Raw genomic sequence first — 72,089 nt, 5'->3', positions numbered from 1 at the left:
TATATATATATATATATATATATTTATCTCAAATGTTCTATTTAAGGAGTTATTCTTATTAGTGCATGGAGTGAGATTATTTTTGTGATTTTTAATGTTTACAAGGAAGATGCAGTATTTGATTCAAGAAAAAATAACTTTTCTCTACTAAATAATTAAGGTGACAATATTATATTAAATATTCCATTAATGTTTAACCTAAGAAAGACTTTTAACAACTTTAAAACAGAACAGAGAAAAAATCTCTGTAGCACAGATTTATTTTATTTTATTTTACATTGGCGTGCTTAGAGTGTTGTGGAATGGAAGCCATCACCCTCATCTTCGTTGAAAAAATAGGAAACGGAAACAGAAAAATAAGGGAGAAAAGGCGAAGAAAACAGTAATACAACAAACTCTGTCATATATATATATATATAAATATATAGTCATGGCAGATGAGAGAGTATAGTTTTAAACTGGGAAATTCACAAGAGAGGGACACTTCAATTGCTGATAAAATTTTCAAATCAGTGAGAAGTCTTGATCGCTGTCGCAATCTGATAGAAAATGTTTTCCAGCGGTGGACGCGGCTGAGCACGGTGCCGAAGGAGAAGGAAATTATTAATCATGAAGAAAGGGAAGGGTAAGAATAGCGGCTTGTTGCCAAATTCACTGAGGATAATTTCTCTGTGCCTAAAGACTGTGTCAACGAATGCCACCACAGTTGCTTCTACTGTGCGCTCCGCCGGCGCCTCGGTCGCCGCTTCAATTTCCTCTTCCGAGGATCACAAGGATGAGGTACTGCTTCAGTTTCACCTTAGATGAATGCTTCTCTTGTGGTGCGTTTGTTACCAATTATTAATATAGAAATGAATAAATAAATTTAACTACTTAAGGATTATAAGTGAATTGCTATAAACAGGAAATTGCTAGTAACTGGAAGTTGGGTTGAGTACTTTTGACATAATTCGGTCTGCATTTACACATAGTTTTGGGGAGACCAAAATGAAATAAATTTTTTGAAATTAATTTATATACAACCTAATTCATCTCTAAAATTTATTTTTTGATTTATGCATTAATTAATTTTAATTCACGAAGAAACTTTTAATTTTGTTTTTTTTTTTACTTATAGTTTCACTTCTTATTAGTGCTTTTGATGAAGTTTATTCAAACAGTACTTTGTGTCTGTCTAATGAAAGTGCAAATTGAGTTGGCTTTGCTAATTTGTTAATAGACCTAAAATAGACTTTCATTAGGAAATGAGGGTGAAAAAAAAGGAGGGATGAACTTTGCGAGAAAATTGTATGAAATAAATCAAGCTTGAAATTTTCACTTTCAGTATTTTCCATTTTTTGTTTACATGACTGGTTCCTGGGAAATATCTGTGAATCTACTCAATAGTTTTTTGGGATTCTGGTACTTGACAGATAACGTAGAGGGTGTTAATTTCATATTTATCCCAACGATCTAAGATATTAGATTAGGAATCTATTTAGTTTACCAACTATATTATCGGTAGTTACACATTGGAATTTATACGAGCTTTAAATTCTCTTCATAATTTATTTTGCTTCAGATCTTGCTTTAATAGCTTTGACTTGGTCGATAGATTTCCTACATTTTTCAGACTCAATGCTTTTCATTTTGGCTAATTTTCCATTTTCCCATCAAAATATGTTCAAGATGATTAGACTTTATTCTTCTTTGATCTTTATATTGCATGAGCTATTGTATCCAATATGGCGTACTTGTAATTATAATTTTACCTTTTACTACTCGTGGATAGGTAACCTGGGCTGGTTTTGATACACTGGAACTTGATCCATCAAACTTCAAACGCGTTCTTTTACTTGGTTATCTGAATGGATTTCAAGTTCTTGATGTGGAAGATGCCTCTGGCTTCAGTGAACTGGTCTCAAAGCGTGATGGTCCAGTTTCCTTTCTACAGATGCAGCCCTTCCCTATCGGTGGTGATGACCGGGAGGGACTCAGAAAGTCGCACCCTTTACTGTTGGTAGTTTCTGGGGATGGTAATAGCAATGTTAACCGGAACAGTACTTGTTCGAGTGGTTTAGAAAGGGACGACAACGTTGAGATGCATTCTGGAAACAATGTCAACTTTTCAACAACTGTTCGGTTTTACTCCATGAAGTCTCACTGTTATGTTCGTGTTCTGAAGTTTCGTTCCACCGTGTGTATGATCAGATGCAGTTCACGGATAGTAGCAGTTGGTCTTGCCACACAAGTATGCAATGATTTCTCCTGTGTTTTGTATAACTTTTTAATTCGTATATTATAGCATTATTGTCAGATAAAGATAATCATCTTTTTGACATAGCTTGTATGCGTAATGTATAGAATAGTTTATGTTTTCCTTGATTACTTTTGCAGATCCACTGCTTTGATGCCGTAACTCTTCAGAATAAGTTCAGTGTTCTCACTTATCCTGTTCCTCAGTTAGCTGGAAAAGGAACAACTGGTGTTAATGTTGGTTATGGTCCCTTGGCTGTGGGTCCGAGGTGGTTGGCATATGCTTCTAACAGCCCCCTTCCCTCTAATTTAGGTTGCTTAAGCCCTCAAAACATCAGTGCTTCAGCAGGAATTAGTCCATCAATTACTCCAAGCAATGGTAGTTTTGTGGCTCGTTATGCAGTGGAGTCCAGTAGACATTTAGCTGCTGGAATAATCAAATACTGTCACGAGCTTCTTCCTGATGGCTCCTCTTCACCTATGCCATCAAATTTAGGTGTGAAAGTCAATAGGGTTACAGGAACTGACGCAGATAATGTGGGCATGGTTAGTATTGTTTCATGATACCTGAACTACTTGATAAGTTAGATATTTGTGTGCTTTATATGACATGTTAATCTCCAACATTTTTTTGTCATGTGTTGATTGCAGGTAGCCGTTAGGGATTTTGTTTCCGAAATTATCATATCACAATTCAAAGCTCACAGTAGTCCTATTTCTGCACTATGTTTTGATCCTAGTGGGACCCTTCTAGTTACTGCATCGGTCTATGGGAATAACATTAATATATTTCGTATAATGCCATCATTCACAGGCAAGAGTTCAGGAATTCCAAGCTCAAATTGGAACTCTTCTCATGTGCATCTTTATAAACTTCATCGTGGAATAACACCAGCTGTCAGTACATCTTAGTTCTGATCAATTTTATTTTTTTGATGATATTTCTTTTATAGCTTGCCATTGTGCCCTCTTGATATATTTTTTTCTTATTTGCCAGATGATTCAGGATATCTGTTTCAGTAACTTTAGTCAGTGGATTGCAATTGTCTCCTCCAAGGGTACATGTCATCTGTTCATTTTATCACCCTTTGGAGGTGATACTGGTTTTCGAATTATAAGTTCTCAAGGTGAAGAACCGTCCCTACTTCCAGTTTTTCCTCTACCTTGGTGGTATTCGCCGGGTTCCATTTCTTATCAGCAATCTCTGCCTCCCCCAGCACCCGTTGTCCTTTCTGTGGCTAGCCGGATAAAATATAGTAGTTTTGGATGGCTTAATACTGTTCACAATTCTGCTGCAAATTATACAGGAAAAGTTTTTGTTCCATCTGGTGCTATCGCTGCTATCTTTCATAATTCCTTATCTCACTCGCAGCTTAACTTGAAGGCAAACCCCTTAGAGCATATATTGGTATATACGCCTTCAGGTCATGTTGTTCAACATGAACTTCTGCCATCAGTTGATTCAGAAACAGGTGATAGTAGTTTGACAAACCAGTCGACTTCAGTCCTGCATGTGCAGGAAGATGAATTCAGAGTCAAAGTTGAACCTATTCAATGGTGGGATGTCTGTAGAAGGTCAGAATGGCCAGAAAGAGGGGATACTTGCATCAATACCCTTGATGGACAAGGAAGTACTGAGAGAGTTCAAGAGAAAACAGGTTATAGTGACATCCCTGGATCGGATTTTTTGGGTATAACTGATGGGGCAGAGGAAAAGATGATAAAATCTTCTAGTGAAAATATGCAAGAGAGGTTTCATAGGTATCTGTCAAATGCAGAGGTGCAAGGCAATTTTGGAAGGTTACCCATATGGCAAAAGTCTAAGGTATTTGCTGTTCTAAGTTTTGGTTTTCATGTATTATGAATTGGTAGTTAAAAGTTTCTTTTCTTCAGATTTGTTTCTATTCAATGAGTTCTGTGGGAGCTAGTTTCAGTGCTACAGGGGAGTTTGAGATTGACAGGGTCCCTGCTAATGAAATTGAAATAAGGCAGAAGGAGCTGTTGCCTGTTTTTGACCATTTTCATAGTATCAGATCAAGCTGGAATGAGAGGTGGTGATTGTTTTCTTTTTCATTCCTTGCAGTGTCTGCGATCTATGTGTGGTGCCAATGCTTTATCAAATGATGTCATTTTATCTGAATAATACTATTTTCAAAAATGGACTGAAACAGTGGTATATAGTAAAACAAAATGCGTGAGCTTTACCAAAGACATGAAAGAAATAATATAATGGGTTTTTAGCAGCTCTAGAGTTCACTGATTTCTTGTTTCAGTGGAGAACGAGAAGGATGAATGTCTATTATTTGAATACTTATTTCATTTAACCGGCTACGTTCAGAGCACATTATATTCCTTAATGTTGAACATCCGCAATTTAATTTTACAGGATAGTAGTTTATAAGTTTCTAACTGCAATCTTGATAGTGCAAGTTCACCCTAATATACTCTCACTCTATATAAGTAAACTGGTTTTACTGTGTTTATTCTTACAGTTGTTGAATCAGTGCTTGTTGGCTGCTGCTTTGAATTAGCGAATGTCTATCTGACCTTTTTTTCGTTATTATATTTTTGAGTCTGGATTTCGAAGTCAAAGACAATTTGACTTTTAATGCAAACCTATCAGAAAAAGAAAAAGGACAAAGAAAAATAAATAAATACCAGTATTATCATATGCTTGCATTCAGTTGATGAATTGGAGGCATTTACTAGGATCTATTATTGCCTTGACCTATTCATTATTGTCTAGCAAAATGCATACATTATCATTAGTGTGTTATCCTAAAGGACCGTTTTTTTTGTGTATGTGCTTTTCAATGAACGATCTTTGTGGTCATTCTAATTACTTAATGTTGGCTTTTAATTTAGAGGCCTAGCTGGGGAAAGACATTTTAGCCCTTCGTCTCCCGTTCCGAATCAAGGTGATTATAAGGAGACTGCGGATGTGACGGTTATTTGTCATTCAAAGCCAGCATCGCTGAGTTCCACTGAAAGCTCTGATGGAGGTAAGAAGCCATATTTTGTCCATTTAGTTTTGCAACTCTTGTGAAGCAAAACAGGATGATATCGTAAAATAACCCGTTGTAGTTCTGCAAAAAGGATGATACACATTTTCATAATATTTCTATTTTTTCTTCTTTGATGGAATGATTGATCAATAGCTGAGTACTAAACATTCCACACCGTTTAAGTAATATTCTCTTATATTTTGCAATCAGTGGCATCCTCTTCTAAGTCTATTCTTAGTTTATTATTTGAATCTCATGGTGGCAACCTTCCATTGATATGATATTTACTAATTTTTTCTAGGTTCATCAAGAAGAATTGAAAATCTGCTTGACTTGGATCAAGTTGCTTCCAGTTATCAAATACACAATGAGATGTGCCTGGAAAGAATGGGCACAATCAATGTTGAGCCTTCTCTGAAACATGTCGATTTTAATGCTGACCTTACTGGCAGTCCTATACTCCAGATGAAAAATATAACTTCTGATGGAAGAGATTCTATAGGTTTTGGGATCGAAGAGAACTCGGCATTGGTCTTAGAAGATTCTTCACCCGAGAGTGAATTTGTGGAATCAAAGCAAGATGAAGGTGTTGGGATATCTTTAATAGATGAGCACTGCAAAACACAGAAACATGATGGAAGTGACCTGTTAACTGAAGTTGTAACTGATGATGTTGACAGCAGCAGTAGCCACCACGGAAAAGAACAACTGGAGGAGGATGAAGAGAATGATGAAATGTTTGGTGGTATGTTTGCCTTTTCCGAAGAAGGTATTAAAGGCTGCAGCTGTAGCTGCATCTATCCTAAATTTTGTCCTTTTTTTTCTGGTATCGTCCTATTATCATCTGCTAGTCTATTACTAATTAATTCATTAATTTCACGCTTTAGGTTGATTACAATAATCGAGGAATAAGTCACAGCACCTATGAAGTCATCTCCTCATCTGTGCTGGCTGGAATCATAGCTAGGAAATATAAAACCAACGTAAATATTGTGAATAAGAAATGGAAAATGAGCACCAATTTAGTTTATTTGCTGCTGAATTGTGTAGTCTCGGTGGGACTCTCACACTTGTACATTCTGTAAATGGAATTGAAGTATTCATGGGCTTGCCAACTGAGTCCTAGAGTGTGGAAAGTTATGGGGTAAGGGGTATTTTGAGTTTGTATTCACAGTCCTAAACTTATCATTTATCAATGTCTGTAAATAAGAATCAGGCATGGAATTCCCTTGAAGTTGTGTAAAAACTATATTTTGAACTTGGCAAAGAGAAGAACTGAAAAAATGCAAAAGCTAAATTAGTACTGTTAATTGATGCTTCTCCCTCCCTTCATGCAGATGAAGTAGTATGATGATTGATTATGTTAATGGACAGAACTATCTTTCTAAACTTTGCTTCAGTTCCTATTATTACAAGAAAAAAATGGGAATTGCGCTAATTATTGGAAGAACAATGAGAGACCAGAGTAAAATATAGTATGAGAAAATGGACTGCATGGTTGTGGCGGTGAAGGTACATAAGGATCAACACCCACATGAGATTAGAGTTTTTTTCATCTGGGATCCCTAAAGAGTGAACATTACACCCAGATGAATGGAAATCTATTTTTCATGTGTACGTCAAAAACATTTCTTTGGTGCTCTTTAGTATGAAGAACGTATTTTGACACTATTAAATTCGAGGAATCCTATTTTGTATTTGTAGAAAAATATTGAAATAATTTACGGTAATATATTTGTTTTGTTTAATTTCATTTAGAGGTCTTGAAAATATCGTCTGAAGTTTAATTTAGTTTTTATTCAACATGTGAGAAGATGGAGTATTTATGTTAGGTTGGTTTCTACTATATGTCGTAGAGGTGTCATTTTTATCCATGGTCCTAGGGTTAGTTCCAATCCACTATTGAAAAAATCCTATTTTAAGAAACTCATTAATTAGGAGGCCAGAAAAAAACCCCAACTCCCAAAACTCCCTTTCAAGTGGGTTAGGGACAAGGTTAAAGTGGGTTTAACCCCACTCCAAAACTTTAATTAAATTTTAGTCTTACTCCAAAACTTCAAATTAAATTTTAAAAATAATATAATTTATATATACATAATTTTTTCTAATCTCTCTATCTTTCATTCATTTTGAAAGCGTACTTTTTTTTTCTCTTTTTTATTATATTTTGGAGGGTTCAACAAATATAACAGTGAACAGTTTTCTTTATCACCTTTAAATATTACATTTTTAATAAGTAGTAAACGGTTTGATAAAGAGAACAATATTTAAAGATTTATAATATAAAGGAATAATAAACTTCTTTATTTAAAGATATTTCTCTTTTTGTTGTTTAAATTTTTTTTTTCAATGTTATCCTTTAAATGACTAGTTTATAACTATCTACGATCAAATTGTAAAAGTTATTTATTTTATAATTATAATTTTGTTATGTTTTATTATTATAAAAAAAGGTAAACACATATATAATAATAATTGTTTACAATTAGAATAAAATGTTTTTGTAGTTCTGTGAATATATTTTTTTATTGCTTCAAAATATTATCTACTTTATCTTCTCCCTTTCTCTACCATGTCCACACGATTGCAGAAAAGATTCACCGACAGACAAGTTAAATATGAAAACTATAATTTAAATTTTCCATGTTATAACACTTAACATAAGTGTTTCTTTTCTCTGCAAAAATGCAATTTATTGTTGGATATTTAATTTTTTTTTATAAAAAAGAAAGTCCATGAGCTGGCCCTGACCCACAGGACTTTGGGACTTTTTAGCTTTGGGAGCTTTTTTGACACTGTGGACTTTTTTGACCCCAATCCATATAGGCCAGGGTCAGGACCTATTATAGAAACCTATTTGACAGGTCTACTAATAAGTATAAATTAATTAACTCTCTTTTGTCTTATTTAACTTAAGTAAACAGGAGTATTTCAAGTCAAGAATATATAAAAATAGTGGTATTTGGAAGAAAAAAAGTTATTGGTATATTTATTGATTAGTTTAAGTAAGTTTCAGTAAAATTATGATTATCTTGTTTCAGTAAAATAATGATTTTTTTTTAATTGGATCAAACTGAAATTTAATATAAATGTTAAATTTTAGGTGTATTTGGCAAAATTCTTTAATCATTTTAAGGTAATTAACCTTTTAATTAAAAGCTAAATGTTTGGAAACATACATAGTATTGACAATTTTGTATTTGGATAATAATACTTTAAAAACATTCTTTTTTTTACAACATTTTAACATCATTTACTTATCATTGTGCGATTAATCTATGATAGTATTTATGATTATTATTTTTATTATTATTATTAATTGTGGAATAGTTATATTAGTCTTTCGAATAAAAAAAATAAGAAAATAACTTTGAAGAAACCTCTCTCTCTCATGATTTTGCAATGGAAGCAAAGTGAAAGATTATGAAATTACGGACGTGGAAGGAAGGGAAAAGAGAAGAATGACGACAAAACAACATTCACAAAGAACTAAAACAGTAGAGAAAGATAAAAACAATAGTGTTGTAAAAATTTCATTAAAAATAATTCTAGACAACACTTTATACTTCAATTATAATAAAAATGGAAATCAAAATCCTCTCGTTCAAATTAAATAATTAAAAATTGGAGAAATTTTGAAAAATTTAAAAAATTTCATGTACCTTTTTAAAAACTAAAGCAAAAAATATGTATGGCTTCGGATATCCTGAAACCAAATCTCCTCACTGAGATAAAATAGTTAAAATTATGATAGGAATTTTGAAAAATTTTGAAATTTTAATGTATCTTTGGGTCTGTTTTTTAGGGAATTGAAACAGGAAAGGATGTGCATGGCTTCAGTTATTATATAAAGGAAATTAAATCCCCTCACTCATATGAAATAATTAAAATTATAGAAAAAATTTTGATTTTTTTTAAATTTTACACATATTTTGGTCTCGGTTATTAAGAAACCGAAATAAAAAAAACGTATGATTTTAATTATTGTATAACCGAAGCCAAATTCACTAATCGAAGTCAAATCTCCTTACTCAAATAAAATAATTAAAACAATACCAAAAGTTTTAAAAAATTTGCACATTTTTTTATTTCGATTATTGGAAACTGAAGCAGAAAAATATGTATAATTTCGGTTTCTTTGTAATTGAGACTTTAAGTATAAAATTTTTTAAAATTATCAGTACATTTTTATATGTTTTTTTTAAAACCAAATTTCTTAAAAAGCAAAACATATCACACTATTTAAAAACCAAAAACTGCACTAATAACTTAAGCAACCAAATAAACATTTGAACAATAGCATTCTATACCCACAACCAATATTAGTGTTTTTCATCCAATATTTGCATAACCAATTAACTAACAAGTTCTTACAAGATTTTTCCTAATCTCATATATTCATTCTAATAAATTTTACAATATCAATCGAACATGTCTTTTATTTTGTATAACAAGTTTACTTATAAGTTCATATATGAGTTTACAACACTAAATTTACATAAAAGTAAAATAATAATAATAATAATAATAATAATAATTTTTTTATTTTTATAATTAAACTTTTATTATTTTTTGTTATTTGTTATCACAAAAAATGTGAATGTACATGAGTGTTTTCACTAGTAATTTATAAAAATAATTTAAAATAAATGAAACAGTACTCTATAAATTTTAATCACTTAAAAATGATAACTGCAGAGGTAAAAAAATATGTTTAGAAAACTAAAGAGAGTTTATTAAAAATAGTTAAACAAATAATAAGTTTTGAAAATAAACTTAAGTAAAAGGCCATTAAATATAAGTTATTTGATATCACTCAGAATATTTTACAATGATTCCAAGTAAAATGTTACAAATTTAGATAGGGGGTATTATTCAATTAATTTGCCTATAAATTAAACCCTTAAAAAGATAATAAATGAAATTGTGTTTAAGAGAGAAAATTGAATAGGAAAATTCAATTTTATTTCAATGTACAATCTTCTATAATTCCCATTTATTGACAAACGTATAACTCAAGTTAAACTCACAAAAGCATTATTGTAACATGAGAAAGCAATCCTTTAAAAAAAATTAATGGATCATTTTCTTACTATAAAAGCAAAATACCTAATAGAGAAGAATTGGATATGATCATCATATATATCATGTTTATATATATAGGACTGCGGAAAAAATGAAATCACTTGAAAAAAATCGGAAATATACCTCGGCAAAATGAGTTTACTGGGAAAAAAAAAACTTTATGAAAATTCTCAACCAGTATACTTTTGAATTAAAGTAATTTATGTTGCATGCTGTGTTTAAAATATAATATTTATCTTAGATAGATTTTTCATGAATTATAGAAAGACAAACTGTGTGTGAATGTATTATCTGAATATAAAAAATATGAAAAGGTATACAAGTAGATAAAAGAAGAAAGAAGAAATTAAAATTAATTATGAAAAATCCTTAATCTAGAACATTGGAAAAGTCTATCCATGTTAACTTGGATCATACAAAATTAATTGACCGATAAATATTTTAAGAATGAATAAAAATTAAAACCGATAAAACATTACTATGTTTGATAATAAAATTTAATCAAATTATAATCATTAATTATTAGTATTAAAAATTACATTTAATAATTTAGAACCCTTTTTTAATAAATTATATTCTTTTAAGAATTTTATTGACGAAATTTTTTCGATGAAAATATGTCCGTTGATAAATATGTATTATTCAAAATTTAGAAACTTTTTTATCATTGGATTTTTTCAGAAAAATTCATTAGTAAAATGTCTTAATAATACATATTTTGCCAATCAACAAAAAATTCGTTCGTAAAATTCATTGGTAATGCATATTTAATTTATTAATGAATATTTTTGTCAGTAAAATTCGTCAATAAAATATATTTCATTTACCGATATTTTTTTTCATTGGTAAAAGTAGTGGAAATTTTTCCACTTACCAACAGATTTTTTTTCATCGGTAATAAATATTTCACTTATCGACGAAAAATTTTGTCGATAAAATTCGTCGATAATACATATTTCATTTATTGATGAAAAATTTGTCGGTAAATAAAATATACATTACCGACGGCAAATTCGTTAGTGAATCCGTCAATAAAATGAGTGAGATTTTTCCCATCCGTTTTTTCTCTCTGTCCGCGAAACAATGTTTATATATATATTCTCTCTCGCATTTCTTCCTCATTTGTGCAAGGGAGCCTTTTCTTCTCCTACTTCTTCATGTTCCACTCCATTTTTTTTTTCTTCTCTTCCACTCTATTGCAACTACAAATCAAGACTGTCTCCATCTCTGTTTAGCAAGGTTGTCATTTTGTTCAGTCAAGTCGCCTCCATCCTTTATTCTTTCTCTTTTACAAAACAATATCACCACACACTGGCATCATTACACGCTTTGCTCAAAGTTCGATCAACACCAAAGTTTATTACTGTCTTTAATGTGTTCAATCTTTTGTATTGGTAAAAGTAAAAAAAAAATGAAGAAAGACAGCAGAAGAAAGAAAGTAGAGGAAGAATATGAATCAGGTCGCGATATTTATCAATGGATTGATGAAAAATTAAATTTTTTACTTAGATTGAATTGCATAACTATTAGGTTAAGGTTAAACATTTTGGTAAATATATCTAATGAAATAAGCAATGAGCAAAAATTAAAATTAGAGAACTATGAAAGTTAAACAAAATTAATTAGAACAAATTTAACAAATAATATTATATAAAAAAGCTTGAACAATGTATTTTAAATAATAGATTTCTTTTTTACGTTTGTTTTAAGTCTGTTGATAATTTCTGAAGTGATTTATTTATAAACAATGTTTATACTTAATATATTATAATTTAATAATAAATAAAAACTCTACATTAAGTATAAAATAAATGTTTAATCATTCTGATAGTCTCTATTTTCGGTGATTTTTTCAATTAGATCCCTCATTATTCCTTTTTCTCAATTGGGTCCATATTTTTGAAAAATTGAAGCAATTAGGTCACTGTCGTTAGTTTCGTACTAACACCGTTAACAAGGGTGACACGTGTCAGCTCATGATTTTTTTGAATTTTTTAAATATATATTTTAATTATTTTTATTTTAATTTTTAATTAATTTATTTATTTTTTAAAATGCCACGTGTCAAGTTGACATTGAGCCACGTGACAATGACAATGTGAGGTGGCACTAATAGTGCCACGTGTCACTATCAGACCACGTGTCATTAGATTTGTCTCAATTTGGTCCCTATATTTTTAATTTATCTCAATTTGGTCCCTGTATTCTTATTTTGTCTTAATTTAGTCCTATTTTTTTTAAAAACTAAACAATTTTGTTTCTGTCCAAGTTCAAACCAAATTTTATTTGTATATAAATATTTACAAAGAAATTTATACAAATTAATTTTTTTATTAGAAAAATAAAAAAATTACAAACTAACATATAACACATTTTTATTTATACAGTAGTAAAAAAATCATTTAATCTAAATAATATGAATGAGTAACCTATAAAAGTTAACATCTCAATAATAAATATTTTTGTGAACGTAATCTACACAAGTATATTCCTCAACAATTCATAAAGTTTCTAGAGTTAAATATTTCGATTTGAAATACATCATTACTAATAATTTGCTTAACAGAAACAAATTTAAAGAAAAAAATTTGGAAAATGTACATACTGTATTTTATTTGGGAATGAACAAATTTTTTTAAATTTTTAAGAAAATTAGGACTAAATTGAGACAAAATAAAAATACAAGGACCAAATTGGAACAAAATAAAAATACAGGGACCAAATTGAAACAAACGCAATGACATGTGGTTTGACAGTGACACATGGCACTGTCAGTGCCACTTCACATTGTCATTGCTACGTGGCACAATGTCAACTTGACACGTGACAAATTTTATTTTTAAAAGAAAAAAAAATAAAAAATAAAAATAAAAATAATTAAAAATATATTTAAAAAATTTTAAAAAATCACGAGCTGACACGTGTCTCTCTTTTTAACGGTGTTAGTATGAAACTAACGACAGTGACTTAATTGCTTCAATTTTTCAAAAATAAAGACTCAATTGAGAAAAAAAAATGAGGAACCTAATTGAAAAAAATCACCGAAAATAGAGAGTATCAGAATAATTAAACCTAAAATAAATATGTGACGAACTCGAATACATAATGTTTTCCAACTTCGTCTCAAAATTGGAGAGGCGTTGGAATTAGAGTGTTCTGGTAGTTGAATCGCCAAAGAGTTACATGAAGAAATAATTAGAAATTTTAAGTAGGAATACGGGAAAACATTTTAAAATTAATAAAATAAAAATGTATTACTTTTTTTTTCTTTCTTCTGTTTATTCCAATATAGTTCTGAAACAACAAGGGCAGATGATTTGTCATCGTAATATCGGTTCAAATAAAACTGCATTTGAAGCAGTTCATAATTTCTCGTGTTCAAGTGAATTGATTTTCCGAGTGAGTATAAATAAAAAAAATAAACATCTTATATAATAAAAAAAATCATAAATATTTATTGTTTTAAATTGTTAAGATATTTTATCATGTATTCCTGTGAATTCCAAGAACATTACTCATTTTTACTGAGTAATTCTAAAATTGTTAATAACATATTCGCATTCGTTTACGTGGAAAAGTGATTAAACTTGTTTAATACATTTAAAAATTAAATATACAGTGTTTATAATATTTTGAAGAGGATATTGAATTAGTGTAAACAGTGGTAGAGCAACATGATGAAAATGTGATTCTGTTATGTTGACTGAGAGGCTTCCTCTCCAAGAAAGAGGGAGATACTTGACTGAAATTGATGAAACAAGCATATTATCTTCAACTCAACGCAATTCACCATCACTCCTACAAAATAATTGCTAATCAAGTCAAACATATAACATTGTGTTTCAAGCCACACCCTCTTCTTACAGTTATAGTTTTTATTTATTTATTTAATAAAAGTTTGTAACATTAAATCGGAAAAAGTAATTTGGTTTTTATGTATTTTGGGAAGCGTGATGAATGATGAGTGGAACCAAAACAACCTAGACACATTTATGTGTTTGCTAAGATTTCTGGAACTTAGCCAATGTCACAAGAAGCATGTGAGCATGAGCTCGACTAGCCATACACTCAACTCAATCTCAATCTAACCCAGACCAGTCTACTTCTTACTTTAACATGAACTGCCTACCTGTCAGTCTTAGACCGTGACCCAACAATCTTCCTTAAAAAACACACAGATACTAACGTTTACATTTTACAACAATAATAATTATAATATCTAACGTCTCACATGCACATGCCCACAAAACAAAAAATACAATTAACTGCTTAACCAACAACGTTGTCAGCAGTGTTACCCACCTAAAACGTACGCTTGGCTTGGGTTGCAGCCCATGTAGGCTCGGACAACCGTTTGATCCAAACCTCTACCTTTCGCCCGAACCAAATTAGCTTCTACTGTGCAATTAGGAAATATTATTATAATTTGGCAGCCATACATAGATGGTAGCGATTTGTATTTTACCTGAATGGGATAGAGAGAGAAAGGAAAAGTGTGTGTGGGAGAGAGAAGTGGAAATGATGAAAAGCCAAAGGCAAAGGCAAAGGCATTGAAGGAAGAAAAAGTAACACAGATTCAGCAAGGAATTGCTTCTCTTCCAAGACTAAGCAAGCCAGCTATCGCCAGTTTCCGCCATTAAAACTTTCACACCATTTCTCACGAGAAACCCTCGCACTTCAATACAAAAAAGTAACCCTCCCATTGCTATAAAAACCCTTCGCCACCCTCTTTTTTTCTCTCCAACTCCCAATGGATGTCGCTTCCTACTTTCTTCTTTTCGTCTGCTTTCTTCAATCGGTCATAGCAATATTAGACCCCAACGATTTCCTCGCTCTGCAATCCATACGGAAATCGCTTCACGATGTTCCCGGTTCTAATTTCTTCGCCTCCTGGGACTTCACTGCCGACCCCTGCAACTTCCCCGGCGTTTACTGCGTCGACGATAAAGTCGTCGCGCTCAACCTCGGCGACCCCAGGGCCGGTTCCCCCGGTCTCACTGGAAAACTCGACCATTCCATTTCCAAGCTGTCTGCTCTCGCCGACCTCACCGTCGTCCCCGGAAGAATATACGGCCCTCTCCCTCAGTCGATCTCCCAGTTAAAAAACCTCCGGTTCCTCGGCGTCAGCCGGAATTTCATCTCCGGCGAGATTCCGCCGGGTTTAAGTCAGCTTCGCAATATTAGAACCATCGATCTCAGTTACAACCAGCTCACCGGAACAATTCCTCCGTCCATCGGAACCTTACCGCTGCTGACCAACCTCATCCTCTGCCACAACCGCCTCTCCGGTTCGGTTCCCTCGTTCGCCTCGGCTTTTTCCCTAACCCGGCTCGAACTGAAGCACAACGCTCTCTCCGGTTCCCTCGCGCCGTACTCTCTCCCTCCCTCCCTACACTACCTGTCTCTATCGTGGAACAAACTCACTGGACCAGTGGACCGCCTCTTAACGCGCCTCAATCGGCTTAACTACTTGGACCTTGGCTTGAACCAGTTCACAGGCCGAATTCCGACTGAAATATTCTCATTCCCCCTCACTAATCTACAACTGGAAAGAAACCAATTCACCGGCCCGGTCCAACCGGTCAATGAGGTGACCATCCAGACCGTTGATCTCAGCTACAACAGGTTATCCGGTCAGGTGTCGCCAATGCTGGCGAGCGTGCAGAACCTGTACCTAAACAACAACTGGTTCACAGGGCAGGTTCCTGGCAGCTTCGTTGAACGGTTATTGGCGGCGGGCATTCAGATACTGTATTTGCAGCACAATTTTCTTACCGGCATTGCAATAAGCCCGACGGCGGAGATTCCGGTGAGCAGCACCCTGTGTTTGCAGTACAACTGCATGGTACCACCGGTACAGACGGCGTGCCCCTTCAACGCCGGGAAGCGGAAAATCAGACCAGCTCAGCAGTGCAACCGCCGCTGAAGTTTGTGAAACTGAAGCTTCTGAGTCCTGTTCCATAAAAGTCATAATATATTATATTATATTATTTTATTACATTAAATTTATTACTATTATACTTCATTCAATTCACAGTTCAGTTTCCTCTTTTTAAAGAGAAAATTAGTATTCAGAAAAAAAAAAACGGATAATTATTTATTATTATCTTCTATTCATTTTTGTTATATGAATAAGAAGACTCTGAATACACGCAAGAGTGTAGTGAAACCAGAGAGGTCATAGCTTTATAGGTTAAAATGTTCATGTAATATAACTCATTATTAATGTAATATATATGTTTACCAATAAAATTTGTTTATCGTTTTGCCATTTCACTTTTTCTTGTATTAATTTTTGTTTATTTCTTATTTCTTGTTTTTTATTTCCATGGTTCTATTATTTAAAAAGTTATCCTTTCATAAAGAAAATGTGGGAGAGAAAAAAATAATATCATGGTTTAAGTTGTTTAATACAAAAAAAAATGAGGTTTTATTTTGCTGTATTTTATTTCACGTTTTTTACTATTTAATTATAAAGCTATACATTGTTTTTATTTTGTTTTCTGCATCAAACATTTTGTAAGAATTAAAGAATACAAAAAAATTGTTTTCAATTTTTCATAGATTTTTCTTTTGTGCAGATCTTTCAAAAACAGGAAAAAAATAAAATTAATGCGATATTTTTTAATCAAAACAGGGCAAAACGAGTATGCAAATTGTATAATCTTCATTTTTTTTATTTTTTATTTTATGACAAAATAAAAGAAAAATACCTTGCTATGTTTTTTAAAAATATGTTCTATGTTAAATAAATCAAAATAAATATTAAACAAAAGTAAGTGTTTTCGGTAACTTCAAGTTTGACCAGCTACAAAATTAATCTTTAATAATTTTTTGTTTGATTTTGCATCTAAAATATTCAATTCAACGTTTCGACATTAGGAAACAAACATCAGAACTTTACCCCTCGATGAGTTGGCTCTTGGAATTCTCAATTTGATGAAGACACGTCTTTTTCTATACAGTTTTAAGATAACTATGTTTTTATCTTATAGTTTTGTCATTTCTTTCTTTTAGCCACTAAATTTTTTAGTTTGGTTATACTCTTAAATTACCTTTTTTTTTATTAATTTTAGTCAAACTTTTTCATTCTGTTAAACAAATTGACATGTTGAAAGTTACATTTGAGCCATGTCTAAAAATTATAACGTCTTAGACAGTTTAAAAAATATATAGCATATAAATTATTTATTCCTACATTAATTTAAAAAAAAAGTTTTAAATTATATTATTACGTTTACTTTAGATGTTACATATTATTATGTCTAATTAAAAAGGCATTAAATATATACTTTTTATGCATATTTTCCGTAGCTCTTAATTATAAATATTTTTAAGAATTATTCTAATATATTATTGTATACAGCACAATATTTTATAAATTATTTTCATTTAAACTCCTAACGTTATACATATTATTGATTATTGATTTTTGAACAAGTGTTTGACTATTCTTTTATTAATTGAAGTTATCTTTATATATTTTTTTTTATAAAGGATAACAAATTTATCAAGAATGTCAAATTGAAACTGATTTTGAGTTATCTTTTTATAATTTTTGAAAATTAAGTTCATACTTTTTATTTCAACTCTTTATGTTATAATTATTATATATGAAATAAACTAAAATGCAACAATATAAATAATTTTTTAATAAAATTAAAATATACATATTGATGTTGAAATCACCAGGAGGATGGAAGAAAAAAAATCGAATTAAAAACATTAATATATATGGATCAAAACAATTATGCTACTAACATTACCCTGTATTCCTAAATCACGTAAATAGCATTAAACATCACATCATCCAATGATAATGTCATTAGGTGTCATTTTAAGATCAAATTGTCATATCATCAAATATTAATACTAGGAGGATTTAAAAAGAGAACCACCACTATTGTATGATTTAAAACAAAATAAAAAATACACTATGAAAAAATATTACTTGTCTATACGAAGTTTTTAGTAAAATTTAGAAATAAAAAGTGACATAGTATTTAAATACTAAACTAAGTATTAAGATGAAGTATTTTTCTTATTCGTTTATTATTTTACAATTTCTTCATCACATTTCATAAAGTCATTTTTTATAAGAAAAGCAAAATGTTTCCATAAAAAAGGTAACATGTTAGGAAAAAAACACACAAACTTTGATTAGGTAGCGTTTTACTATTTTTCTTTTTTAGTGTTTGGTTGTTGGTTTAGGTAGCGTTTACTATTGGATGGTTAGGAAAAAAAACAACACTTCAACTACTTCACCCACCTGCTGCCTTTTCACGTACGCATATAATAAATAAAATTATTTCATTTTTAAATAATTTAAATGTTTAAATAGTAAACAAAATCAATGAATCTAAGATAAAAATAGTAAATACAATTCGTTTCCTTTCAGAAATTTAAATGTCTTATATATATATATAAAAAAAAGTAAAACATACCTCAAATTTCTACATTGATTATCCAAAATCTGTCATGTAACAAAAATGTCATTGACAATTGGTCTAGAATGGTCTTTAAAAATACAAATTGTTTGAAAAACAAATTAGAAAAGACTATGCTTGGGTTGAACAAATTCTCATAGTGCAAAAAATTGAATTTAACTTTGTTTGAAATTCCCCAAAAATATTTTATTAATAAAAAACAAAACATAAAGGGTATTCTTATGAATATAGAAAAATGCCAACTTATTTATAATTATTATTAGAAACTGTAACAAATCCTGATTTTTCTTTTGAGATGGAATTAGAAAAGGATAAACATATTACTAGGTAATGGTATTAGAAAGGCAATCTGATTATTTAGGATTGTCGTCGTCGTTATATTGACTTGATAATTGAATTTTAATCTTTCATTTCATATTTAATAAAAATGATTAATGTATTTTTAATTCTTTTATTAAATTTTAAACTATTAAATTCTTTTTAATAAAATTACCTGAAATCCGTGGCAGAAAACTAGTTAAGATTGATGTAAAACTTTAACAAAATAAGTGCTACAATAAATAAAAATAAAGTTCATTTCTACAAAACCTTTATTTCTTTAACTGCCAGTGATAGAATCACTCATTCAATGTCCCGTTTAAGTTTCTTTCAACAACAACTAAATAGCTTTTTGAAATAAATTGTCTCACCCTTTTAATAAATACATTATTCAAATCAAGACAAAATAAAAGATAATTAATTTGACAACATGTTTAAAAAAATGATTTTTCTTTGAGAAGAAAAAAAGAGCCAATTTACTTTTTCTTTTAAATAACTAAAACTGTAGTCAGTTACTCACAAAGCATTTTCTTATTTGCTCAAGATTTAGCAATTGTTTTAATAATTTATTCCATAAATATCTATAAAAAAATTGAAAAGAAAAAAAAAAGTTTTTTCTGATACTCTATATATAAGTTAAAATTAGTTTTTTAGAAACTACATTCTTTTAATCGCTCCGACAAAAAAAATGCACATAAATGATTTATATCTTATTAGGAAAATATGTAATTTTTATTTTATTTTATTCTCTTATTAATAACTTAGAAAAAAAAATCCTTTACTCCATAAAAATTCAGTATTTTTTAAATAAGGTAATAAAAATGATTTTATAATTTTCATTATAAATATTAAAATAATGATACATCTTTTAATTCATATCATTCACCGTATGAGATACTCCAATTATAAAATTTTAAATTGATAAATTTATCCTCATTTTGCAAATATTTCTCAACTAGACTTTGTACTCGTACATTATATATGTGTATATATACCGTGTATACTTCTTTTTTCTTTCGATAACAATTTACTTACAACATAGTTTCTACCAAAAACTTGATATGAATTTTAAATATCGAAAAGGATTTTCTGGGTTGTGCTGAGGTTTACATAATATAAATCAATTATTGGGTGGTTTTCACGAGCAAAGCAATAGTTCATTTTACCATTATAAGGCACAGATGAAGTACAATAATCTGATGAAAATACGTTTATGTTAAAATCTTGGATGACCGTTGTAATTGTAACTACAAAAAACAAAGGCATATGATGTTGAAGGGCATCCAAATTGTTCAGGCTTTTTACTGTTCACAGTACTGCTTGTATTCCGTTTTCTCGACAATCGACGTAGTTTTTCATGCACAATTAATTATTATTTACGTTAGATATTTTGTTCCTTTCCCTTTTCAGAGCAACCAATATCATTGCCAACATGTCACAAAAATTTCCAACTTTTATTACGCAAAGGGTAGACTACGGAATTCGCTACGTATTTTCAGGTTTTAACGCGACTCTAGTTATTAGACAAAACTTAAATTATTAGTGACAAAGAAGGTTCGGAGAAGGAGCTACGATGTGAACATTTTTTTTTTCTTTTTAGTAATCCTCGTATTTTTTTTGTTAGACACATGCATATATACTTTGGTTGTCACAGTTTAGATTAAACCGAGTTTGAAAAAACTAATTCACTCAAAGCAAAGCATTTGTTTTAGTATTTGGTTTAATGTTTCCTATTTTTGTCTAGAATCTATCCTCTTTTTTTCCGGCGTCTCAATTGAATCTTTGTTTTTGTAAAATTTAATCAAATAGAGTTTTTTCATCAAATCGATATGACGCGGTTAAAAAGAACTCAATTGAGACGTCGAAAAAGAAAGAAACGAAAATAGAAACCTATTAAGACATTAAACCTTAATGTTTTATATGGGTTTGCTTATAATTAATTGATACCAATTCTTTTTAATAATTTTTTATTTGGAAGATATCAAGATGAGTTGGAAGTTCTGCTGCATGAGTAAAAAAATAAAATAAAATGAACAATCCATAAGTGAAATAATTCATGAATCTATTATTTTAAAAATTATAGCTTAAAAGTAATATTTTAGTTTTTTATATGGGGATTTTCATTGGTGGTGATGTTTTTTCTTTCAAATGAACATTTATCATTAGAATAATGTTGCAATAAGCTAAACATGAAGATAGTGGTTGGAGATGAATGTGGGCATGCCCCATTACAAAGAAAGCTGCCAGACCTAATAAAACAATATGTACTTACTAGAATGTTTCCTCCTCACTACAAAACAAGATAAAAGGGTCAAAATTACTTTAGTTGCCTTTGTCAGCTAGTCCACTTGAGACATAATTCAGTAGTTTCTTTGGGCGTGCCAAAGAACTTTGACATTTATAAACTCAGCTCATGCTAATTCAATTTATTTATTTACAAATTTTGATGAAGATGACAATGACTTCCTATGTAAAATATATGAGTGAAATTATATTCAGCAACTCATCTCACAAATTCAGGAATTGTTATTATTACATGAATATAATAAAAAGGAAAATGATATTTTAACACCATTTTGACACTGTACACGTGTCAAAATGTGGTTGGACGATTTTAAATTAAAAAAATAAACTTTGATTTTTTTCTTCCAAATATATCCCTGCCGCAACTTTTTTAATTTGAAATCGTCCAATCACATTTTGACACGTGTACAGTGTCAAAATGATGTCAAAAAATGATGTTAAAATATCATTTTCCTAATAAAAAATAAAGCAGCATTGAATATTTGGATCCCTCCTACATTTCCTTGTATAAAATGATGAATAGTGATATAAAGTGGTCAAACCATGATGCAACAAGCACACGTGAAGTTACCATAAATAGTAAATATGATTGGACACGTTTACAAAGTTGAAAACTTTGAGAATGTGTTTGTATTATTGGATATAATGTGATAGATTGTTCTTAGGCTTGTGTTAACCATTCTACTGCTTCAAGATGATTTACTTTAGATGTATCTTCAACAATAGAAATCCACATCAAACTTATTCGCGAAAATGTTAACGGTGGGAATGTTTGATAACACGCGAGCAAGACAAATCTTTTACTAAAATACGATATCTGAATTATTTCACATAAATGAAGTATGATTAAATGTAAAGGAAAAATACAACAACAAAAAATTAAAACAAAGAATTATAACAAAAAAATCATAAAAGGAAATTGAAGAATATATAAAATATATCTCCAACATCCAAGGTGAGTATGAATATTATGAAGTCCAACTTGAATGTAGTAGTTTTGGAAGATAATACAATGAAGAGACTTGGTAATGTTTTTGTCGATTGTGAAACTTGAAAACCTTCAAAAACTTCATAAATTTCAGAAATCGAGAAACTTAAGCAATCGAGAAGTTTGAAAAATCAAAAAAGTTAAAAAAATCAATAAACTTCAAACATCAAGATATCAAGAAACTTTAATGTTTTTTTAACACTTTCAATCCTCTGAAAGGTATTGAAAGGTATTGAGTTGTGTAACATTCCAATTTATCATTCTAGGAATAAAGTATAAAACCTTCTAACTTGCAAAAATATAAAATCAAAAAAACCTTTTTAAAAAAATTAACATGTTTATAAAAAATAAAATCATATTTATTAAATAAAACACAATCAAAAGTGCAAACTTTCCAAATAAATCTACAAAAATACATTACATTATGAAATAAACAACCTGAAAACTCCCCAACATTATGATAAACTCACTGCATTACTTATCAATTGGAACATTTGTAAAATCACCACTTCCGTATAACAACATGAGTTATAATATCATTACACAAACACAACAAGTAAGGGTGAACTAATAAAATTAACATAAAAAAAATATATCATAATAACAATTCATCAAGTAATTTTTATGCTCCTACAACTCTAACCACAATTAAATCAAACCATACAATTAATTATTTTTAATCCATATATAGGGGCTTTAGCAGTTGAAGGTGTTGAAGCAACACTCTTGCGGGTAATTCTTTCAATCTATTATAATGTGGAAGTTTCTATTATGGATGTTAAGTTGTTTGCTGTTAAATTGAGGTTTTGGTTATGCGTTATAGAAATCGTAAAAACCAAACTCTACGGGTAGCAATTGTAGTTTTGAATGACAATCTTTTCAAATAAATCCCTTCTCACTTTAAAATTTAGTTGATAATTTGTTTTTGGTTTTGTGAAAAGGCACCTGAGATTTTTTTATCTAATATTGTAAAAGTTGAAAGCCCCTTCTAAACAAAATGATGAACTAGACATAAACATAGCGATGACAATGGGTCAGATCGGGTCGGGTACGGATAGTCCCTACCCACAATCCGATCCGACAGAAATAATCCACCCACTACCCAATCCGTTATCCGCACGCATATTTGCTTAAAAAATATATGTGTGTATTTTAAAATCTGTGGATACCCGTGGATATCCGCAGATACCTGCAAATATTTAAAAAAGTATATATTTTAATAAATTTTTAAAATGAAATTTAAATAGAATTACAAAAAATATATAAAATGTAACATAAATTAAATATAAATTAATGTTAATTTTAATTAAATTTAACTTAATAAAATACAAATTAAATTTTTATTTTTATTTTTTGCGAGTAGCGGGTATCTGCGGGTACGGATAATATAATACCTGCACCCGACTTGTTTATGAGTAGGTATTAAAATATCCGCTACCCGCGAGTTGCGGATATTAACTATCCGTCCCGAATTTTATCCGCGGATATTCGCGGGCACGAATTTTTTTGTCATCCCTAATTAGACATGTAACGCAAAAATAACTTGTAGAGATTGATGGTTTGATCTTTGTAGACACAAGCCCTGTTCCTTTGTGTTATATATATATATATATATATATATATATATATATATATATATATATATATATATATATATAGGGTTTGCTAACTTGCGTACGCCTGCTTTTCAGTTGGTACATTTTAGCAATGTGTACCGGATCTCAGTAGACAAAAATACCCTTATGAATTCTAAGTTTTTAAGGTTAAGGATATTTTAATAATTTTCATTCTTAAAATTAAAACCATGCCAACACCATCAATCAATACAAACATATGTCATCTTTCGTATTTCAGCCCACTCGACCCGTTCACCAAAACAAAGTCTCTCCACCAAAATAGGACTTTCTCGTTCACCAAAACAGAGTCTACTCGCCAAAGTAAGATTTTCTTGAGCCATCCACCAATAAATACACAAGAAGACATAAGATTCATAATCATAACATAATCAACACAACAACATGGATTACCACATAATCATCACGAACATCAATTACAGCACTTCATACAACAAACTACAAGTTTAGGTAACACCACAAGACACCACAAAAAAAGAAAAAAAAAACACACATCAAACAACTCAGCATTCACTTAAACAACTCAACACTTATTCAAACACAACTAAAAGCTTGACCAAGGTCTAAAACTCCCAAGCCAACCTACAAACCATCCAAAAACGATCTTCAAAACCTTGAAATCGAGGTCTCAAACAACTCAGACAGAAAGTTCAGTTAGCCTAGGTTGACCACCCTATAGGTTGCCCAACCTAGAAACATACCCCAAATCACCCAAAACAACCCAATAATGCATGGAAACATTATAACAAACAAATTGACCACACTCAATAGCTCAACACATACAAAACACATTAATTTAATTCATAGAACACTCGACCTAACACTAAAACAACATGGCATCATATTTAAGCAACCCGACTACCCTAAAGAACATGATATATTAACCCTCAACCCGACACAATGTGATATCAGACATACACACCTCGGCTTAACCTAAGACATATCAAATTTAGATTTGCATTGATTGAGAATGAGTGAAAATTAACATTGCAAGTTTTGAAATATGAACGAGCTTCTCTAGTCAGAATGTATTTCTAAGTGTAATTGATAATTTATTCCCAACCATTTGCACATTTAAATTTTGTTCTATGCTTCCTTGCATTTGGTTGTCAATTTTAGATTGATGAATAGGCAAATGAACATTGGTTGGACAAATGAGTGGAAAAGAATCAAATTAGGTTTTGAAATATGACTTAAAATATCCCGTAGTGGGATTCACATTAACAAGATGTCTTCCTAAGAATTCGTAACACTCTTTTATTCACTTTAATGTGCATTTTCCTATGATTTCAATTCTGCTTTTAAGATTGTTCTTTGCTTTCGATAGTCATAGTTGAAGTTCAGTTTGAGTTTTGATGTTTTGGTTGTTTACTTTGAGTATGTTAAAATTTATGATCTACTTTACTTCCGTTTCAACATTTACATTCTTGTTGATATAATGCTTTTCAATCTTGAGTTTTAAGTTCTTTTCAATTGGTTTCATTTCTGATTTCTTGAGAGTTTAACATAGGTTCACGAGTGATACATGTAGGTATTGGTAATTGTAGTGTAGTTTAGGTATTACTTGTTAAATTGTTCTTCATTTTAGTATGAGCATTTTATTTGCAACCTGTAGGTCTAGTTACTTGTTTTCTATTTTTTAAATTGCAACTTTTTCTCATAGATTAGAAATTCTTTTCCATGTTAATTTCATTTTTTTTTATGTTGCTCAGAATTGAAAATTAATATAGTTTTAGTTTAGATTTTTCTTTATTTTCAATTTCAGATTTAATTATTTGATTATGATACATATAGTTTTGAGTCTTGTTTCAGTTGTGTGTAAATAGTAATAGGTTTAGTTTTAATGAATTAAAGTTAGATAGCTTTTCATATAGGTTGTTGTTCATTTAGAATAGTTCAGTTTTGACATTTTCTCTTTTGATTAATTTCATTCTTTCTTTTAAACAGTTTACAGATTTTAGATTCTCTTCCCCTTTATAAATTTCATTTCTTCATTTAATTTCCCCACCTAGTTTAGATAATTAGTAAATAATACCATAACTAACTATACATTCTAAAACTTAACAAGCTGAGTCCTAGGATTGATATTTTGGTCATCCTTATGCTACATTAGTGGGGACCAAACTTTGTTCTTCCATAGGTGACTAAAAGGCAGTTTAACACCCCTCTTCTCCTTCTCTTTTCCATTTCCGTCACCCACCCTTACACCCTCCTCTTCTCTTTCTCTTTCCCATTTTCATCACCCACCCTCACCTTCCCCCCCTCTTCTTTTTCTCTTTCCCATTTCCGTCACCCACCCTTATACCCACCTCCATCTCCCCTTCTCTTCTCCTTCTCTTTCCCATTTATGTCAGCCATCCTCACACCCACAACCCCCCCCCCTCTCTTCTCCTTCTCTTTCCCATGTTTGTATATGTAAAATGTGTGTGTTGGTTTGTGAAAGAAATGAAAAAAAGAGAACTGTTAAGGCTAAGTCAGATTTGGAAATCCGTTCGGCCTTCAATGGACATGGATATTTGTTGAAGGCCTAACTTATATCCCATATCCGTTTGGCCTTCAACGGATGTCTATATCTGTCAACAGATGTTGATGTCCGTTGAAGGCTCAACAAATATTCCACTTTCGTTTATTTTTTTTAACGTTTTAATCATGATAGTTTAATTTTCACTTAAAGATAATTGTGGAATGGAGTGATGTAGAAAAAAATCTATGGTGATGAAGGAAACAACCCTTGACCTGTCCCAATCGGAGCCCATGCAAACATTGGTTAAAGATAAACAATAAGCATAATTATTTATTAAAAAATTAAAGTACAGACAACTAATTACAAATTTTTAAAACAGTTATGGTAGAACTACTACTTAAAAATATTTTATTAATAAGATTAAAATAATAATATATAAAAATATTTTATAAATATTGTAATAAATATAGTTCAATGATTTTTTAATTTAATAAACTAATAATATAAAAGTTATAAAAAAAACCTAAATCAATTTATACATAAATCTACTTACACAATTAAATTGGCTTCATATATTTGATTTGAGATTTTTTTTTTATCCTCTCTATTGTTGAAATTGTCATATCTATTTGAAGGTGATATTATCAACTCAACACTCTCACTTGACCAGTTGTTATATTTTTATATTATTTTAAGTTAAATTTAAAATTTTTGTTCTGTATTTGTTAGAATTAAAATATAAGAATACATTATTTTAGTTTTTAATAATTTTAAATTTTAATTTATAATTTTATTATTTGTACGTTTATCAAATTTTGAATGACATAAATGAAATGAAGGAATAAATATTCAATAAAAAAAATTAAAAGTCACATAACTGACTGAAATACAAAAGAATTTAGGTTTAATGTCCTTATTTTCGTCTAGAATTTCAAATAGGTCATTTTCTTATTTGGTTTCTCAATTGGGTCCTTATTTTTAAAAAAATTGAAGCAAATAAACCCCTACCATGAACTTGGACAAATGCTGTTAGACTGGTGTGTATGTGGTATGCTTACAGAAATGTTTTAAATGACCTGGCAAGTGGTAATTTAGTGACGTAGATTTTTACTTTTTTAAATTAAATAAGTTAATTAAACGAGTTGATTTTGAAAATTAAGGATTTTGTTTTGAGAGTTAGGGTTCACTTCATCCATCAATGAAGAAAGAAGAAGTTGATGGTCGTTCGATGGCGGAGAGCGTTGGCAACGGCGTTGGCTGAGAGTGTTGGCGACGGTGCTGGTAACTGGCATTGGCGGCAGAGCTGGCGTGGGTAGGTTTCCGCATCGGACCACAGTAACAACAACGGCCTTACTTCCTCCTGAGACGGTGTTGGCGGTGGTGTTGTCTTCTCTCATACGGTGGTGTTGCCTTCCGGAGTAGTATTCATATTTGTAACATTTTATTATATTAATAGATTCTTTGGGGTAACCATGAGTCAGGCCCTTTTATTTCTGGGTCTAAGCTATAGTTCGCCAATACTTGTGTGTGCCATGAGCCACTTGATCGCAATGTTTAATTTTCCGTTCTCTCATTCTTAGGTTCCACTTCATCAAAACCGAGTGATTAATATATATAACACAATTATATTAGTCTAGTTTTATATTAAAAAACTGAAATCTGAGTGTATGAAAAATATGATCTAATCTTTAAGATTGTGCTTTAAGATATATAATAGCTGAAAATATAAACAAATTGAAATTAAAATTGTGAATTGTTTTTCAAGAGTTTGCTATAAATACAGTAAGCTTATACTGTTTATTTCAGGAAGACAGAGTTGAATATGAGTTTGCCACTACTTTTGCAGTTTGCTTCTTTTTTAACAGCCTTCATTATGGAAGTACTTGAACTAAATTCTCATTCATTTGTTGACCCCAGATGCATATTTTTATACAAGTGTGAAAATTTTGGTTCTGATTTGTCTGGATGTCTCCTATATAATTTTTTTTAAATGTGCAGTATGATAGGAACAACCATGCTTGGAATGGGGTATTATACAATAATGTATGGACAAGTCAAAGGAAATGAAGAAGAGACAAGCTGTGACGATAGCTCAGATTCATTGGACAAGAAGATACCTCTTCTGCAAGAGACAAAATTTTGAAACTAGAGGCAGAGAAATTCACCTATTTTCCAGAATCTTCCTCAGTATCATATAGTTTCAAACTGATTGTGATACAAGTGTCTCACATGCTACAAATAGTTCAATTAGAATTAACTCAAACTGTATATAAATCATGAAACACGTAGCACAAAAATAAGGTGGTTGAAACCTTTGGATCATCGTTGTACAAAATATACGTTTGTGTATATGAATATAGTGTACATGTATCTCGAGTGTTACCATATTGATGAGTTTTGGAATGATGAAATTTGTTGTTATTGCTATATAAAAAAAGGCAAAGTGTAAGCGAGATTGAGAGTTTATATCAGTAGAAGTTTTGCTTTTACTGATGTAATTGCAAGGAGCCTTCTTTTAATAGAAAAAGAGAACCAAAATTATCTTTTCTACAAAAAATTTAAAAAAACTCAAAAGTTATGAATTAAACTATAATATTTTATAAAATCAAAAGCTAAAGTAAAAGTTTCATAAATCATTAGTATCAAGTTGCTGTGAGGGTAAGAGTATATGTCAATATTAACAAATTTACAATTGGCCAATTCAATCATAAATACTTTAACGTGATTTTCTAAGATAATTAGCCAATTCAATCATTAATTAGGCTAATATTTTATAAGAGACAGAATTTTGTTTTCTATAGTGATTCTTTTTCATTTAAGCAGGATTGCTTTTCATGAAATGTGTAAGAAAAATGTATAAATTTGTTTTCTTACGCAGGGAAGCCCTGTATTTAGTGGGTTAAAACATCTAACCAAAGTTCAGTTGAAAAGGCAACAAAAGTGACGTTTACACGCTCTACTGGCTTTAATACTACAGTCTCAAATTTTAGCATTGTTTTTAGTTGTGTCTTACATGATAGAAGATAAATAAGTATTAATCTTACATATGTTATGATATGCTTAAATTTAAATAGGTTAAAATCATGATGGCTTTGCAAGAAATGTTTGACATTTCTATTGCAGAGAAGTTTGGCATTATGTATGTATAAAGATATGTCACTAAGCACCAAGTGTCTAAAAACANCAGAAANGTATATTTATATACAATAACCATTTTCAAGCTTCATTGAGTTCACCAATAGAGATCTAAATAATTGAATACAACTTCTTTAATGACAGAAGGACCATTATCTAAGAGAGGCTCTGTACAAAGACAAAAGCAAAGGCAAGAAAATAGGGATATGCAAACTCAACAGCACAACAATGACACCAATTATAAGATTTATTTCGAGATTTATCTATTCTAGAAGGCAACACCACTGTGTGGGAGGAGGCAACACCACTGTCAACACCATCGGAGGAGGAAGTAAGAGCGTTGTTGTTATTGTGGTCCGATGCGGAAACCTATCCACGCCAGCACAACCGCCAATGCCCGCAGCCCGCACCGCCGCCAACACCCGCAACCAACACCGCTGCCAACGCCTGTCGCCAACGACCTCCAATCAAGAGCATCAACTTCTTCTTTCATCATTGTTGGTCGAAGTGAACCCTAATCTCTCAAAACAAAATCTTAATTTTCATAAACAATTCGTTTAATTAACTTTTTTTCAATTTATTTAATTTTAAAAAAGTAAAAATCCACGTCAGACTGAGTTAGAGTTTGCCACGTCATTTAAAATATTTCCGTCAGCATGTCACGTACACGCCAGTTTAACGGTGTTTGTCCAATTTAACGGTAAGGGTCTATTTGTTTCAATTTTTCAAAAATAAGGACCCAATTGAAAAACCGAATAAGAAAGGGACTTATTTGAGATTCTGGATGAAAAAAAGACCTATAAAGACATTAAACCAAGAATTTACATATATCTTTTATATTTGATTTAAATATAATTTTATATTTAATTTAAATGTAATTTGAACCAAAAAATAACCAACTGTTAACAAATCATTATTTAAGAAATATATTATTTTTATTTTTATTATTATAATTATAAAATTAAAATAATTTTTGTAAATTTATTGCAAAAGATTTTTATTCATTTTGTAGGTAGTTCTATAATTAAAAAGTGGTTAAATTTTAAAATTATGAAATAAAAAGAAATTAAAAACCAATTAATTAAAAAATAAAATTAATAATTATTTTAATTTTAAAAAACATTCATCAAAGAATAAAATTTAAAACATTAGAAAAAATATGTTACAACTAAATATGGGCTAAAAAAGCCCAAACCCAAAGATAAGGAGAGGCCTGCACAGTACTGCTTCTCTGGAAGAATTTCTTCTATGTAAAACCCTAAGAAAATTTTGGGCGTCGACCATGAAGCGAGTGTGGAGATTCTCTTCACACGCAACCGGTGTTCAGTTGTCACTCTTCCAATCCCATTTCAATGGATTCTCCCAACCCAAACGCATTCCCTCCTTCTCCACCGTGCTATCTTATCGCCAGCTCAACACGGTGTCAGACACGTTCTCTCACCTCATTCCATTGTTCACCGTAAATGCTTGTTCTTCAACTTCAACCAAAAAGGATCTCATCAACGACGTCACTATTCTTAAGAATGAACTAATTCGGGATTCCTCCGACTATGTTCAGGTTCAGAGCATTTTGGACTACAAGTATGACGATCTCAGTAGCCGCTACCCCAAGGGATATGTGTTCTCGGAACTTATGTATCAATTGAAATCAAATCCTTCCCTTGCTCTTCAGGTTCAATTTTTAGCAACTCAACTTGAAATCGGTTTTTGAATTTGGCTTATTGATCAATTGGACTTTTTTTTTTTGGTAAAGTTACGTTGGGTATGGAAAATCGGACTGTCATTCTTTTTTTAAAGCGTTTCTCTTTGTATTATGATCATGAAAGTATTGCTATTTTGGTTTCTTTTACTTGTGTTTTATTTTAAATCAATCCAGTTTTGTTTAGTTAATGATGGTTACCTTTTGTTGTTGTAAAACATAAATGAATAGACCGATGGTTTGGATTTTCAAACGGAGTTTGTGAAATTTAAAAATAACCTTGTTTCTTTTTGGACTGTGTTGGCAAACATTCAGGTGTTTAACTGGAGAAGGAAAAGATGTAGTGCTGAAAACCCTATGGATACGAATGAGTACGCAAAGGGTATAATAGCTGCAGGTAGATCTGGGAATGTTCATTTTGCTATTAAGCTCTTTGAGGAGGCTTCTACCAAAGGTGTCAAGACGACTAGGACTTACAATGCGCTAATGAGTGCCTTCTCGGTCAATGGTCTTGCTGATCGCTGTCAGTCCTTGTTTTGTGATCTGAAGAGGGATTTAACTTGCGATCCTTCTATTGTCACATACAACATTCTCATATCTAGTTTTGGTGGCTTGATGCTGGTTGATCACATGGAAGCAACATTCCGTGAGATTGGAAAGTTAGACCTTGCCATGAATATCAAGACTTATAATAGCTTAATTGCTGGATATATCACAGCTTGGATGTGGGATGATATGGAAAAGGTGTTTCAAATGTTGAAGTCGAGCCCTGTTCAGCCTAACATAAAAACCTACCTGCTAATGCTTCGTGGGTATGCAAATTCAGGTAACCTGGAAAAGATGGAAGAGACGTACTCCATTGTAAGGGATCATGTAAATGAACATGAAATTTCATTAATCAGAAATATGATATGTGCCTATTATAGAAGTTCGGAAGCAGATAAACTTAAGAAGATAGAGTTGCTATTGAAGTTTATTCCAGAAGAGGAGTACAAACCATGGTTAAATGTGTTGATGATTACACTCTATGCCAAGGAAGACTTGTTAGAGAAGATGGAGAATGCTCTAAATAAGGCATTTAAAGATGGAACATCTATTAAAAACATGGGTATCTTGAGATGCATAGCTGCAACTTATTATCGGTGCAATGCTGTAGAAAAGCTAGAAAATTTTGTGAGACGTGCTGAAATATCTGGGTGGAGTACCTGCCGCTCCTTATATCATTGTAAACTGGTCATGTATGGGTCACAGAAGCCCTTACATGAATTGTATCGTGTCCTTGAGAGGATGGAAAATGCCAAACTTGCTTGTACGAAGAAAACGTTATGGATAATGCACAAAGCTTACAGCAACCGTGGCCAGAGTCCCATGGTTTTGAAAACACTGGGGCTAATGTTCAAACATGGTTACGAATTTCCTTTGGACGCATTTCCATCATGAAGTATATATATCCTGGAGTGAAGATTATGTTTCTAATGACATTGTTGATACGAACTCTAAAAGTAGAACCACAACCTTCTCTAATCAGTACATGACCCTGATGTTCCAGGATCTACCATTCAAGTTGTATCTGAAACATTTTCCAGAGTTTGCCCTCTCTCTCAAAGCTGAGTCCAAATTGGTGAATTGTTTGTTTGAAACCAAGAATAAATTGTAGTAAACGATTCTGTTCAAGGGGAAACTACATTATTTATATGATGAAAATAGCTCAAATGCCAACATAAAATTTAAATGGCTGTCAAATGATTTGAATTACCTGGGAATTAGTGGGTTAAGAAGTATGAATGGACTTTTTTCCCTCCCTCTGAGATGGCTCAACTAACCCTCTTATTGCAGGCCACATTGCATTTTACTACTCTGGGAAAGAAAACGTAGTACACAGATGTTACTGAAATGCTGAAGTACACATTGATGTTACTGAAATGCTGAAATTGCTCCACAGACAAATTGATTCTGTAGGTTCTCTCTCCTAATTGTATAATTCACATTTTCTGCAATGCTCTTGATACACATTCATAGACCTGACTTTAGATAAGTGGTATTAAAAGAAGAAATAATTCTGAGTTACACATTGCATGTTGTGCTGCCACTTTAAAATAAAGTATATTAGAAAAAAATTTCATGTACGTAGTGTAAATGATAGTTGGACTATATTTGGAAGAAAAATCTATTTCATCATCCATGAGGAGCATTAACAAAACACTGTCATTTTATTATGCATAGAAGACATAAGTGGAGATGTCAAAATTGGTTCCAACCCATGAGCAAATTTGACTATCGACGGGATCGAGTTGGGTTTCCGGGTTGGGTTGGAAAAAGTTCAATTTTTTTAAATGTGAGTTAAATTGAATCTGGTTCACTTAACTCACGAGTTAAACGGGTTTCAGCAACAACCTTTTATTATTAGTTTTTTACCATTTTTTCATAAGTTTTTATTATAATTATTTACAAATTCTGAGTATGTAGATTATGATTTGATATTCATATAATTGTATATGTTCTTAATGAATTGTGTGTCTAATGTAGACTACACTGCATGTGTTTATAGCATAATACAAAATCGATCATAATAAATACACCTAATAATTAGAAATCAATCATCTTAATTTCTTAGATTATGTAACGCCTAGTTCCCTAGAAATTCTCTAAGGGACTTGGTGAACATGGCAGGCAGCCAATTGCTAGAATTGACAAAATCAGTAGTGATTTCTCTAGAGAGTACCTTTTCTATGACAAAGTGACAATCAATTTCAATGTATTTGGTTCTTTCATGGAAAACGGGTTTGATGCAATGTGAAGTATAGCTTGATTGTCACAAATAAGCCTTGTTTCATGGACGTCTCCTAGTTTTAGTTGTAGAAGTAGTTGCCTAAACCACGTAAGCTCACATGTGGTTGTTGCCATAGCACAATATTCTACTTCAGTACTAGATCTAGCAACTATATTTTGCTTCTTACTTCTCCACAGGATAAGATTTCCTTTGATAAGAACACAGTACTCAGAAGTAGATCTTCTATTGATGATGATCCTACTCAATCAGCATCAAAGTGACGAGTGATTACTGCCTTTGTCTTCATACAATAATCCTTGTCCTTGAGCATTTTTTTATGTATCAAAGAATACATGTCACAGCATCCCAATGGCTATCGCAAGGAGCATTCAAAAATTGGCTTACTAACTGCAAAAGTGATGTCATGACTACTGATAGTGAGATAGTTGAGCCTGCCTACCCGACGAGGATATCTTTTCAGGTCATTTAATGGCTCCCCCTAACCCTGAAGAAGCTTGATATTGGGATCTATAGAAGTATCACAAGGACGACAATCAAGCATTACAGTTTCAATAAGAATGTTCAGGACATACTTATGTTGATTAATGACAATTCCAGAAGCAGATTGATGAGCAACTTCAATATCTAAGGAATATTTTAGAGGACTCAGATCTTTAGTATGAAATTGTTGTGAAAGCTAGTCTTTGAGTTTTCGAATTCCAGTCTCCTCGTCACCCATGATGACAATGTCATCAATATAAACAAGGTAAATGCACTTGCCAAAAGAGAGTGAGAAACCTAATTATTAAGAATGGAGGAAGGCATGCAGTTGATAAGATAATATGTTGGTAGGGCATCTCCCCAGAAGCGAAAGGGAATATTGTGGTGAAGAAGAAGGGTACAGACAATTTCAGCCAAGTGTCGATTCTTTTTTTTGATGACACCATTCTGGTGGGGTTTTGTGAGAGCAAGATGTTTGATGGAGGATACCCTGGTAACTTAAAAGGTTGAAAATTGGGAAGACATATTCACAAGCATATTTTAATAGAGGTGCCAGATAAGATTTGATTGCTGACAGATTCAAACTCGGGTGGAAGTCCAACAAGTGTAAGAACGGTAAAAAAACTTGCCCTGTTGTTTAGCATGCTTGTCTGCATCATTAGTGAAAGGCATAAGTGATTCCAAATCAGCAATTAAGCGATCGAGCTTACCAAGATATATTTGTATATCATGATCACCGTGATAAGATTGAAAATAACATTATAAAAGGCAATGAAAATCATTGGAATATACTCTCTTGGCCTTGTTCCACACATCATAACAAGTAGTAAAAGCATGGTATTGGGGCTGCAATTTGGCATCAATAGAGAACCAGAGAATTCTAAACAAGGAGGCATCAATTTGCATCCATTAGGCTTGTTCATGGTGGGGAATGTCTTGGCTTGTTTGGTCAAGTGGTCAGCACGAACTTGACCCTGAAACCATAGGTTGACGGCAGCAGCCCAGGAGCTATAATTGGTCGTCTCGTTCAGTTTTTCACATGAGATCAGTGGGGCATTGGTAAAAGTAACAGCAGGGGAAGCCATGGTAAAATAAATACCGAAAATGGGCTAAAAAGCAATGTCGGGTGAAACACAGTTTGCCAAGTTGGAGCACGGTTGGCAAGGTTGGAGAATGGTTGGTGGAATTGGAGCACGGACGGCCAAGTAGGAGCACATGGGTTAGAGCATGACAGTTAGGAATAGGTGGCGTGTGGTGGTGCGTGCAGTGGCAGATTGAAGCAGTGCTGGTGGTCATCGGAGGAAAAGGACTCGGTGACAAAGAGAAAAAAAAAGGGCACACAGGGCCGTAGGTACTGTTCATCCGAAAAGAAAAAAAGAGAGAAACCCGATGTTGAACCTAAACTACTGATACCATATAGAATTGTAAATGTTTAATTGTGTCTAATGCAAACCACAAATGTTCTGCATGAATTGTGTCTAAGACATACCACACTGCATATATTTATAGCATAATACAAAATTAATTATAATAAATACACCTAATAATTAGAAATTAATCATTCTAATTTCCATGATTATGTAATGCCTAATTCCTTAGAAATTTGTAACAGCTGCCTTCATTCTAACAAAAATATTTGGTGAAATAAGTGAACACTTTGATTGTAGTGTTACAAAAAAAGAATAAGAGTTAATTCACTTTGATTGTACTGCAATAAATATATAACATAAATCAGAACAACAAAACATCTTTATTAAAGCATCCTTAAGTAAGTTCACTAACCCACCAATCTGTGGTAGATTGAATCAAGTTATAAAATTTGTGCTTCATCAAAAAGTGAATTGCGTAGAGTTGATTCATTTTTACTCAACCTATGAAGAGTCACCATGTGAGTCAGGTTGATTTACTTTGACATTCTTAGACATAAGCACGCCACTGTAATTGCTCATTGGCCTTATTGGTGACATGCTTAATAACACTCTCATTGACCTTATTGTGACCTGCTTATTAAAATAACACTGTTTGCTCATTGGGCTTTGTATCGCTCTCTCCTCCGGATGATACTAGGCGGTACGCAGCGGTATGATTTTTTATTTGTATCTCTATCCGTGTAGATAATTGTTTTGGAAGATATATTGGTTATGGCTAAAGAGATCAAAGCACAAGGTAGAGAGGAGTTTTTTGACCTTTTGGTTCCACCTGCAAAGGAGAGTGTTGGAATGAAATTCATTGCTTTTTGACCCCACGGTTGGTTACTTTCAACAATTAATACAGCACCACCCGAAACCTAAGGCAACAGGTCTGCCCTATTTTGCGAAGGGTGTCTAAGGTGTGGCAAATAATCCAGGTTTTGGAGTTTGAAACCAGGGCTGCCTCTAAAAGTATACTAATACCAGTTTATTTCGTACATTTACATTGGATAGATCTTAGCCTCTAGTCAAAATGTGGTAAGTTAAAAAAGTAAATTTCTTCCAATTTTCTTTGATGTCAGTTGGAACCATTTTTATCGTCATCTACTTGTTATTTCTGATCAATTGACTTGGTATGATTATTTTTTAATATTGAATTTAAATAGCCTTAGTGGTGATGTATCTTGCAACGTACTTGGAGTCTGAGTCATCATAAGTTTTGGTTTTTTTCCTGATCTCTGCATCATGGTGAGTGTTTTTAATACTTGTATTGATTTAGCTGTTGTACTCTGTATCTTATAAAAGGAAATATTTCAAATAAGTATATGATAAGTTAGAATTAAAAGTATCAATCTAAAAAGATAACAGGTAATGTGACAATTTTATTGGGTCATTGTTAAAAGAGTTTTCGATATCTAGTTTCAGTCCTTAGTCCTTGTACGTAGTGAAGTTGTAAATTTAATGCAATTGTAAAAGTAAGCCCTTCACATAAAATACTTGTTGAATTCCTTGTTTGGCAAGTATTTTATATTATCTTTACTATTCTGTTTTTGGATTTTTAATGAATAAAATCTGCTTTATATATATATATATATATATATATATATATATATATATATATATATATATATATATATATATATATATTTATGTTCCTCACTGAAGCATGTCCAAATTTGTGGTGTGAATTGTTCGGTTTAGCACAACAAAAGTTGAGTGGAACTAAATTAGAAAGCGGTTCTCTCATAGCACCGAACTTGAAAATTGATTTGTTTGAATCAAACTGTTTTAGTTCGATGAACTGGATTCTAATACAATTCACCCAATCTGAATTAAATTAGAAAATTATTTATCTAATACAAGTATTTATGTCATCTTACTTTTAATCTAATCAAATATGAACTTTAATTGAATTTGTGCTCACTGACTTGAATTGCTCGAACTCGACCATAAGTGCGATTTGATGTTTGAACTGGTTTTTCAATTTTATACCAAGAAACTACCATTAACACACACTTATAAGCTATTCTAGAAATTAATTGTATCGAACATTTTACAGATTAATAAACGAGTTTGATTGTTGAAAGGTTGATTTAAGACTAATAATTAATTTGAGTTTTCAACTTATTTTCATTTATTTTGTTAAATGTAGTAAAAAAAATGGGATAATGCTATTTAGACAACATTTTTTTAACAATATTTGAACATTGATTACGTGTTAATCTGTGATTGGTCAAAAATTACTTAATGGTAATTTTTATGATTATTATTATTGATTGTGGAGTAATTTTTTACTAATTACATATTGACATGTAATCAATGTTCAAATGTTATAAAAAAAGTTGTCTAAATATCATTATAAAAAAAAGATTTGCAAGAATAAACAACTTGAGTTCCTATTTTATAATCAAATCAAAATGAATTTTTGGATAAGGTAAATGCAAATAAACTTATATCGCTATTTTTAATCATTTCGATATATGGAGGGAATTATATCAAAACTATAATTTTGATATATTATCTAAATGAGACATATTTTATTTTTTTATTCAACAATTTTAATCTTTAGTAGAAGGAGATTATTATTATTTTTTTAACCAGCTCTTGTCTCTAGTCTAATTTTTCCACCAAATATAATTATCTAAACTATCCACTTGAAATAATATAAACATATTCTTTTACTTTTTAAGTTATTCTTTCAGAATTATATTTTTCTAAAATTATATTATTTAAATTAAAACATGTTAATATGCAATCAGGAGAACCTTTTTAACACATTCTGATTATTTTTACTTAAAATATTTGATGAAATAAATACTTGTAATGCAAACAAATAAAATAAATATTAAATACTAGATTTTAAAAGTATATTTTACATAACAGATTGAGAAAGACAATAACGGATTTTTCATTTATTAAATTTCATGACGAATAATGACTTTTAACTCTTAACCGTGTTGTTTAGAAGAAAAGGAATTATTCAGCGTCGTATAAAATGGTTTATGTTACACACAAACTATAAAATATTAGATTACGACGAGTTCAAAAATACAAACCATGAAAACTACAGAAATTATTGATACGATATAGCAACTGCCTTCTAAAAACATAACAAATATCATGAACTTGAATAGTTACATTTCCTCCATATATTTAACCATTAATTTAGATTAAACTTTCATGAATTTGTTTTTAATACTATTCCAAAAAGTTTGTAATCAATTAAAGTATTTTATATGTATATAAATCACTTTGAATAAAATCTTTACATATTTGCTTTTGTTATCATTCTAAAAGACTGTTTACCAATAAAATATATTATGTGTATATAAATTCATGTCCATATCTTGTTTTATCTAATACGAAACTTTGAATATTTCAAATAAAAATGCAAGACTAAATGAAAGTATTAAGAATCAAAAACTCAACCATAACAATGTCCATTACAAAGCACTTGTTATACGATAAACAGGGTATTTTGTGCTTGAAGTGAATGGTATAATATAAGTGAAAGTGTGAAACATACTGAAATTAAAAAGTGAGAAAGGTTAAAAAAGTAGGCTGAAGAGTATGGATAAGTGTTATAGTATTGCTCCTGCCAGGGTGTGAATATGGTTTGGTTTGGTCCACTGACCTACAACTACAATCACTCAAAGCCTATGAGTAGTAGTAGTAGTAGTATTATTATAATGGGAATATTTTGTTTTATCATTGTCGTCCAAAGCTCATTAATAATATTCAGGAAGTTCGTGTCACATTGAAAATGTTAATGAGAAGATTCTATGTGCTGCCTAAGGTGTTGAAAGCCTATAGCTTTTTTTTAATAAGAATTGTTATAACAGCAATGTTGACCCTAACACTGGTGGAGCTAACCTCAACATTTGAAATTTATCTATATCTTCTCCAGTTGTCCACTGCATCATACCATTTGGATCCCATCTTAGGACTATACAACAAAACTACTTTTGACTTTTGAGAACACAAGACACATGTCATGTTGAATCACACAGATAAACGGATTTTCATTTCTCAGGCAAAAAAAAATATTATTACTTGTCTTTTAGCACCTTTGAAAATGAAAACCTTTAAGTTTGTATTTTAAGAAAATAAGTTGGTAGTATGAGATTTAGTATAACTAAATAAAATTGGACACATCTGAATAGAAGAAGAATCATCATAATGTTGCGAACGCGCAAACTAGAAGCAATGAGTGGTTAGTTTTAATATTGTATTGAAATGAAGTTTTTGTGTCCTTAATCCTGAATAAAGAAAACTTGTTTGTTGACAATGACTCCTTCCGGTGTCGTATATGGGAATATTTTCAGGACATAAACAGCTAATTTACTAAGGACAATTAACAATAAGACATGGATTAAGCAAGATAATCAAACTGGGCAGAAAAAAGTCCATAAAAGACAGGGTTCAATGTCACTGTCGAAGCTTAGCTGTTCCCTACCACTTAGTGAGCATTAAACAGTTTAAAGCAATCCCAATAGGGTTAATTTTATTTATTTTTTAATTGGGTTTCGTGGGTTTCGAAAAGTGGTCCCTAAGAATACATCCAAAAATCCCAACCACTAAAAAAATGGGTTCCCCTCGTCAAAACAATGCCAAATTCCCGTATTTGCTGTTTTCCCAAGCTCCAAACAGACCTGATACAAGAGGCAATAAGGAGATGACAAGAATTAATCAGAGTGATGTTGAAAGATAAGAAATTTAATGATTCAAACTCCTGCCAATCATTCTTCGCGTGAAAGCTTTTCTTGTCCTTTTGGTGCTCTTAGGATTGTAGAACAAAACAACCTTCCTCTCTTCTTCTCTCCTTCCTCCTCTTCTCAACTTCATTTCCACGTTTCATCACATTCTTCCTGTCATTAACAAAACGCACAACTCTCCTTTCCACCTTCACATTTAGCATCAACTTTTTCAGACCAATCACAATGGATTAATCAATCATCAAAAAGCACACAACATATTCATCCTTTCTTTCTACTACTGGGGCATCTACTTCTTCTACTACTACCTTTTACCTCTCTATTATACTGTTGCTTATCATTCAGATGCTTCCTTTATATTTTCCAAACACACTGCCCTTTTATATCAGACAAAACTCAAAAGGCCTAACTTTACTTTTCTAGTCAAATGGACACGCCATCCTCAAATCAATTTCTGTCGCATTATCACACACCCTTCCTTCATTCCTTTCAATTCTATTTTCTTTTTTCTAATATCCCCCTACTTCCATTTTCAAAGCTATTATGCATCTCTATGCCATACATCTCCAATATCTCAATACAAACATCTCTCACACACCACAAATTCAAACAACATCAAGAGGGAAGGAGAATCCAACTAAAATGCAAAACCAAACATCCAAGACATTTTATATAACATAGGTATACTACATATAACATACAGATTCATATAACAGGAGTTCACATTTAGTAATTAGTGCTACAAGAGGAAAACATTCTCTTTTAATCAAACAAAGCGAACCAATCCTCGTCTTCTATCTTCCCTCCTGCTACCAAACTTAAAAGGTTAAAAGGGGGTGAGGCGTTGTATACGGTGGTTCCACCAAAGCCCCCAAATGAACCGAGTTCTGGTACTGCCAGAGCTGGTGCTACCTTCCAAAACCAACGAAAAGAGAACAGGAAGCAGTTGTCCGCGGATCACAGAACTCTCAAATTGACCACCATAGATGTTATGACCATAATAACTAATGCTACACAAATTTATAACTACACACACTTACTGCGAAGTAGAGAAAGAAAAGGACAAGATACAAAAGTGGGGAAAAAAAAAAAAAAGAGAAGCCAAGTAAAATGTCAAGCTTTAGCTATGTATGCCTCCTGTAGGTAAGGTAAGGTTAAGTAGTAGTAGTAGTAGTAGTAGTAGTCGTCGTCTTAGCACTAGTAGAGTATATTAACAGTCAGAATTCACGAAGTTGTTGATTTCCCTCATGAGGCAGTAGAAATGTTCATTGTTTGGCAAGAAGTAGAAGCCAATAGTGGCATCCTTGAGATAGAGAAGTTTGACCTCTTGTCCAGAATCCTCGAGACCTTTTGTATATGCCAGTTGCCAATCCTGCAGAAGATCCAAACCAGCCACGCAAACAAGACTTTTGGGGAACCTGAGTCCTGCAAGGCTTTTCCCCCTTGGTCCAAAGGGGTTGCAAGCAGGATGGTCTCTATTCTCTCCTTCAGGCAGAAATGCCCTCCAATACCAATCACGATCCTTCAACCTCACAAAGTATTTCCCATCCAACCTCAACTCTGATTCCGTCCTCTTCTCTCCTCCGAACAAAGGGTGAAGAAGAATATTCCCCAGGACCTCAATTTCTTCCTCTGCAGCCTTTACTGCCACATGATGAACAATGTTCCCACCAGAACTGTCCCCTGCCAAGTAGACATGAACCTTGGACTCCCTCCCACTTTGCAGCCACGTTCTGGACTTCACCCACTCCAATGCTGTCCATCCATCATCGTAGGCACACGGATACCGATGCTCCGGCGATCTCCGGTAGTTCACGGACACCACAGCAGCCTTGCAAATGCTCACAAGGTACCTGCAGAAGGTATCGTAGATAGCACTGTTTGCCGAGGAATGAGAGAAGCTTCCCCCATGAAAGAATATGATTACAGGAACAATTTCCGTGGTGCTCAACGGCCTCTCAAGGTCTCTGATACCCCATTGAGCCTCGTCCCCAGAGGCCGGCAAATACACCCGGTAAAACGAGCCAACGTTTCTATCAACATGATCGATTGAAAACACCCCATGAACGGGAATTGCATTGGCAGGGACTTTCCTATCAAGAAACTCTGCTAACTCACGATTGAAAGTTCCGTCGTCACGTCTGAGAAGCTTATAAGACAGCTTGAAATTCGAGATTAACACCCACGTATTCAGAGGAACAACACTCTGCAGAAAAAACAAAAAAATCAAAACATATTATATGATTGGCAGCCGTGTGAATGGTGCCCACGAGAGGGGCAGAAGGAAAAACAGAGAATCGATTGAAAAACCGGTGCAGGAGAGTGGAAACAAAGCGGTACAGTATAGTAATCCAAGTAAAGTTTTCAACTTGCCAGAACAAGATAAAAAGAGTTAGATGGAAGAAATAGAAAAGTACAAAAAAAAAACAAAAATCAGATGATCCAATAGCGGTGTCTCATCTTTCTTAACAAAAACCCCTTTAAGCTGGCAAGCCCAGAGGAGGAATAAAGCAAGAAGCGAAATGGGAAGTTCCGAAAGCGAAAAAAAGAAGTGGATAATAATTTGTAAGATAGAAGGTACGAATGGAAGAGGAGAGAGGAGGGTTACCCTAGATTCATTGAGATTGACTTGGTTACTGCCAGCCATGTCTGGTTGTCTCTCTTGTGTCTCTAAAGTGAATATGGAAAGGGGGGAACCCACAGAAAAGGCCTATGAAGCAGCAGCAGCAGCAGAAGAAGCAACGACAACAGTGATCCCCACGGTAAGCGCCCTCTGGTGCACCCTCATAATAACAACCAACGAAGAAACGAAGGATGAGAAGAACAGAGTGCAAGACGGTGTGTACTACCGCGTGCGTACCTTGCCACGTACGCACGTACGTATCAGTGTATGTTCTCTCTCAGCTCTGTGGCTCTTGCACTACCAACAACACCACACAGCACTACGACGATTGATCGATCGATTCCCAGTTGAAGGCTTTGCGGAAGAAGGTACACTAGCGTGTGTGTGTGTGATACTGAAGGGACACAGAGAGAGATAGAGAGAGAAGGGTGAGGGATAAGAAGGTGCAGAAGAAGGAAGAGAGAGAGAGAGAGAGAGAAGAGATGAGAGAGTCAAACACAAAAGAACGACGGGAATGGACGGAGACGAGAGAGACGACAAAGCGGGCGGCCAAATTAAACTGTAATATGGGACCCACCATTTTGGTATTTACTTTCCCTTTTCTTTATTCTGGATTTTCTTTTCCCTATTTTGTCTTTTCCTCCCCTTTCTCTTTTCCCCCACTGTTCACCTCTTGACAACTCCGTTTTCGCCTCGTTTACAATATGCCCTTATTATAAATAAAATTCTTTTTGCCAAAACATAAAAAATTACACCCTTCTACTTTGTTATAAAAGATAAAACAGTCCTCCATAATGTATGTTACTTTGGAGATGGTTAGAAAGTGATTTTAAGGTTTATTAGTGTGATTTTGATTTTAAGAAGAAAAGAAAAGGGAAAATAAGTGAAGGTATATTAAATGGGGTTGCATGAATAAGGTGGGGGCGAGGCTTGACCATATGGAGTGAAATTGAATTGGATATGTGAAAAAAACAAAACCTTATAGAAGACTGAAGACGTTAGGTTGTGTTTGATCTGGACATAGTTTGTTGGCGAATAAACGTATGATAATTATGATGATGTTTGGTTGGGAGTGGTGGTGGTAATAAAAGGAAGGGTAGGAGGTGTTATATTTTGAGGGAATGGAAGAGATGGGGTTGAGTTTTGTAGGCGAAAAAGTACATTTTCTATAGAGACAGTAGATCTGGAAGAGACTGGAAATAGTCAAAAACAGGCTCTGCCAATAGCCGTACCTAATGAAAAATCTGGGTAGAAAGAAAAGAGAAGAACAACTCCACAAGTAAAACGGAAGAAGGAGACAAAAGAGTTTCCCAGCGTGCGGCCGACGCCAAGGCACGTGGCGACAAAGGGTTCCCTCTCCACGCTTTTGCCAAACACACCCTCTCACCAAATTCCCCAAACTACCCTCCCCGCCACCGCTAAATCCCCAACACTGCCACCTCTTTTGTCCGCATGAATGACGCCATCTTTTTTGTCACACTCCCCTATTTTCTTTTTCAAAATATTCATTTCTTTATAATTAAATTAAATAATAATAATAATAAAAGTGAAGGAAATAGTAAAAAGTTAGGAGGGTTTTGGATTTTTGTGGTATAGAGTGAAACCGAGGCGGTTCCGTTGTTTTTATCTGTATCTATGTATGTATCTATCTCTGATAACAAGTGGCGTATTGACGTTGCTGGTGGCTGCGGGGTGGGTCCTGCTTCCCAAGTCTTTATTCTCAAAACGAGTTCGATACGATGATCAAACTGGCCTTTCGATGTGGGACACGCTTCGAGGAGACCTTCTGATCCCCTCAACACCCTTTCCTTTCTCGACACGTGTACACCTCCTTTCTTTCTCCTTCTTCCGATTAATCACATTCATTTTCGACCCTCTAATACACACAGATAGCTTTGACTTTGGACCATTTCATCTTCCTCCCACTGCTGCTAAAGGATCATTCATTACTTCCTTACATTTGGAAGCCCCACTTTTCTTTTTCCCACCTCACTCACTATTTTTATTATTATTTTTTTTTTTTTTGTCTTTTCCGTCTTTATACTACTATCCTATACTATACACTCTCTTTCTTCTTTTCATTTTTTCATTTTTTCATTTATTCATTATTTATCCTCTCAAATATATTCTTTAAATTTTACCCTATAAAACTTGGAATGATGATTTTACACAGATATTCGTATTGAATATCGTATAGAATCTATTTTGATGACGTCACCGACCATTTACAAGATTATCAATGATCATAATTCTCAATCGATCCAAACGGCATCGTACATTGTCCCTCACTTGCATAAAGATATTATTCCAAGTTAAATTACTTTAATCTAATTTACGCAAACGATTTAGCACTGAGTTTTCCTATGATTTTGGTGTTATACAAATATATTTGTCCCTCATGGTTAGAAAACACTTGTTAAAGAATGTTAATTATTTGTTATACATGGAATGCTTTCAAAATTGAAAAAAGTTAGTTAGGTCAATATATAAAAGATAAGTGAATTCAAAATTGACAAAATAACCAATATTATTTTTCTAATGTATATTATGCATAATTGACAAACTTCATTTTCCTTTTTCTTTTCAAAACAATGATTCAAATATTTGTTATATCAAACATGAAAAAAATTTATTATTATTCTTTTCATAAATTAAACAATTTAATTTGAAAGAATGTAAATATTATTTGAAATAACGTATATATAGATACGTGAAAATTTAATTATCTAATAATGTCTCTTAAACTGGATAAGTTGACTTCAACTCTTCTCACTAATAGTTGAGAATTGTAAAATTAATTTGGTAGGTCTTTTAGGGTAGGGAAAATTATAAATTCAATTTTTTTAATTAAAAAAATACTAACAACTTAGATTTGAAAATACAGTTAATACCTTAATTAAGCAGGTTTGATTTTCTTAGTTAGACTTTTGCATATAAAATAATATTGAAAGAAATTATCTTTATAAGAGTGTTAATGTAAATGAAGTCGAATTAATTTAAATTTGTTTTTGTTGCAATTTTTAAATATTCAAAATGTTAGAAAAGAAAGAACGTGACGTAAGAATAAAGTAAACGCTGTGGTTGCAAAGAAATTTCGCACCAGAGATAATGAGGACATACTGGTAATCTTCCAACCATGAAACATACAAGAAGGAGAATTCAAAATTTCCAAACTTTTTTTGAACAATTTCTCTTTTCACTTTTATAAAAATTTATAACATGTTAATTTTATTACTGTTATATTGTTTAATATAATTTGATACCGGATTCAATTACTATAAAAAAAAAAGTTTAAATATGTCTTTTGATCCTCATATTTGTACTCAATTCTTAACTGAGTCCTCATATTTTTTTTTTGTCCCAATTGAGTCCAAATACTTATTAAATTGAAGCAATTAAACCCTCTCCGTTAATTTTAAACTAACGCCGTTTGCAAATGTGATTACGTGGATATAAACATTAATAAGTCATTTATATTCATTCAATTACGTAGCAATTAAACCTTCTTCTTCCTTTCCTTCGTTAATCTGTTAAGGTCTTGAGTACAATGAAACCATGAAAACTCTTTCTGCTTTTAATCCACTCCAAAAACCATTCCCTCTGCTTTCAAGCTCATCACCAGAGAAACACAACAGAAAAAGGAAAACACCAAAACCACCCCATTAGAACCTCCACCCCAACTCACGCATCACACCATCATCATCTTTAACCTGCACTGCACAAAACCACAGAAACAAAATCCAATCACAAAGAACAAAGACCAATTTCCAACACCCAACACACACTTATCATTCCCAATCTCAATACACAAAACATCAAACAATAGAAGAAACTAATTAATAAGTGGCATTCAAAAATGAGAAGAGGGGAAAACAGATTTAGTTCCCCGACACCGGCGACGGTGCTACTGGAGGCGCCTGGAGTTTGAGAGAAAAGAAAGAATAGAGAGGGAAGAGAATGACGCTGGTGGTGCCGGTGGGGAAGCGCCTCCAGCAAGGACAGTGGCGAACGGTGGAGTTGGCGACGGCTTGGGCTGCAGCTCCGGTGACGCTTGGAGTCGCCGACGACGCCATAGCCTGCGACGGCTGGTGCATTCTCGAACAGGGGGAGTTCCTCCCTCGCGCGCAGAGAAGAAGATGAACGATGGTGGTCAGGCGCCACCCACGGTGGGTCTTCCGGCATAGGCACTGGCGACGCAGTGGATGGCGTCTCTTGGTGGCCGTTCGGTTTGAGGCTGAGGCAGAGTGGGTGCGTGAAGTGGCGGAGGTGATTTACCCTAGGGTTTTGCTCAGAGGAAGAGACCTGTGTCTCTTAGATGCTGAACGCAAAAATGTTGAAATGAGAGGGAGAGCTTGAGGACCCCTAATTTTCTGCTGTAGAGTCTTGGGCCTGACCCTTATGCCATCTTCATGGAATTTCCTCCAATTCACGCTTTCTCGGTACAATCTTCAAGTACAGTGGTGGTGTTGTTGGCCTTCTTTGGGAAGCCTAGGAGAACCCTGGTGGTGAAGGGAAGAAAGATCACAGGAGAGATTTTTGAGAAATGAAAAGCTGACCAGTGAACACTCCAGAAAAAAAAAGAAATTTACGTGGAATTAAATTTAATACACGTCAACTTAAATAAATCACAACTCAACATTTATAAACGACGTTAGTTCAAAATTAACGGAGAGGATTTAATTGTTTCAATTTAACAAGTATTTGGATTCAATTGGGAAAAAAAAAATATGAGGACCCAGTTGAGAATTGAATACAAATACGAGGACTAAAAGACATATTTAACCTAAAAAAATGAACAATCCAATTCTTAAAAATAGTTATACACTTATGTAATTAAAAAATTATAAAATTAAATTTAATTTGATAGAGAGAAACATATATATATGAGTAATAATCAAAGATTAAAAATTAAAAAACAAACATAAATTAATATTCATTAAATGTAAAAGGCTCTCATCTAATAAAGATATTAAAAACATATTTTAATATCTGTTAAAGACAAGTTTTAATTGTATTTACTTAAGTTCTGATGGGCAAGAAATTGGTATTTACTAATAAGTGCACTTTCTATAGAAACTATAAATTATTGTGTGATTTAATTACCGAAAGAAAATACTATGGGTCCTTCCTAATTAATATGTGAGCTGTAAATATCAGTGGTAGTTTTCATCCAGATTAATGACATGTCCCAATGCATTAATCATTAATTAATACTTCCTTTCGAGCTATCTGTCATGTAAGATTTTATTCTTTCAAGACTTTAACTGCAATCATAATAAAACACTGTCTTTAATTAAAACAGCGAGAGTATAATTATGAAGCGGTTAATTATTTGAAATAATAAATAAGACATGATGATTGATTATTTGAAAATAAGAAATATTTGAAAATAAACGAAAAGAGAATAATTTAGGTAAAAATACAAATCTAGGTTAATTTATTTTCCATGGATCTGCATGTCATCTTAAATTAATTATCAAAATGGATAAGTGGTATATTGTGAAGAAGTCGTGAAATATATATTCGATTTCTTAATAATATTGAAGTCGTATTAGGTTCAACGATTTTTATAAAATTAAAATTAATTAATTAGGAATTAATTTTAACATAAAGTCATCATAAAATAAGATGATTTATATGCAAAATAATCTTTAAGTAAAGTCATGTTTAGGGTTGTTGACTTTAATTCGTTGAAGTTGTGATAACTTTTGATAACTTATGTTAAAATAATTTGTTGAATTAAAGTCGTATATAGAGTTTGGGACTTCAATTTAAATCCAAAGTCATAATACATGCTAGTAATTTAAATTTAAATTCAAATTCCATTAAAGTCATGAGATTGACGAATTCAGTTTAAGAGTTGAAGTCGTGCATTTATATGACGATTTCAGTTTAGTCCATTTTGACTTGGCTAAAAAGATTTTACGGTTGTATAAGTTCATTTTGGCACACTATTTTCATTATTTTTCATCTTTGTGGTGTATGCTTTTAGATAAAATTAGAAAGTAAAGTTCTTGATTTTGAATGTTAGAAGATAATATGTGTATAGTATGACATTTCGCAGGACCAATGTGTATTGGCCCAGTAATCTAGCAAATAATCAAAGGATAATAAAAAATATCTAATTAAAGATATTGATAAGCAGGTTATAAACAACTAATCAAATTGTTATGTAAGTTTGTTTATATTTTATTCTATTTATATTTATTTGGGCTTGTGTCAGTTTAAGATCCATGAGACAACTTATAAATAGAAAGCCAGGGCCAAAAGCCAAGTACACTCAATTCACACTCTAATATGTTCTACTCACATTCAACTTATACTCTCAAATACTCAAATAGTGATAATCATTCACTAAACGTTCAATCAAGAGCCGAGACTCTTCAATACACGCCTAACTTGCAGGTACCTCCCCCTCTCCACCAGGAAGGCAACCGAGCGGTCAAAGCCTGAAGATCACCGAACGGCCAAGATTACAGGCCATCAAGCGACCCAAGTGAAAAGAATATAATCAGAGAATCCAATTCAAGCATCGGAAAGCGGTAAAACCACATCAAAACAGGTTAGTTTTTCGATCCTACAAATCTACACTGAAACAATATGTAAATAAAAATTATAGAAAAATTAAATGAAAAAGTAAGATATCTATTAATGACTGAAATTATAAGTAATTAGCATATCATCAAGATTTTTTATATGGACAATTATTTTATTGCACCCTTCATTTCGATAATAAGAGCACTTTATAGGTTTGTTAGGGGTTGGCTTACCCATTTACGGTTAATTGTTGGTCTTCTTGATTGATGATGTCTCATAGTAGGGTCAAGTATGAAATGTGGTCCAGTGTAAGTAGACCAACAATCTTCATTTTGAGTTGGATGAAATTGAACCTCATAAGCCTTGAAGATATTGTAAAGGTTGTACACAGGTGTAAGAAATGTTGATATTTGTAGATGACAAAAAGAATAACCGCAAACACATGAGGACAAGGCAACTGAAGAGCTTGGAACTCACCACAATCACACCCTCATTCCTTTAATTTAATAGTGTATGACATAAGGTGGCGTCCTCGTTGTGGAGTGGCGATCTATTAAACATCAAATTCTGAATTTTGGCGATCGAATCTTTGTATATGCCACATTGCGTATTGCATTTCATTTTCTTTTAAATAGCAATAATATCTTTAGGATATGGATGTCCTCCTCAAAGGATGCACTCAATCTTTGTCCCTTGTTCAACAAACCATGATATTGTTATTTCAAATGTCACCTTTACTAAACCATAATTTGGTAAGGATCGTGTGACCTTTAATATTGAATTCATGCATTCAGCTAGGTTTGTTGTTATGTGGTTGTCACATGCCCGAGTCCATTTTTCTAGTGGGATTTGATTAATCTAAGACACTGTTTGGTGGAATTTTGATCTCATAGCCATTAACTTTGCATGTAGAGTGGATTGTTTCATCTTAAACCCTGCTAAAGCTAACAATTAGGAATTTTCATATTTAGTCATTTGTAAAGTAAATGTGGAAAATGATTTAACATACCCATGTTTACTAGATGTCACTTAAGCTCAATATTTGTGATCCTCTTATTGAAATTTGAGGTGATATTTTTTATCCAATAAACTGAGATACAACCATCTTCTTCTCAATGAACTTATAGTGATTGTAAAGCTAACAATATGGTTTTAAATTTGTTAGTTATGAGGCATAAATTTGATTGTGGTGTGACATATTCTAGTAACAATTGGAAGAACTATATCATAGCATCCTTGTTTTCTACTTCAACAATAGCAAATGCTAATGGAAATGTGTTTTTATTTCCATCTTGATCAATGATAGTCACTAAAGAGTCGTGATATCTTCCAGTTAGGAAAGTCCCATCAATTTGGACTATAAGCTTGCAAGAATTTAACACCTATATATGCAAGGCTTGAAAAACCAAAAGACACATTGTAATATATGTCGAGAGTCGTCTTTGACACGGGGATGACTGACATATTCCATAATTGTGCCACAATTTGTTTGTTACACATCTTACAACCATTGTAGAGGATCATTATATGATTCTTCCCAATCCCCAAAATTATGGCTAATGCTTTCCGTTTATCTATCCACAATTTGTTTGTTACACATCTTACAACCATAGTTGATGGAATAATTGTGTCAATTTTTAATTTTAGTTATTAAAAATTTAATTAAGATAGATGGATTTACAACCATCGACTTTACCATAATTGAAGCTATTTGGTTTAAGTTTAAATTTACATGGTTAGTAGTAAGAGTGATAGACAAGCAAGTGTGATGAGCATGATTTTTTTTATTTCCCACTGCTGCTGGATTTCGCTAAACGGTGCCTGGATGCACCATTGACAACCTTGGTCATAATGAATGCATCAATTAATGTACTCGTCAGACTTTGATTCCAGTACAATAAATTAGTATCTTTTGTCAATGTGGTATTGCTTGATGGCATCTACAATTGAATCTTTTGAATTAAAACACATTATTTCTGAAAGCTTGAATTGAATGTTTCAAATAGCTTAATTAAATGAATGATGTTGTGAGTTACGTGGTGCTTATGAACCTTTGGCGTCGCCATGGCCTAAATCATCACTAAATTTAGCTAGTAAATCCCTAATAATTGGCTTATCCTTAGAAGTTGCTAGGTTTGGTGATGTACTTCATTTTCCAGATATGGACATAAACTTTAATTTACTTAATGTCTTAGTGGAGTGGTGAAGAACTCAGACTCACACCTTCGATCTTTCATTGGGAAAGGTGAGAATGTCTCTAAAAGATGTGGCATTACTTTTAGGTATACCTATTGATGAAGAAGCAGTGACTAGAGTGACTAGTGAGGAGTTGTTGGACCATTGCAGACAATTATTGGGTTTAGTTCCATATCCACTTCTTGTAAAAGGAACACAATAAAATTGTCTTGGTTGAATGACAACTTCTAAGACCTACCATATGACACAATTGACGAAATTATCGCTCAATTTGCTCTTGGAAATATTTTGGCACTTATTTGCAATATACTAATGCCAAATACATCATGCAGTAGAGTTCATCTGATGTATCTTCTGTCGCTAAAAGATTTAAATTCAGTTTCAAATTATAATTAAGGCTCAATGGTTTTGGCATGCATATATCGTGCTTTAGACCATGGAGTCAAAACTATCAAAGAAAACATTGGAGGGTGCATCCTTCTATTGTAGTTTTGAGCATGGAAACACATTAAGGCAATTCATGCATCAATTAACCCTTTAATAGCCAAAAAGATTGTCAAGGGAGTTGGCTTTCCACTTGTCAAGAGGTGGGGTTCTGCACATACACTCAAACAAATCATCATACCAACATAGTGTGAGTCATAAGGAAACTATTAGATGACTTAAAGCCCAAAAAGGTTCTCAGTCAAATTTTTCTTATAATCCTTTAAAAATATTTTCATCTAATTTGTTGAAATTTATTGCAGTTCCTCTAGACTCTTTATACCACGAACTAAGTTACTCCATTGATTAATGTTAAGGTTTAAGGTTTATAATCCTTTTATTTTTCTTGTCACAATTGAATTACACCATATTGATAGGGTTATGTCCCAATTTTGCTTCAGACACATTATTCTCGTTGAATCTTTGAATTTACATCACCTTCATAAGGAAGATATGAGATGGAAATGAGACAGATGCTGGTCCGAGTATCACCAGAGGTGGATAGCTTATTGGAATAACCTACCACTCAACTCATTCAAGGTACTTTGTTCATGGGTAATGGCCATTTGCATGACATTATGCCTTATGTGCAAGGGTACCTTAGTCGTACAATCTGCTACATATCGCTTCCTAAACTGACTTTTGATAATGATGTAATTTTAACTTCTAAAAGATTAACTCTTGTACTTCTTTTCTTTAATTTCCATTCTCTTCCCACAATATGATATTCCACCAAAGCCTCAACGTCAATATCAAGATATTACATCTTCCTATACAATCAAGAAATATTCACTAAAAATCAAAGTTATGAAATTTCTTTGAAATCTTTCTAACAATTTTAGCTCAACATTTTTCTAAAATTTCATTAACATTGAAGTCTCCAATGCAGGTCATGACTTTAGTTGAATCATTTTAAAGTTAAAGTCAGCAACCAGTGCCACAAATTTAGTTCAACAATTTTTGCATACAAGTCACCAGCATGTAGCACGACTCTAGTTGAAATTAAATTTAGGTTTAAGTCCCCCACCCTAGGTACAAATTCAATTAGTAGAAGTTGTCAAATGTTGATACAAATTCTATTGAACATTACTTTTAACAGAAGTTGTCAAAAGTTTTCACAACTTTAGTGAAATTGAATTTAGGTTGAAGTCGCTAAATCTACATACAACTTTACTTGAATGTGATTTTAAACCGAAATTATCTTATCCTCTAATGACTTTGGTTTAAGGTTAATTAAGTTTAATTCTCCCAATAATTAATTTAAAGTGAGACTTATATATGTAATTTCAAAAATAATTTAATCCAAAATTATATTTTTATCATAATTTTGTAGTGGTTTGATCTTCTAATAAGAAATATCTTGACATGATTTGTCATAGAAAGAAAAATTGTAGTGAAATGAATTTAATTTTTCTGTTGTTCGATTTATAATTATGAATATTAATTTTAATATTTAGAAGGAAGATATGAAAGGGAGATGAAACAAATGTTGGCCCGAGTATCCCCAGAGGTGATAATTAATTAAAAGGATCGACACACTCGACTCATTTAAGATACCTTGTTTACGGGTAATAATCATTTGTGTGACATCACACCTTATATGCAATGGTACATTAATTGTACAATCCACTACATATTGCCTCTCAAATCGACTTCTAATAACAATGTAATTTTAGCTTCTAAAAGATTGATTCATTTACTTTTTTATTTTATTTGATCTTCTAATAAAAAATGTTTTAACATGATTTATGAGAAAGGAAAAAGTATAGTGGAAGTGAATTTGAATTGTTTTGTTGTTGAGTTTATTACTATGAATATTAATTTTAGTATTTTAAAATATATTAAGAAAGTAAGTTAAGAAAATGAGGAAATAGTTTAGTGATAAAAGAGGAAGGAAATGGGAAATGGGAAATGGTTAGGCAATTATGTGAGTAAGTAGATTTGAAAGAGTAAAAGAGAGAAAAGCATTAAGTATGAAAAGTATAGTAGACAAAGATGCGAGTAGGGGAGAGAAAAAGTACTTGTGTTCCACCTCAAAGAAGAAAAGGTAAGCATTTTGGCTATTTTACTGCTCAGAAATATTCATTCTATTTTAGAAAGAAGATTTATTTCCATTAGGGGAGAAGAGTGGGAACAACACACGCTGAGATGGATACATGTCTAAAGAGGTAAAATCATTGTTTATATATAAATAAGATGATGTTTATTTAATAATAATAATAAAAAAAAAAAGAAAAAAGAAAAGAGAGAGAATAGCGTTGTGCATTTAAGTCTTTGGCTGTATCTGTTGTCCTAACATAGAAGCGGTGGATAAGCATGTGCCACACACACACACATTATTCCAAACATATTTGCCGTGTTGTTTACTACTTCCTTGTTTCTTTCCTCTGCTTCCTTTTCCTTTTCCTCTTTTTTCGTCTCTCTTTCTCACTCTGCATTCAATGCCCCATTTGCCCATTTGTTTCTTTTTGGCTACTCTCTCTCTTCTTTGTTTTTCTCTTCTTTTTTATTCCCTCATTTTTAATAACATAAATCAAAGTTTCTGCGTCGATAACGTGCGGGCCACCTTCGACTTTGGCCTTTTCTGCGTTAGGTCAACAACTAGGAAAACCTTTCGGCCTCTTCTGCCCATTGCCGATATCCCACCAAATGGAGAACAATTCATTTATGTCTCTGTCTCTGTTCCTTCCTCACTTTCTATTCTACTCCCACTAATTTCCATCCTCAAGTACCACATCGATACTAATCAACCAATTTTCCTTCCCTCTTTCATTTATAATATACAACCCTACGTCACTAATACTAAGAAATTTAACAATTTTGCTTATCATTATTATATGCTTCTTTAATCTAAAACAGGGATTAGATTATTGGAATGGATTCTTAATTTAACATGCTCAAGTACCTAACTAATGTACTTAAAATAATCATTGAGAACATTTTTTTTTTTTTGAATTTAATCTTTAAATAAAGGTATGGAGTTCAAATACTATGAATGAAAAACTTAGCCTGAGAAAGAGATGGCTCAACAAAAATAGTTAATTAAAATTTTATATTCGCGAATACTCTACACCAAATCAATGTAATGAGAAAAAAAAAATATTTATTTATTTATTTTTTGATAATTTAATAATGTCATAAGATTGTACAAAGCATTGCCTTTATTTAGGGACCCCTTTAAGTCCACTAGGGCTGCTTTTTCTTCATGAAGATGAAGGATGCTGCTACATGCAATGAATGCAGAGTTTTTAAGCTTAATTTCGTCATCACATCTTTATGGATGGATGTTACTAAATAATATTCTTAATATGTTTATTAAAAAAATATTGGTGTGTATTTATTATTTACATAATTACTTTATCAATGTTTATAAAACACTCGTTAAAAATATTCTTTGAAACATTAGTAAGAACAATGTTCTTGGATAAAAAACACCGAACTTGGTTCAATGCATTTAGGTCAATATTCTGTCGATAAATTTCAAAGATTCTTCCTTGACCAAAAGTAAAAATTAATCTTCTTTTCTCGTAAAAGTTTGGAGATGAATCAGTGTACCTTCATTTAAAAATTAAACATGTGTCTAGTAACAATTTCAACACGTAGCAAAGAAAGAAAGAGCTGTACATGATTTGGTCATAACCAAATTTTGAATTTTTTTTTAATTTATGATTTCTGATAATATAACTGAGAAAAATAAATAAATATTAGTTTTATTTTTCAATTTAAGACAGATTTCGGTCCTTGCAATCTTTAGTCATCTGTTTTTATCTTTATTGTACATTTTTTTCTTAAAAATAACTATTTTGATAATTTTGAAGTATTTGTGGAATTATATACATGCAAATTTTAAAATAACTTATTACCATTATAATTTTATTTGCTTGTATATTTCATTTATAAATAATATGACGGAAGGCAAATTTGTTTCACGAGACTTTTGAAGAATTTTGAGAATAGAAAAACAAAAAAAAAAATTATTCTTGCGTTTGTTAAAAAATAATAAAAAATATTCCAAGATATATTTTATTCTTATGGAGGTTATTCTTTTTTATCTATTCATATTATATTTTCAGGAGAAGGGGGGGAGTTGCATTCCTGAGAAGTCATTTTCTAACTTCACTACAATTTTCATTTTACTTTTTCTTTTTAATAATTTTAAATTTAAAAAGTATTTTTCAAAATATAAAAAATGAACTAAACATGCTTTTAGATATATCTAGAAATGGTATTCTTGATTATATTCTTTTAGGACATCATGTACCTTAGAATATTTTCGTGAACTTTGTGAAACGTTGTGCTTGTACTATAGTGGGTTCGATTTCGGGCTAAGAGAAATTCGGATTCAAGTTGGAACAACTTAGGCTACTTCTTAATTCAATCCCATTTTTCTGCGTGCACCTGTCTAAACACAAATATCCCATTTTACCCTTCAGTCAATATGGTCATGCTAAAAGAAATACCACAAGAAAAGTTGTTGGGCTTAAAACAAGGCCCAATGAACCAAACTAGCAAAAGAGGGGTGTCGCTCCCTCTACCTCCACCACTACTCCCTGCAGCTCCCCAAATTTCTTCAAAAATTTTTTAATTATAAATATATCCATTTTTATTTTACACAGCTGCACCCCCTTCCAACACCTTTCCGGTTATTCTGAGAACCCAAGAAAGCTCCTCCACATCAATCTTCCCAGGTTCCACTTTCACCTGTTTCGAAAATGTATTATGCACATAAATCCTAAGCGTTCTAATAACACAGCGAGGATTTCTCAAATTCTCCTGCACATCAATTTTCTTCCTAACCAAAACAGAATCTGTGGGTCTCAAGTTCAAAGAACCCGTGTGGTGGCTGATTGTCGTCCAGAACAACCCGAAGGAACCTGAGAAAGACACGAACACAGATCTGTGGGTGCCATAGGAGAACGCAACATCAACACCCAAAAACCGACAGAAACTTGCAAGAGAGAACCAGTGAACAATTACTCAGGTGCGTTCTGCATAAATAGTCTCTAGAAACAAACAAATTCGTTGCTCTTGTTTTCTTTTTACTTTCTTTTCTGCTGTTCGACTGAGTTCGCTGAATGGACTCTTATCTCGGCGATTTTACACGAGCTTGAGCGAGTTTTCTCGACTTCACACGAACCTACTCAAAAGCGATTATAGGTGCGAGTTAACTAGCTTCGGGGCGTGGAACGAAAACTCGTCCAATTTCACGAGTTTACTCGCGATTTTTTATAAATTACTAAATATATTTAAGGACTTACGGACCCTGGTCACGCTAAAGAGGAAAGCTTAGAAATTACAAATTGTACAGTGTTCTCGGGATAATCTTCATTGTTAATGGTTAAGATTGGTGTCTTAAACTATTGCTGTGTTTGCTTTTATTTCCTATGCATAGCAGCATCAAGTTCTCTCTTGAATGCCTTTATACTCATTTATAAATCTAGTGTCGTAATAGAGTTTGAGTTTGCTTTCAGCGTTTCTAAACTGAATGTTGGTTACATTCTGCAGTTGCGGCATGCTTTGTGGACTAGTCATACCATATTGAAATTAAACATTTTAAACATAAATGCAAACCTGTAATTATTTTAGATAACATACCCATGGTGGTCTTGTAATGCATTTAATTTTATATTATATATAGTCATGGTATACATTAGCGCTTGAGATGGAGAACTTTAGTTTTAATGTTGTGGCAAAGATCAGGTTTAGTCATAGTCTTTGTCCAGCATGATAATCTTTGTAATATATCCATTTACTAAGAATTAGAAACATTATAACGCTGATGAATAAGTTTGACTCCAAAATTTTGACGATGGTCTATTTTAAGTTGTTTTTCCAGTATTAACGAAGAATTGACCTTGTATTCTGACTGCAACTTAATATTTGAAGGAAACTGTTCATTTTTAATCTTTGAGGCATAACCTTGTGTTTTCTTTTAAATATACTAGACAATATGCTAGCATAAAAACTGCATAATATGATGTGCCTTTTTAAAAAAAATCTAAGTTGTTGATTCAGTTTGAAACATAAGTGATATTGTATAGCATCTGTACATCATGATAGAAAAATCTGCATTGTAAGTTCAAATTTTCTCTCTCTTTTCAATCCAAGCAAGGCCTTAGTTAATATTTGCGTGACATAACTAGAACAAATACCAATGGTTAAAATTAAGGATGATTTAATGTTAATGTTGAATTCACAAAGTAGCAAATTTAGAGTTAAGCCTGCAGAAGATAGGCAGAGTATAAGTAGATCTGTGCCATACCATAACCTTATCTGGTTACATGGATCATTCAACTCTATTGAGTTCAATGACCAAATTTTCAAGGATATCATCCATGATATAACCCTTTTCAATAATTTCCTATTTGCATAAGAATTGGGCCATACCTGGCCCCCAACAAATATATTATACTTTAGCCTAATATTGTAATATACTACCCACGCCTCTCCTTCAGTCCCACTGTCGAGTCATTGTTCACCGCAGCTAGCTGCTTCCAATCACTACCACTCCTGCATCCCGTTACTGCCGTTGCCACTGCAAGTCTTTTTCTTTTTTCAAATTATTTTTGTTAAGTGCCAGCTGACTTCCTAATATATTATTCTTCTTTTCCACTTCATAAAGGATTTTTGGGGTTTTTGATGTTCTGATATGGATACCACTGGTCTGGTCCTTCTATCCTTTTTTACCCAGTTAGAAACAATGCAATTTACTATCTCAATTGGTGTTTACAGTGGTCTGTTTTGCTCAAAGACTAGATCACCTTAACTAACTTTTTATCATCTTTTTCCCATCTAGTGTCACTCTAATATCTCCTTATATACAATTATTCATTAATCTCATCGACAAGTAGCATGCATTTAGGGGTGATCTTTTGTATGTCCTTGGTAGTACATTCAAGACTACTTGTAAAATCATTGTTTAAGAATAGTTCTTACAAATTTAGCAGATCAGATTAAATCCTCTGTAGTTTTCTGATGCAGAAAAAGGATTAAAAGAAACTCTACAGGACAAATAATAGAAGAACATAAAATTGCAAATTCATTGGATCGGAAGGATCATTTGTAAAGGTTTAGCAGAAGAATATTGTTGGGAAGTAGATAGCCAAATCACCTAATTCATAATCCCGATTAAGTTTCATGGAAGAAGAGCATCAATATTCTGAAAGTAGTGAAGAACTACAGACCCAGAAACCAGATGGAGAAGATCAACAGTTGCAGCATCGGTACCAAATACCTGGAGCTGAAGAGAAACTAGTATTACAATTTATGGATTCAGTGCATAACTACTTATCTCTCTTTGATACAGTGTCCTCCACACTTCGACAGGTAAAAGTGAAACGCATTCAATACAAGAAATGGATGACATCTTTGGATATGTATAAATTTCTGGTTTACCAATAGCTTTGAATTTAATTTTCTGACCTATCAGCTAGTAACTATAGTTGAACCTTGTAACCATTTTTAATATGTTAGCAGGGATGGTTTGACTTGGCAAGTGCTCGGCATTCCATGGGTGCTGCTCGTATTAATAGTTCTTTATTGGACCTGAAATTCCATTTAGCTGCCACAACATTGAAGATAACCAACCATGATGGTAAAAATTTTATGCTAAAGGAGATGATTGCTAGTTGCGACTGCTTGATTCTACCGTGCTTTCATTTTCATTTTTATGAAGCCTTTCTATAACATGTTTCTTATTAATTTAGATGGAACCTTTGTTTTAATATAAGAACACCTCTCAACAGGTACACAACCATGCTTCATGTTGCGTAAATGGGTATCCTCCGAAGAAGAGAGTACTAACGAGTTAGAAGACGAGAATGTCCAGCCACAAGATAGTAGTAGTGTGAAATCTTCCGGTATGTTTTCCCTCTCCCAATGCATCAAATAACGGTTCTTTTATTTAATGTGTTATTTGATTCTCATTTTGTTATATGTTTGGTGTACGAACTGCTGAGGTAATCATGACTAAGAATTTGTCAGGACTTGCAGCAGATAATGCTGACGTAAGTATTCTAAAAACGTTAAACATCCTCTCATTAACATATATTAAGCATTACAAGTAGAATTGAATTTGATCTCTAATGTAGTTGCTATCATGAAATACGGTGAATAAATTTTAGAATTTTCATAGCAGTAGTTCCTGAACTGTCAATTGAGCTACTGTACAAATCTTGTTAGTGTTTTTTATAGATTGAAAAGGAGAGATCCAAGTCCTTATCAGTTTTTGGAGTTTTAATTTCGCCAAAGCTTCGAGCCTCCCAGCTATCATTTGAGAAAGGTGAATAACAGGACTAAAGATCTTAATTCCACTATCTTTGCAAATGTGATTTTAGTCATCTGTCTGTGCTATACTTGTCATCCAAGAGATAATCACATTCTGTCAATTGAATTTCTTTGCAGCACTAGAGACACTCGTAGAAATAGCTAATATGCAATCGTCATTGTTATATTCTTTTCACCAACTTCAGAATGTGGAAGATACCAAAGAATGANAAGTACCATACCAGCTCCTTGTGGTACGTTTATATAACCTTATTGCTCTCTGTTTCTCTTTTACTCCTGGTATTGGGGATTTTTTTTTTCTTTTCAATTGCATATCAAGACTATAGTATTTTATTTGTGTGGACAAGTCAGATATTATTTTAGTAATATAAATCACGAACAAATATGAAAACAAATTTGTGGGATATATTTGGGTAAAATTACACTTCAGTTCCTCCCCAAGGCTTGTGATAATTTCAAAATTAGTGTTTTCTATTAGAACCGGATGTGCCAGTTATATAACACCGGGTGTTTTTATTTGAAATGTGAATGTTCTGACAGGTCTATATGGTGTTAGCCTTATCTAAGAAATTACTGCGGTTTGGACAAACTGAAATTATCATAAGGGAATAACATTATTTTCCTATATAAATTCTGTTCATTGGGAACCAAAAGCTTTTTACTTTTGGAGATGATTTTCTTTCCCCACTTTGTGATTACTTTCTTACACAGGCTACTGCTGAAATGCATCGCATTTGGAAATATTATTTCAGTATTGGGAATCCAGCATTCGCTGGTTTGTTGTTCAATTTATTGATGTATCAGAAGACAGTGAACAGTTCCCTCATTTTGCTGCATATATTCTAACATTGGTTAATGGTTGGTTACACATACGAAGAGGGAAGGGAAAACTGGTGTACAAACAGTTTAGGTTGAATGATTAATTTACTAATGGAAAATATTGTCATTTTATAGAAACCCTATAGAGTGCTTATGAGTTTATCTGTATAATTTGTTTTTCGGGGGACATAATAATCGATCGAAAATTATTTTAAATGATTTTAGAGATAGTTTATGTAAAATGCTAACAACTTTATCACATATAACTATTAACTATCCATGATTGAATGTTGGTGCATGTAATACCTTTGTCATGCTTCAAAATATAAATTCACATTTTCTGCTAGTGATCGGGGAATTAAAACGATTTATAACAGTGAGAAAATAAAATATTTACAATTTGATGCTTTAATTGTTAAGGAGCATTGCTGTAATTCTTCTTTTGTTAAGCAAAATTTCACAAATTTTCTTATTGAAAGGATATAATTGAATACAAAGTTAAACCCAATGGAAAAATAGATTATGCCACCTAATATAAAATATTTGTATATGGTTATTCAATTATAGACTCTATATAAGTTTGTTTTGTATTAGAAAGTGTATTTTTTGAATGGATGAATATTGATTGGGTTTTTTTTTTTTTTTTTTTTTTAATGTTATCAATCTTTACGATGAAACTTTCGGCTTATCAACATAGTTAATTAAAATTTAACATGCATACAATTTTGTCAATCCACGCCTAATAACAAAACTAAACTTTGTAGCTTTAAAAAGTTACCTAAATTACCAAAATTAAGAAANACGAAGAGCAATCAAATCAAGTTGTAGATATGATATTTGTGATACCTTGAATTTTTATTATGCATTAATTAGTATATAAGTTTAAATAATTTTTGTAATAAAGAATATATTATAAGATATTATTTTATCTTTATGGGTTGTTTTACAATTATCTACTCATCATCTACAAATCTTAAATGTTTATTAAGAAGGCTAACAAAACAACCTAATTCATGAACTACGTTTATGTGTTGTCTCTCTTTATTAAGAATATTTTCCATCAGAATAAGTGACAGGTGTTTCCCAATGTTTGAAAAATTGGATCTTTTTAAAAGACTTATGATGAAATGAAAACAGGAAATAAAAAACTAACACAAGAAGATAGAGTGTAATCATTTAAAAAAAAATTGTTGAAATATTCTCAAAATATGTTTGATGATGTGTAATCAAATGATAGTTTTATTTCACAAGTCAAGATTGTCTTTTCTTCATGTTTTTAACACAAGTAGACCTAACACAGTTGGCTGATTCTATAGTACTGAAACATGTCCTTTCTAAATAAGTTATTTGCACAAAGCAAATTTCAGTAAGTTCTTGAAAGAACAAATAATTGTATAAACCTCACAATCATAAAATAAACAATTATTAATGTTTGATATGTGTTATAAAATGCTTTAAGTTTGCTAAACAAAGTATACTCATTATTTATTCGAGCAAAAGTTTATCACATGAAGAATATGTGTAACACTTTGCATTTGGTGAAGTATAATACAAATGACACTTTCATTTGTTTAACCACACAACTTGTGTTTGTTTGATTAAACTAGTTACTTTGCGCCTAACTTCATCTAAAACACATAAAATTACATTTTATACTCAGATATTTAATCATACAATAAGAAAAAAAGGTTTTTTGAACTTTAATGTAATAGGTGAAAAATAAAGAATTTTACTCAGTTTTATGTTCTTTTAGCTTTTTTACCTATGTATCAATTTGATGGTTATATTGTCTACCTTAATGATTCTCAAACCCAACAAACACATGAAAGAAACCCTCCATTTTATCCAAACCTTTTCATTCATCCTTTACAACTACTAACCACAAACCATTGCATCAATCTATGACCACACTTTCATCACATGAACCTACTTTGTCTCAAGTATACCAATCATTACTTTCTAAGTTCTTGCATCTTTTCTATCTCACCTATTCATTCCTTTTAGTTTCCTTAGCTCCAACTATCTTAATTAGGATACAAACTTTTTAGATTACTTTTATCAAGCTTATTACTATTTTCATTTGGGAATATTCAACCCCATTCAATGAGACACTTTATTGAAAATAATTAATAAATTGAGTTTTCAAAAGTTTAACAAAAAGAAAGTTAAAAAATACTGCTTAAACAATTTTTGGTATTTTTTAATCCTTTAATAAATTTTAAAGGATAATAAAATATGATATATTTTATATCTATTTTTAATTGTTAAAATACAATAGTTTATCATAAAATAAAAGTAAATTTTATTATAATTTTGAATGTTAAAAAATATTAAATAATATTGTGAATATAAATATATTTTGTGAAAGTTTCAAACGTCGATATTTTTTTCTAACACATTTATAAGCTTTTAAAATATATTTGTTTTAACTATTTTTCACGTGTGTAAATCTAGCAATTGTTTTGATTGCCAAATTTTTTACTTATAATGGGTTTTACATGTTAGAATTTGTTATTTTAATCATCTTAAATACGTGTAGTCTATAAAATATTAAAGAAAGATGATTATAGTAAAAGATACTGAAAAAAAGGTAACACAATTTAAATATTTAGATATTGAAAATCACTTAATTTAGATATGACCATTTGTAATATATAAAACTCACAAGATATATATGATTTTACAATAAATTTTTTGCAAGATTGATGTGAAAATTATCTGTTTATACAATATTTAGCTTCTTTAATTTTCAAAATTTGTGTGAATGTTCTACAAAAACATTCAGGTTAATTAAATACATACCAAAACATGTATAAATAAATTTTAAAAAATTCTCAAATTTATCATATATAATATTATTTTTTCTAAAATAAAAAAATAAATCCAGAACTAGAAAACAATAATCCACTCCTCCAAAGTCAAATATCGATTAACATTCACTTTCCCTCTCCCGCCCAAATTTAGAACTCAAATTTGGGATTAGCTGCCACGCTGGCGATCCGCGACAACGCTTTTCACCCAATCACAATCAATGCTCAAGCTCTATATAAACGGAAAAACCATCGTCATTCTTCTCACCATTCAAAAACACCATCTCAGCCCCCTGCTTACCCCAATAACCGAATTGACAAATTTCTGTTTCAATCTCCAAATCAACCACGATGAGTTCCACAGAAGTTGCAGCACCAGGAAAGAAGGGTGGAAGGGGCAAGCCCAAGACCACAAAATCTGTTTCTCGTTCCTCCAAAGCTGGTCTACAATTCCCTGTTGGCCGTGTGGCTCGTTACCTCAAGGCTGGTCGCTATGCACAGCGCGTTGGATCCGGTTCTCCGGTTTACCTCACTGCGGTTCTTGAATACCTTGCTGCTGAGGTGTGTTTAATCATTCTCTTTATAATAGTAAATCTTTTTTAACAAGTTTTTCTGTGCATTTTTTTCATAATTGTTCTTGGTTTAGGTTTTGGAACTTGCTGGAAACGCTGCCAGGGACAACAAGAAGACGAGAATTATTCCGAGGCATATTCAGCTTGCGGTGAGAAACGATGAGGAACTGAGCAAACTCATGGGATCTGTAACCATAGCTAATGGTGGGGTTCTGCCCAAAATTCATCAGAATTTGCTGCCGAAGAAAGCTGGCAAGGGGAAAGTTGAAATTGGATCTGCTAGTCAGGAGTTTTAGATTTTAGGGCTTCATGTCATATTTTAGAGTCTTTAATCACTTTGATGTAGTTTTGATATGCCTATATTAGGATTCAGATGGGATGATGTATAGTCCTTCAGCTTGTGAAAAATAATTATTTGTTTTCTCACTATAATTTTTTTTTTTTTTTTTTGCATTTTTCTTCCTAATGTTCTTTCTTTTGCTGAAATTAAGTCAATTAAGAATTAAAATAGAATTAAATTGATAGTTTTATCAGTATTTTACCAAATAAAAACTGAATGTGTTGCTTAATACATTTTTGATTAAAATTTTATTAAAATAGATGTTATTATTTAAATTTTTGGGGTATTTTTCTTTTAAATAAGAAGTGAAGAGAAGTTTATGTTTGTGTTTATGTATATTAAGTTTTACAGCACACTGAATAAATATACGAAGTTCTTTAACATTGTGCTTGCAGCTTATGAAAAAACTGCTTCTGTTTCCCTTTTCTCTACCTTCAACCCTTAAACTCCAATCACTGTTTAACCTTCAACACTATAAATGGCTATCCTCTTCTTTGCAATTTCCAAAGGAACTCAAATGGAACTCCAAAACCAACGTCATAATCACACACCCAACACTTGTTGTGATGGAATCATGTTCTTCCATGTATCAACTAAGGCAGATTCAAGCGCGCATGACCCTTACTGGCTTAATCACTCACACCTTCCCCCTTAGCAGGCTCCTAGCTTTCTGCGCCCTCGCCAATGCCGGTGACCTCCGCTACGCCCACCGTCTTTTCTGCCGTATTCTTGAGCCCAACACCTTTATGTGGAACACCATCATTCGAGGCTATAACAAGGCCCGAATTCCCGCCATGGCCTTCTCTTTCTTCCTCGATATGTTTCGACGCCGCGTTCCGTTCGACCCCAGAACCTTCGTCTTCACGCTCAAGGCCTGCGAACACTTTTCCATGGCTCCACAGGGGGAGTCCGTGCACTCGCTTGCTCGGAAAACTGGGTTTGATTCCGAGTTGCTCGTGCGGAATGGGTTGGTTCATTTTTACGCTGTTCGGGGTTGGTTGAACCACGCGCGCGGGGTGTTTGATGAAATGCCTGTTAAGGATGTTGTTACTTGGACCACGATGATTGATGGGTATGCGGCGTGCAACTGTTCTGATGTGGCAATGGAGTTATTTGGTTTGATGTTGGAGGGTGATGTTGAGCCCAATGAGGTGACGCTGATTGCGGTGCTTTCAGCTTGCTCACATAAGGGTGACCTTGGTATGGGGAAAATGATTCATGAAATTATGGAGAAGAAGAATGTGAGGTGGGGTTTGAGTTTACACAATGCTTTGTTGGATATGTATGTGAAATGTGGATGTTTGGTGGCTGCTAGGGAGGTTTTTGACAGAATGGAAAGTAGGGATGTTTTCTCTTGGACAAGCATGGTCAATGGGTATGCTAAATGTGGTGACTTGGAGTCTGCTAGGAGGTTCTTTGAGCAAACTCCTCAGAAAAACGTGGTATGCTGGAGTGCGATGATTGCAGGATATTCTCAGAATGACAAACCTAAGGATTCATTGAAATTGTTTCATGAAATGCTTGGGGAAGGTTTTGTTCCGGGGGAGCACACTTTAGTGAGTGTGCTCTCTGCTTGTGGCCAACTAAGTTGCTTTAGTTTGGGCCATTGGATACATCGGTATTTTGTTGACCAAATAAGAATACCGATGAGTGTTACTTTGAAAAATGCAATTATAGATATGTATGCCAAATGTGGAAGCATAGATGCGGCTGCTGAAGTCTTCAGTGCAATGTCGGAGAGAAACCTGGTTTCTTGGAATTCTATCATTGCAGGCTATGCTGCCAATGGTCGAGCAAAACAAGCTATTGAAGTTTTTGATGAGATGAGATGTATGGGCTTTAAACCGGATGATATTACATTTGTGAGTTTGTTGACAGCTTGCAGTCACGGTGGCTTAGTTTCTCAAGGTAAGGAATACTTTGACATCATGGAAAGAAAATATGGGATAAAACCAAAAAAGGAACATTATGCTTGCATGATTGATCTACTAGGTAGAACTGGCTTCCTAGAAGAAGCTTACAAGTTAATAAAAAGCATGCCAATGCTGCCTTGTGAGGCTTCTTGGGGTGCCCTTTTAAGTGCTTGTAGAAAGCACCACAATGTTGAGCTGGCCACTTTGTCTGCTTCTAATCTTCTAAGCTCGGATCCAGAAGATAGTGGTGTTTATGTGCTTTTGGCAAATATTTGGGCTAATGAGAGAAAATGGGGTGATGTGAGGAGGGTGCGAAGTTTGATGAGAGACAAAGGTGTGAAGAAGATTCCTGGTCATAGTTTAATAGAGATAGATGGCGAATTCAAAGAGTTTTTGGTGGCAGATGAATCACACCCTCAATCCGAGGAGATCTACAGAGTACTGGATGACATACTTTTGTTATCAAAATTGGAAGATTCGGGCTGTGACTGCGACTTATAATCTTCAGTCGGGACAAATATGTCTCTCCATGAAACTCAAAACCTTTTCTTACTACAAAGTAATTGTACTTGTATTGCTATCTTTATGGTGGCTAGTTACCGCAGATAAATATGTTATTTGTTATTACTTTCCTTATTTCCTAAAATATTTAATCAAATTACTTATAGTAAGAGTCTAAAATTCTATTTAATCCTTTCTTTGTTCCAAGAAACAATACAGTCAATATTTGCATTTTCATTACCTAAAATAACACTAACACTAAAAGTATCTTGGTTATATTTGTGATACTAAATTTAAGATCGGAGTTTTATAATTTTTTTTTATTATATTATGTTGATATGGTATAAAGTTCATCATCCTAAATCTTAAAAATCACATTATATCATAAAAATAGTTTTTGAAAAGGAAAAGTTTTTATGTAAAACAATATATAGTAAACTTAGGTTATGTCCATTTTAGAGAATGTATTTAGAAAAGAGAAAGTGAATAGGTTTAAGACTGAATTTAAAAATAAAATTTATGAAAATTAGTATAGAATTTAACTAATATAACAAATAAAAAAATAGTTTAATTAAAAAATATTAAAATATTTTTAGTAATAAAAGTAATATAAAATGATAATAGTTAATATTATATATAATTATAAAAATTGTGACATCCCATAAATTATATGGTACAATATAATATAACAGGATATTATCATTATAATATGACAGAGCAGTATGAAGATGTACTTAGAAATTATAATCCGTATCCAAAATGAGCTGTAAACTTAAAACTTTACATATAAAGGAAGTCTCTCATAATGGTATAAAAATGTCTAACATAAAACCTGAAAAAGTAGATACTACAACAGGATTATAAAGTCTCTCAAAATATATAGAGATCTAAGGACAATAATCAGAAACTAAGTAAATACAAATAAACTAAAAATTTCCTCAAAATATAGTAAAGGAATCTAATAGAAAGGGTCCTAAGAGGTAGTGGCTGGATCCTCTGTCTCCAAAGCTTGCTCCAGGGAAACATCCTTTGACTCTGCTCACATCCAAAGGATTGGATGATCATCGCAAGGGGGAGGGCAAGCACATACAACAAACACAATGCAAGGGTAAGCTAGGTATAAAAAGCATGTTATCAATCAAGTATATCAAGCATGTAATGACAATAATATAACACAAACTGTAACTGAATGCATTTTATTGATACCAAGGACAGACCACGTGATTTGACCGTCCGGGCTAGTATGAAATGTCGAGTTCCAGGGGTTTGTGCACTTGTTGTGGCCCTACTGCTTTGCAAAGCCATTGCCGAGGGGTTTCACCCGACCACACACAAGTGTAAGTCCAACCAAACTCATCTTGGCCCATAAATGGAGACACCCAAGACTAGGACCTCCTGCTATTCTCACCACATGACTCATCACTCTCTAATTGAGCATGGATGGTCATTAGAATGTCAGGATAAACCCCATCCTGAACTCCGGCCATTCATACGGTCAATCACAACAACTACAAGGCACCACCATGTAACCTCCCTTGAGGATAATGGAATTACGTCCAATAACCATACTTTTCACTTTAAACTTAACTCATGCCAAGATAAATCGAATACCGTAATATTATAGCATTGAATCCATTCCATATACATTAACAGACAATAATAGTCCAAGAAAACCACTAAACAACCCAATACCCTTAAACTCATACTTAGACAAAGAAAAAGACTCTTAAACCATCACCAACAGTTCTGGAAGGGTCAAAAACCCCCCAGAACGACCTAAAGAACATCCAGAAATGATACCCGAAACCCCTAGAACCACTCAAAACTGTCTTGGATGATTTCCTGACAACAATAATTGATTATCACACATGATAATCGATTATTTACGTATGATAATCGATTATTACATGTGATAATCGATTATTTACGAGAACTTTGAAGAAAATATGATGTTCTGACTAGAATNATCGATTATCAAGCGAGATAATCGATTATTCTTATCAGTTTTCGACANCAACCTTATTTTTTCTGGTTTTGGTGCATCTGAGACACTTTAATGAGTTTCTAACACTCCTAAATTGATCTATACGATGAATTGAACTTGTCTAAATGTTTATAACCCTACCTAACTTCAATTCCTAGTAGTTATGCATNAAATTAGGATCTAAAGCTTCAATTCCAATCACTTAGAGGTTAAATTTCAAACTTGCCATATGGAAACTATTTCTAACCATTTTGGTGTTTCTAATAAGTCACAAATGACTTAACTAAGTGACTCTAAGATCCTAAACCTGACTCTAGCCTATAACTCTCAAAATCACTACTCAGGTTCCCTAATTTGACTCTGCCATTAGAATGAACTTAAATGTCTGCCTAAGATTCTGCATAATGTGAACTCAGTTTCTATCGTACAATTCCCACACCTTACACATGTCCATATCAGTCCTTAATTCATATCATTCAAAGTCACATAGTTCACAACAACTTAAAGCACACATTCAAGTATACATTTTCATCAGTTCCATTACAACAGTTACCACAGAAACTCCACATGCATCAACTTAATGTTTTTAAATAGTATCAACACAATCAACTTACTTTATACCAATCAAAAATTAAACCTAGCTTCCCTTACCTGTATCCACACAGCTCAGCTGTCAGGATGATGAACAAAGCTCTGATACCTTATAGAGATTTTAAAAACACCTATAAATCCCCAAATCGGAGATAGAAATCAGTGTTTAGAACATGATCTGAGTTAGAATTTTAGGGAAAACACAGAACCAGTCACATGCAACGAGATACATTGCATGCTCACAGCTCAAGAGTATGCACTGGAAAAGAGGATTCAACTTACCAGTGGAGGAATAAAGAAATTGATTGATGGGAAATGTTGCTCTCAGCCTCCTGATTTCTTAGGAGCTTCCTATTTAGCAAACAAATGGATAAATTTTGAGGTATGGTGAAGAGAAGGTGGGGCAATGAAGAGAAAAAAAAAAGTTGAACAGCGTGGAAGAGAATGGGCCGAAACCTGAAGACAACGTTTTAATAAAATTCCATTTGGTTATTAAAACTGTACTTAATATTTTGCTGCCAAGTGTGTACCATTTAAGTGATATTTTCTCAGACATTACAAAAATTATTATAAGAAGAGAAAAAAAATAAAAATTTAATTTTTAATTTGGAAAAAATTGTATTATTATTATTATTATAAGAAAAAAAATTAAAATTAATTATGAAGAAATATAGATAGAAACCTTGTTATGCAATTTTGTTTCAAACCTACAAACATTAGAAACATCAAATTCGAAGGTAAGGATAAATGTGAAAAATATTTAAATTTTTCCAAATCATGTCTCTTCTGGTATGATTGAAAAAAAATAAATAAATTCCGTATTTACTCGCCTTTCCTTCTTCAACAATCCTTCTTGAATACAAACTTTAATTTTAATCTGCAAAAAATTGTGTGAACAAAATTTTCTTTAAAAACTAAGAGAACCTTAAAAAAGATTAGTTCATAAAATATAAATTTGATTTTTGAAAAGGAAAAGGTACAATTATTTTCTAAAAGTTTTATTGAATAGTATAATAATTACATAGTATGATTAGTCCTGTCAAATAATTTATATGGATGTTATCTACCCACCCAACATACAGATATTATATTAATATATAAAAAATAAAACTTTCCATAGTTGCTATGTCACCCAGACGCAATCCGAGTTAACTGATTTTTTTCTCTCTCCAGCAATCGTTTTTACTGAAATTCACATCTCCATTTTTTTTTTATTTTTTATACCAGATATTTAGTAATTATATAATTTTTAAACACTTGTGATTTTTTAGGGTTAAATATGTTTTTAGTTCTTATATTTTGGGGCGATTTTGGTTTTAATCTATTTTTAAACTATGATATAATTTAGTCCTCCAACTTTAGAAAACTCTGGTTTTAGTCTTTTTTATCAATTTTTTTTAACTTTATTTGTTGTTTCAAACACGTTTCATTATAGCATTTAGACTGTTTACACTGTTTGACACATTTTTGTTTCAATGTTAACTAAGAAACATGCTTGAAACAACAAATAAAGTTAAAAAAAATCGGTTAAAAAGACTAAAACCAGAGTTTTCTAAAGTTGAAGGACTAAATTGTACCATAGTTTGAAAATGGACTAAAACCAAAATCGCCTAAAAGTATAAGGACTAAAAACATATTTAACCCTTTTTTTTATGATGCACCTACTTAATATTTATAATGGTTAAGTTGTTTTTTTATTGTTCTCTAACTATCTTATTCTCGTTT

The 72,089-nt window shown here is 32.3% G+C and overlaps 7 protein-coding genes across 14 annotated transcripts; 6 read left to right on the top strand and 1 right to left on the bottom strand.

Annotated features, from left to right (window-relative positions):
* The first annotated feature begins 277 nt into the window (after positions 1-277).
* On the top strand, positions 278-6,550 carry LOC106757845 (autophagy-related protein 18g). Its single transcript, XM_014640676.2, has 9 exons — positions 278-780; positions 1,772-2,230; positions 2,377-2,781; positions 2,887-3,132; positions 3,233-4,060; positions 4,129-4,286; positions 5,101-5,237; positions 5,542-6,009; positions 6,128-6,550. The coding sequence occupies exons 1-9, from the start codon at positions 610-612 to the stop codon at positions 6,130-6,132; spliced, it is 2,877 nt and encodes a 958-aa protein (XP_014496162.1). The 5' UTR covers positions 278-609; the 3' UTR covers positions 6,133-6,550.
* Positions 6,551-14,474: 7,924 nt separating this feature from the next.
* On the top strand, positions 14,475-16,589 carry LOC106757286 (LRR receptor-like serine/threonine-protein kinase ERL2). The gene has a single exon (XM_014639923.2). It carries the CDS (start codon positions 15,076-15,078, stop codon positions 16,249-16,251), a length of 1,176 nt encoding a protein of 391 aa, XP_014495409.1. The 5' UTR covers positions 14,475-15,075; the 3' UTR covers positions 16,252-16,589.
* Positions 16,590-30,835: 14,246 nt separating this feature from the next.
* Positions 30,836-37,315, top strand: LOC106757755 (pentatricopeptide repeat-containing protein At2g30780). 4 transcript variants are annotated; one of them, XM_022779067.1, is made up of 4 exons: positions 30,836-31,074; positions 31,174-31,287; positions 31,630-33,269; positions 36,700-37,315. In XM_022779067.1, the coding sequence occupies exons 1-3, from the start codon at positions 30,898-30,900 to the stop codon at positions 32,752-32,754; spliced, it is 1,416 nt and encodes a 471-aa protein (XP_022634788.1). In that variant the 5' UTR covers positions 30,836-30,897; the 3' UTR covers positions 32,755-33,269; positions 36,700-37,315. The 4 variants fall into 4 exon arrangements, with proteins under 4 accessions (XP_022634788.1, XP_022634785.1, XP_022634787.1 ...); XM_022779064.1 differs by having other exon boundaries at positions 30,837-31,287; XM_022779066.1 differs by having other exon boundaries at positions 30,837-31,287; positions 36,653-37,315.
* Positions 37,316-41,352: 4,037 nt separating this feature from the next.
* LOC106757833 (gibberellin receptor GID1B) lies at positions 41,353-44,108 on the bottom strand. The gene is made up of 2 exons (XM_014640656.2): positions 43,318-44,108; positions 41,353-42,915 (listed from the first exon to the last, which is right to left on the bottom strand). The coding sequence occupies exons 1-2, from the start codon at positions 43,354-43,356 to the stop codon at positions 41,920-41,922; spliced, it is 1,035 nt and encodes a 344-aa protein (XP_014496142.1). The 5' UTR covers positions 43,357-44,108; the 3' UTR covers positions 41,353-41,919.
* A 13,030-nt stretch (positions 44,109-57,138) lies between these two features.
* LOC106756739 (coiled-coil domain-containing protein 115-like) lies at positions 57,139-61,791 on the top strand. Of its 5 annotated transcripts, none has more exons than XM_014639293.2 (8): positions 57,139-57,529; positions 59,517-59,874; positions 60,025-60,142; positions 60,294-60,407; positions 60,544-60,554; positions 60,742-60,829; positions 60,952-61,067; positions 61,546-61,791. In XM_014639293.2, exons 2-7 carry the CDS (start codon positions 59,686-59,688, stop codon positions 61,041-61,043), a joined length of 612 nt encoding a protein of 203 aa, XP_014494779.1. In that variant the 5' UTR covers positions 57,139-57,529; positions 59,517-59,685; the 3' UTR covers positions 61,044-61,067; positions 61,546-61,791. The 5 variants fall into 5 exon arrangements, with proteins under 5 accessions (XP_014494779.1, XP_014494778.1, XP_014494776.1 ...); XM_014639292.2 differs by having other exon boundaries at positions 57,140-57,529; positions 60,541-60,554; XM_014639290.2 differs by lacking the exon at positions 61,546-61,791 and adding an exon at positions 61,375-61,539 and having other exon boundaries at positions 57,140-57,529; positions 60,532-60,554.
* A 2,921-nt stretch (positions 61,792-64,712) lies between these two features.
* LOC106758024 (histone H2AX) lies at positions 64,713-65,467 on the top strand. Its single transcript, XM_014640913.2, has 2 exons — positions 64,713-65,024; positions 65,110-65,467. Exons 1-2 carry the CDS (start codon positions 64,815-64,817, stop codon positions 65,329-65,331), a joined length of 432 nt encoding a protein of 143 aa, XP_014496399.1. The 5' UTR covers positions 64,713-64,814; the 3' UTR covers positions 65,332-65,467.
* Positions 65,468-65,656: 189 nt separating this feature from the next.
* On the top strand, positions 65,657-67,999 carry LOC106756855 (pentatricopeptide repeat-containing protein At2g22410, mitochondrial-like). Its single transcript, XM_022779063.1, has one exon. The coding sequence runs from the start codon at positions 65,774-65,776 to the stop codon at positions 67,787-67,789; it is 2,016 nt and encodes a 671-aa protein (XP_022634784.1). The 5' UTR covers positions 65,657-65,773; the 3' UTR covers positions 67,790-67,999.
* The last annotated feature ends 4,090 nt before the right edge of the window (positions 68,000-72,089 follow it).

This window comes from Vigna radiata, chromosome 3, assembly GCF_000741045.1.
Source record: "Vigna radiata var. radiata cultivar VC1973A chromosome 3, Vradiata_ver6, whole genome shotgun sequence".
Classification (NCBI taxonomy): domain Eukaryota; kingdom Viridiplantae; phylum Streptophyta; class Magnoliopsida; order Fabales; family Fabaceae; genus Vigna; species Vigna radiata.
This window is presented reverse-complemented; position numbering and strand designations above follow the sequence as displayed.

Excerpts from the sequence above, each read along its gene's own strand:
- LOC106757833 (XM_014640656.2), bottom strand. The coding sequence starts at position 43,356 with ATGGCTGGCAGTAACCAAGTCAATCTCAATGAATCTAGG. Across the intron at positions 42,916-43,317 it reads TCAATCTCAATGAATCTAGG|AGTGTTGTTCCTCTGAATAC; the intron begins GTAACCCTCCTC and ends TTTTTTCTGCAG.
- LOC106757755 (XM_022779064.1), top strand. The coding sequence starts at position 30,898 with ATGAAGCGAGTGTGGAGATTCTCTTCACACGCAACCGGTGTTCAGTTG. Across the intron at positions 31,288-31,629 it reads ATCCTTCCCTTGCTCTTCAG|GTGTTTAACTGGAGAAGGAA; the intron begins GTTCAATTTTTA and ends GCAAACATTCAG.
- LOC106757845 (XM_014640676.2), top strand. The coding sequence starts at position 610 with ATGAAGAAAGGGAAGGGTAAGAATAGCGGCTTGTTGCCAAATTCACTG. Across the intron at positions 781-1,771 it reads CCGAGGATCACAAGGATGAG|GTAACCTGGGCTGGTTTTGA; the intron begins GTACTGCTTCAG and ends ACTCGTGGATAG. Across the intron at positions 3,133-3,232 it reads ATCGTGGAATAACACCAGCT|ATGATTCAGGATATCTGTTT; the intron begins GTCAGTACATCT and ends CTTATTTGCCAG.
- LOC106756855 (XM_022779063.1), top strand. The coding sequence starts at position 65,774 with ATGAAAAAACTGCTTCTGTTTCCCTTTTCTCTACCTTCAACCCTTAAA.
- LOC106757286 (XM_014639923.2), top strand. The coding sequence starts at position 15,076 with ATGGATGTCGCTTCCTACTTTCTTCTTTTCGTCTGCTTTCTTCAATCG.
- LOC106756739 (XM_014639289.2), top strand. The coding sequence starts at position 59,686 with ATGGAAGAAGAGCATCAATATTCTGAAAGTAGTGAAGAACTACAGACC. Across the intron at positions 60,555-60,741 it reads TTGCAGCAGATAATGCTGAC|ATTGAAAAGGAGAGATCCAA; the intron begins GTAAGTATTCTA and ends TGTTTTTTATAG. Across the intron at positions 60,830-60,951 it reads CCAGCTATCATTTGAGAAAG|CACTAGAGACACTCGTAGAA; the intron begins GTGAATAACAGG and ends ATTTCTTTGCAG.
- LOC106758024 (XM_014640913.2), top strand. The coding sequence starts at position 64,815 with ATGAGTTCCACAGAAGTTGCAGCACCAGGAAAGAAGGGTGGAAGGGGC. Across the intron at positions 65,025-65,109 it reads TTGAATACCTTGCTGCTGAG|GTTTTGGAACTTGCTGGAAA; the intron begins GTGTGTTTAATC and ends TTCTTGGTTTAG.